General features: G+C 36.2%; 6 protein-coding genes across 6 annotated transcripts; 1 reads left to right on the forward strand and 5 right to left on the reverse strand.

Annotated features, from left to right (window-relative positions):
• Window positions 1-1299: 1299 nt before the first annotated feature.
• LOC131013491 (CBL-interacting protein kinase 5-like) lies at window positions 1300-3429 on the reverse strand. The gene has a single exon (XM_057941598.1). It carries the CDS (start codon window positions 2916-2918, stop codon window positions 1581-1583), a length of 1338 nt encoding a protein of 445 aa, XP_057797581.1. The 5' UTR covers window positions 2919-3429; the 3' UTR covers window positions 1300-1580.
• Window positions 3430-23750: 20321 nt separating this feature from the next.
• LOC131013492 (protein DOG1-like 3) lies at window positions 23751-24777 on the reverse strand. Its single transcript, XM_057941599.1, has one exon. The coding sequence runs from the start codon at window positions 24542-24544 to the stop codon at window positions 23822-23824; it is 723 nt and encodes a 240-aa protein (XP_057797582.1). The 5' UTR covers window positions 24545-24777; the 3' UTR covers window positions 23751-23821.
• Window positions 24778-31634: 6857 nt separating this feature from the next.
• On the reverse strand, window positions 31635-33426 carry LOC131008478 (uncharacterized). The gene is made up of 3 exons (XM_057935351.1): window positions 32626-33426; window positions 32004-32180; window positions 31635-31856 (listed from the first exon to the last, which is right to left on the reverse strand). Exons 1-3 carry the CDS (start codon window positions 33424-33426, stop codon window positions 31635-31637), a joined length of 1200 nt encoding a protein of 399 aa, XP_057791334.1.
• A 10242-nt stretch (window positions 33427-43668) lies between these two features.
• LOC131008479 (protein DOG1-like 4) lies at window positions 43669-44657 on the forward strand. Its single transcript, XM_057935352.1, has one exon. The coding sequence runs from the start codon at window positions 43959-43961 to the stop codon at window positions 44655-44657; it is 699 nt and encodes a 232-aa protein (XP_057791335.1). The 5' UTR covers window positions 43669-43958.
• A 1558-nt stretch (window positions 44658-46215) lies between these two features.
• LOC131013493 (protein MALE DISCOVERER 1-like) lies at window positions 46216-51522 on the reverse strand. Its single transcript, XM_057941600.1, has 15 exons — window positions 51319-51522; window positions 50850-50909; window positions 50483-50642; window positions 50244-50376; window positions 50034-50105; window positions 49605-49748; window positions 49382-49519; window positions 48936-49031; window positions 48796-48848; window positions 48307-48711; window positions 47999-48192; window positions 47772-47904; window positions 47529-47683; window positions 47238-47429; window positions 46216-46794 (listed from the first exon to the last, which is right to left on the reverse strand). Exons 3-15 carry the CDS (start codon window positions 50595-50597, stop codon window positions 46534-46536), a joined length of 2091 nt encoding a protein of 696 aa, XP_057797583.1. The 5' UTR covers window positions 50598-50642; window positions 50850-50909; window positions 51319-51522; the 3' UTR covers window positions 46216-46533.
• Window positions 51523-69186: 17664 nt separating this feature from the next.
• On the reverse strand, window positions 69187-70035 carry LOC131013494 (abscisic acid receptor PYL12-like). The gene has a single exon (XM_057941601.1). The coding sequence runs from the start codon at window positions 70023-70025 to the stop codon at window positions 69399-69401; it is 627 nt and encodes a 208-aa protein (XP_057797584.1). The 5' UTR covers window positions 70026-70035; the 3' UTR covers window positions 69187-69398.
• Between the last annotated feature and the right edge of the window lie 2054 nt (window positions 70036-72089).

The following is a 72089-nucleotide window of genomic DNA, read 5'->3' on the forward strand; positions in this document are numbered from 1 at the left end:
GGTCATTTTCCGAATTTTGAAACATTGAGCCGTGTCAAATTTGGACAAGATTGGAAGTTGGTGTATTAAATTGGAAGATCCTAAGTTTGCCTTAAATTTGGATTTTGATCAAAGTTGGTGTTTTTTCATGCAATTATCCCTAATTTATATATAAACTTTAGAGTTGAAATAACATTTCGATGAAGTGAACACATATTTCACTTATGCATATTATTTTTAAATCATAGAGATTCACCTTTTAATTTGATAACGACGCAAGTCAAAATTTGATGTATTTTAATTTTTCGAAGTTGATTTATATGAATTAAAAAAAATTAGACCCCAGAGCCAAAAGTCTGACTCTGTCACAACATTCCATCATTCATACTCCACTTGCCTTAGTAATGTTTATCACATAATAATATTAAATTCATTGTTATCAATAATGTTTATCACTACAAATTGAATCAAATAGATCAGTCTAATAATAAAGTATTCTCCTATTACTAGGAAAATTGTAGGAACTCCAATTCAACCTTCTATTTCATTATATTCCAATACAAAATTACTAATTATATAGATTATGACTTAACCTCAAATCTATAAATATATTTAAACAATTAGGGTGCGTTCTCTTTGGTTGTAAATTTATCGTGGGAAAATGAAGGATAAACAAAATTTCACCCTTTAAATTCTTCCTTTCTTTTTCCACATTTCCTATTTGACCCTTACTCATTCCTCATTTACACTATAAATGAGGGATAATATTATCACACCATTTCTGGAGGGATAATATTATCCCTCCTTAATTTGTAGTGTAAATGAGGAATAAGTAAGGGTCAAGTAAAAAATATGGGAAAAGAAAGAAAGGATTTAAATGGTGAAATTTTATTTATCCTTTATTTTCCCATGATAAATTTACAACCAAAGAGAACGCACCCTTAAACACAAACTCCTTAAATACTGTGTCGAAAAGAAACGCCTCAACCTCGGCGAGACGGAGGGAGTATTTCATTTCATTTTATAATACTCCATTCGTCCATTATTTCTTGACTCATTTCATAGTGACACGTGTTTTAAGAAGTGGATGGAGTTATTATGAATAGAATGAGCGTCCCACTTTATTGTGAGCGAAAAAGTTACTAAAAAGTTACTTATAAGTTTGTCGGCTAATAAAGGATTTTCTGTTCGAAACTCCTAGAAAAGCATGGTGCTAGAGAAATTGAAAAGAAATGGTCGAATCTTGCAGACACCGAGAAAATACCATGAGATGCTCGAAAATAATTGAAGTTAGTGAATTTGAGAATCACCATAACTATAGGCCTTAATAAGGTATGAAAATGATTCATTTGCAATAAAATCACAATCTATATCTCTCAAGACTTGATTCCAACTGTGTGGTCAGCATCACAGAAAAACCAATCAAGAATTAGGTGTCAACTCAATCATGTTTTCTGGGTGAGGAACTCCTACAGATGAATCTAGTTGAAAGAAAGCAAATTATGCACAATTACAGATACAATGAAGAATCGATGGATTGTATGTACACACACCGATAAATCTAAACTAATTGAAACCCAAATATATATATATATATGTGTTCATGCAGGAAGCTGCTTCCCCTGCCAACTCCACACTATGTCCTTGAGCGAAGGCTTCAGCTCTTGATCGCAAAACTTGACATACTCGAGCGTGTCGCCGGACGACTTCTTGACCTCCACCATGTGGAACGACGGCGCCACCTCGAATATCTCGGCGTCGATCCCCAGCTGCCCCTTCCGCCCCCCCTTCTTCCCCTGCATCTTCACCACCCCGTCCTTCTTCTTGATCTTGAAGCTCTCCGTGGTGGCCAGCTCCTCCAGCTTCGACACCACCATCGCCGGCGGCTGCGTGGTGGTGAACCAGGCGTGTTGGCTGCCGCCGCGCTCGTCCTCGAACAGCCCCGACAGGTCGAAGCCCGGCGAGAGCGAGATGAGGTCGAAGGCGTTCATGTAATGCGTGGAGGAGGAGGAGGAGCTGCAGGATTCGGAGTCGGAATCAACAACCTCAATAATGGGATTCTTATCATCGTTGAACAAGTCCTGAAACATGGGAGGCTGGAAGCCCTTCCTGAACCAGGAATTCTCCATGATCTTGTTAATGGTGATCCTGGAGGAGGGGTGCGGGTCGAGGATCCGCGAGAGGAGCTTCCTGACCTCCGGCGGGAACCAGTGGGGGCAGCGGAAGTCGCCGCGGCTGATCTTCTTATACATGTCCATCAAATTGGAGTTGTGGAAGGGGAGATACCCGGCAAGCAGCACGAACAGAATGACCCCACACGACCAGATATCGGCCTTGACGCCGTCGTAGCCGCGCTTGTTGATGACCTCCGGCGCCACGTAGGCGGGGGTGCCGCAGGTGGTGTGGAGGAGGCCGTCGTGGCGCTTGGAGTCGATGAGGGCGCTGAGGCCGAAGTCGGTGACCTTGAGGTTGCCGTGCTCGTCGAGGAGGAGGTTCTCGGGCTTGAGGTCGCGGTGGTAGACGCCGCGGCTGTGGCAGAAGTCGACGGCGGCGACGAGCTGCTGGAAGTAGCGGCGGGCGGCGTCCTCCTTGAGGCGGCCCTTGGCGACCTTGTTGAAGAGCTCGCCGCCCTTGACGTACTCCATCACGAAGTAGATCTTGGATTTGCTGGCCAACACCTCGTAGAGCTGGACCACGTTGGGATGCTTGACCAGCCTCATCACCGAGATCTCCCGCTTGATCTGCTCGATCAGCCCCACCTTCATGATCTTCTCCTTGTCGATCATCTTGATCGCCACGCTCTCCCCCGATTTCAGCTCGCGACCGTGGTGAACCTTCGCGAACGTTCCTTGCCCTAGCACCTTCCCCATCTCGTATTTGCGCATCAGAATCTTGCCTTTCTTCTCCATCTCTCCCTCTCTCCTTTTATCATTCATCATTCACAGAAACTAAACAAAAGAATCAAAGGAAAAATGGGCCCTTTCCCCCAAACACTCAAATTTGGGGATTATCAAACGAAAATCCGAGAATAGGTTTGAGTAATTATAGTAAATAAATTAATCGGGTGTAACAAATATTTGCAGATTGTTAGGCTGCGGTTGGTATGTATCAGTGATGTAGAATGAAGAGGATATGGATTAACGTTGTTGTGGATGAGCTTATTTATGAAGGCCTAACAAAGAACCTCATTACTTATGCGCATATCATATATATATAGTATAAGAAAGGTGTTTGTGGTTTTGCACGATGGCCGTTGCATGTGGGTAATGATAACAATGTGGTGTTAATTACATGTTGCATTGTCTTCTCTACTAAAGCCAAAGGCGAGAGCGATTCAGATCATTGTCGATTATACATGTGTCGTGGTCGCTGATATATATATATCTCGTATACAATGATATCATTAATGCACATATGAAGCGTATTGATAAACCAAAATCACGAAATGTGTGTATACACAGAAACCGTTATTTGCCCCTCGTTTCTATTTGAATGAAGTAAATTTAGTGGGGATGTCGTATGCTCAATTATTGGAGCGGCTGTTTCTTCACACCAATTTTATTTTTTTTTTGTTAAATTTAAATTTCATCGATTCTTTTTAATTATGTCGAACCTGTTACGCATAATTTTACAAGTGTAAGTAGAAAGAGGTTTAAAATAATTAAGTGTACATCTAGCCGGTTATCGTGCTCTATCCCAAACTAATAGACCTTTCGCGTTATATATTTGATTATGTGGATGGTGGCCCATTTCTCATTTCTCTCTTTTGTCTGGGCCAACTTTAGGGCCCAGAACCGAGCCCACTCTTAACCCTAGCCCACTATCCCTATCTGATATATCCCACCCCGAGCCCCATTCTCTCTCTCACTTCCCTCTGCGCCGCTCCTCCTTACCCTAATTCCCTCTCTCTGACTCCTCATCTCTTCCACCTTCCCACCGCCCATTTCCTTGGTTTCTCCATCGCCTTCAATGGCGCTCCACCCTCCCGTTAGCCTGCTGCACCCTATTAAAACCCTGATGCTCTCTCAAACGGGTATAACGAATTATCAAAAGCAAGAAGGGCTCTGCTATTCCTTTCAGTGTGTTGTTCTCTTGATAATTCAGGATTCCCTGTGTGAGTGGTGGTATCACCGGAGCCCTGTTTGGTGAACACCTGAGAAGCTCTTAAGCCATCGGAGTTCTGAACCTGGCTCCTGCTGTTGGTGGCTTATTTGCGTTGAGATCTGTGAAGCTTCTTCATTATCCATCACCTCTTGGCCTTGATTGTACTGCTGCCGGAAGGGCTTACTGAGTACAGGGAAAAATCTGAGCCCCACCGTGTCCCTATGACACCTTTTCCCCTTCCCTGACTTCTCCCTTTCTCTGCTTTCTTTTCTTTCCCTTTCCTCTTTTCTTTTATCACTTTTACTTGCTACCTTTCTTTCTTGTGCAGAAGCATATCTGAGGAAGGAGTGAAGAGAAGAGACAGATCTGACCAAGAAGAAGAAGAACGAAGTGCTTGAGCACGAGTGGGGAAGACAGGAGGTTCGGGAACCAAGTGGTGAACCCTGGCTAGGCGAAGATACCCTACAGGGTAAGCACCACAAGTCTGCATTTCCTGTTTCAATGCCTTATCCTAGAAAACATGTCAGTTTTGAAATTCTTGAGTACCTGCATGCTGATGTTTGGGGTCGTGCTAAAGTGCCCACTCATGGTGGAAACCTGTATTATTTATCTGTTATTGATGATTTTTCAAGAAAAACCTGGGTCTTTCTAATGAATAACAAATCTGATGTATTTGAAAAGTTGTCTAATTGGGCTGTTCAGATTCAAAATCAGACTAAAAAGAGGATTAAATGCATTAGAACTGATAATGGCCTTGAATTCTGCAATCATGCTATGGATGATTGGTGTTCTGACCAAGGGATTCTTAGGCATAAGTCTGTTCCCTACACTCCACAACAAAATGGAGTGGTTGAAAGGATGAATAGAACTCTCCTTGAGAGAGTTAATTAGGAGCTTACTTGTTGGTTCTGGTCTGTCAAAACATTTTTGGGGTAAAGCTCTTATAACTTCTGTCTATCTAATAAATAGATCCCCCTCTGTGCCTTTACTTGGAAAGTTGCCTGAATTTGTGTTCTGGAATAAACCTGTTTGCTTGAGCAACTTGAGAGTTTTTGGTTGTGCTGCTTATGTGCATCAATCTGTGAGTAAACTTGATCCTAGAGCAAGAAAGTGTGTGTTTCTAGGGTATCTTGAAGGTGTGAAGGGATATAGATTATGGGATAAATCTGTACCTGGTTTCAAAACTTGCATTAGTAGAGATGTTGTGTTTAATGAACATAATTTCCCATGTTTACTTGAACCCTCACATTCTGCTGCTCCAAGTGAGGTGGAGAACTTGAAATCCTATGATCATAACAGGTATGAATTCATGTTCACCCCCACTGTTCCATTTGAGGTGGATCCCAACTCCAACTTGAATGATGCCCCTGAAATTGTGAATGAACATACTGAACCTGAGAATTTGAATGAGCCTGTTAATGAACTTGAACCTGATCATGTGGTTGATATTAATCCAACAAATGTAACTCCTCATGAAAATGAAAACTTTAATGATTATCAGCTCGCTAGAGATAGAGAAAGAAGACATGTTAGGCTCTCTGCTAGATTTGATGATTACAATCTGTCTTTGTATGCCTTCAATGTGTTTAGCAATGTTGATCACTCTGAACCATGCTCTTTTTCTGAAGCTATTAATTCACCTGAGTCTGATAAGTGGTTAACTGCTATGGAATCTGAAATGAACTCTTTGCATGGCAACAATACATGGATTTTGGTTCCTAAACTTGCTGATTGCTCTATTGTTGAGTGTAAATGGCTGTTCAAGATTAAAAATGAGGTGGACCATGTCAGATACAAAGCTAGGCTTGTTGCTAAGGGATTTACCCAAAAAGAGGGCATTGATTACAATGAAATATTTGCTCCAGTTGTGAAATTTACCACTGTGCGCATTATGCTTGCCTTAGTTGCTCATTTTAACTGGGAATTGAAACAAATGGATGTTACTATTGCATTCTTGCATGGTGAACTTGAGAATGACATCTATATGAAGCAGCCTGAGGGTTTTGTGGATAAAAACTTTCCAAATCATGTGTGCTTATTGAAAAAATCTCTCTATGGTCTAAAACAGTCTCCTAGGCAATGGAATCTTAAATTTGACAAATGCATGCAGAACTTGAACTTCTCCAGAAGCAAATTTGATCACTGTCTGTATTACTCAAATTCTGAGCCTTCTGTGTACTTATTGCTCTATGTTGATGACATGCTCCTACTAGGTCCTTGTTTGAATGCTATTGAACATGTGCAGAAGTGCTTGTGTGAAAATTTTGACATGAAAGATCTTGGTGATGCTAAGAAAATCCTAGGCATGAGCATAGAAAGAAATAGAGAGAAATCCACTTTGGTGTTGCATCAATCTGATTATGTAAAGCAAGTCTTGATGAAATTTAACATGGAAAATTGCAAAGCTGTCAATGTGCCATTAGCTTCCCACTTTATGTTGAGCAAGAGTCAGTCTCCCCAATCTGAGTCTGAATTTGATGAGATGAGAAATATCCCTTATGCCAATGCTATAGGTTCTGTTATGTACCTCATGATTAGCACAAGACCTGACATTGCATATGCTGTTTCTTGCTTAAGTAGATTCATGGCTAACCCTGGTCTCCCTCACTGGGAAGCATTGAAATGGCTTCTGAGATATCTGAAAAGCACTATGAACTGTGGTCTTACTTTTGCTAAATCTGAAGATGCCATTAAATGTGTTGGCTATGTTGATTCAAACTATGCTAATGATAAAGATCAAAGAAAATCAACCACCTCTTATGTGTTCACTTTATGTGGTTCATGCATTAGCTGGAAGTCACAACTGCAAGGAATTGTTGCATTGTCCACTACAGAGTCTGAATACATTGCTGCCACAGAGGCAGTGAAGAAAGCAATTTGGTTAAATGGTGTCTTGTCTGAAATTAAGTACATTGATGATAAACCTGTGCTCTTCTCTGATAGTCAGGCTGCTATTCAATTGTGTAAAAATCTTGTATTTCATGATCGAACTAAGCACATAGATGTCAGATTTCACTTCATCAGAGATATTGTTGAAAAAGGTGAGATAATACTTGATAAGATACCCTCTAAATTCAACCCTGCAGATATGGGCACTAAGTGTCTACCAGTTGCAAAGCTGGAATCTTGCAAGAAAACCTTGAACATTGGTCATGGTTAAATTTCAGTATCTGCACTTATATGTGTGGCAAGTTCAGCTTCTATGGCTGCTTGTCTCCTTTCTTTTCTTTTTCTTGTTTTGTCTTTGTTTATGTTGTTTGTTGAGCTTTGTTTTGGTATGTGGGTCTGCCCTGTTCTCTCTTGTTCTGGTTGTTTCTCTTGTCTCTTCTGTGTTTTGTGCCTTGTGTCTGTTGCTGTCCTCTGCATGTTTTTCCCTTTGTTTGTTCTTTGGTTCTGTCTTTGTGTGCTTGCTCTGTACTGCTCTGTATTGTTTGTGTCTGTTGTGCCTTCAATAATAACCTTAGGGTTTGAGAAAAAGGTGATTTCCTCTTGGGTTGATCTCTGTGGTTTGAGATTAAGAATGATATGCTTAATATTATTTCTCACCCTCTCTTTCTTGTCTGTGTGATAGGATAAGAGTAAAAATAGGGGCTGTGATGACAACTCCAACTCAATGACTGGCCCTTCCCTGGTGACCAAATGATCAATGTGCCAAAGGTGGATATGTGGATGTTGGCCCATTTCTCATTTCTCTCTTTTGTCTGGGCCAACTTTAGGGCCCAGAACCGAGCCCACTCTTAACCCTAGCCCACTACCCCTATCTGATATATCCCACCCCGAGCCCTACTCTCTCTCTCACTTCCCTCTACGCCGCTCCTCCTTACCCTAATTCCCTCTCTCTGACTCCTCATCTCTTCGACCTTCCCACCGCCCATTTTCTTGGTTTCTCCATCGCCTTCAATGGCGCTCCACCCTCCCGTTAGCCTGCTGCACCCTATTAAAACCCTGATGCTCTCTCAAATGGGTATAACGAATTATCAAAAGCAAGAAGGGCTCTGCTATTCCTTTCAGTGTGTTGTTCTCTTGATAATTTGGGATTCCCTGTGTGAGTGGTGGTATCACCAGAGCCCTGTTTGGTGAACTCCTGCTGTTGGTGGCTTATTTGCGCTAAGATCTGTGAAGCTTCTTCACTATCCATCACCTCTTGGCCTTGATTGTACTGCTGCCGGAAGGGCTTACTGAGTACAGGGGAAAATCTGAGCCCCACCGTGTCCCTAGGACACCTTTTCCCCTTCCCTGACTTCTCCCTTTCTCTGGTTTCTTTTCTTTCCCTTTCCTCTTTTCTTTTATCACTTTTACTTGCTACCTTTCTTTCTTGTGCAGAAGCATATCTGAGGAAGGAGTGAAGAGAAGAGACAGAAGAACGAAGTGCTTGAGCACGAGTGGGGAAGACAGGAGGTTCGGGAACCAAGTGGTGAACCCTGGCTAGGCGAAGATACCCAACAAATTCCTGCTAAATTTTTGGAAATGGTCACATAGTATTGGAGAAGTTGCACTTTAAAACCAAAATCATTGACATCTTCATAATAATAATATCTCAATTTAATGAAAATAATTACTAAGTATATGAATTATCAAAATTTTAACAATTATATATGTTTTGAAGTTCAATTTCGGTCGATGAAAATCCTACATGGTACCCAAAAATTGAACTGGTTTATAGAAAGTAAATTCTTAATTCCTCGCATTTTTCATCATAATTTCATCTCGATTTCTTAATTCTTCTTAAATTTTTTCTTCATCTAAAAACTTTGTTAAAATGAATCCCAACAACTCGGATTATTTCTCATCAAATTAGTGCGGCGATCTCTCGGGGCCATATTACCAACCAAACCTCAAGGGAATCAATTTGAATAAGGAAAGGGAAGAGGGAGTCAGTTCGACCGAGCCTCAACCGATGCTGCAAAAGAAAAGGGGAAAATGGCGGCTGCGGAGGAAAGGGAAAAGGCTGGTGAAACTAGGGTTGTCTAATTGGTTATCGGGTTTTGGATAATCCATTAACCGAACCGAAATTTTCACTTATTGGATCGGTTTCGGTTGTAACTTTTAAAAAAAATTCGGGTATCGGTTAACCCGATAACCGATTCGGGTTAACCGAATAACCGAAAAATTATTTAATTAATTATTTATATACATATTTATTAATTAGTAATTAAAAAAATGATTTTTTATTTAAAATAAAATTATGTTATATTTAAAGTATAAGAATGAGCTTTTGTTTAGTGGATAATAGTTGCTTTGTGTATTTTTGGAGACCAGGGTTCAAATCCTCTAACTAACAAATTATTGTGAGTTTTAATTTTTTAAATGGGTATTCGGATACCCAAATAATCGAAGCGGTTATTGGGTAACCGAACACCTAAAATGGTTTGGGAACGGTTAGTGACATATATATGGCATATTTCGGGTTCGGGTAACCGAAAATTTGGGTATGGGTAAGTGAACCCGAACCGATCTACAGCCCTAGGCGGAACCATAAGTACACTGTCGAAGAAACCGACTTTTTCGCCCGAATTTGGATCGAGGAAACGAACAATGTCTCTGTAGTGTCGATCAAAAAAGCGAAGCCTATTGGGGTGAGTGATAAAGCAGATCAACGCGATGATGCCTGAACTGTTCACACTCCGACATGTGGAAAGTCATTGGGGGCGTGTCACATTCGAAGTGAAACTTTGAGAGGTTACATGGGTTGAAGCTCATGTCAAACGGCCATAGTGACAATATGATCAGGAAGAAGACACAAACCTTGTTTACAATCAGAAACAAGAGTGATCCATTCAAGTGATGGAATGTGTGAAAGATTCTATTCCACAATCGAAAGTTCAAATTGTTATATCTCGAGAGCGAGAATCATGCATTAAAGAGGACAAAGACGTTGGAGAGAGCGGTGATTTTTTTCACGACATCGGCGTCCAGCGTAGAAATTTCATTTACTTGTCCAATAAGTAACAAGGCGGCGAGGGCGCGATCAAGGGAAAATGAACACAAGCCTGGATGCCCTCCGTCGAGGACTTGAACTTTTTGAGCGAGACGCAAGCCAATCTCGCCGCAATCTCTGAGACCAACAAGGAGAAAAACCGACTCAAGCGCAAAGCTATGGATAGGGCTGACAAATCGTGCGTGTTGGGTCGTTATCGGGTCGACACGATAACGACATGACACGATAAGGTCAAACACGAACATGACCTGTTAAGAAATTGCTCGACACGAACATGAACAAACACAACATGATCAACACAAACACGAACACGACACAAAAACAATAGTAATTCGATTTAAATTGTGTTGACACTAAACAAAAATGACACAATCTAGTATAAAAATTTGATTAAAAATGGGCCGATAAGAATATGATAAAAATAAGAATTAAAATAAATAAAGAATGGTAGGAAATTTGTGTTGCTTAGCGGGAGAACAAAGGACGATATTAGAAAGAAAAAAAAAATCAAAAGGTCAAAACTCCTAACTTTAAAATAAGAATTAAAATAAATATTTAATAAAAATAATAATATTAAATTTAACGGGTTACACGAACCCGACATGACTCTGACACGAACCTAACACGAAATTATATTGTCCTTATCAGGTCGACACGATAAGGACACGAACCTGGAAGGCTTGACACTAACCCATTAAGTTTGTGCGATTTTGTATCATGCTTTTATGCCGTGTCTAAAATTGTCAGCCCTAGCTATGGATAACAAAATTCTCTTCATGAATACGTCGAGAATGACACCAGAACATATCGAAATACATGCACAAAGGATCATTGAAATTCTCGCACGAAGGGGCGAGCGTGAGAGAAGTGTGATTTTCATTATTTAATGTAGTGACCCGCTCTTCTTATGTTATTTAAATACAATATCGCGATAATAAAATCGCATCCTTCAGTAAATGGAATCCAGTTCGCAGTTTATTAGAATTCAGCTTATGATCCTGATTTAATTATCAGACGAAGTTATTATTTTTTTAGCTTTATGTTTTTGTATCGCGTGAGTAAATCGCGATGAGAATTATCGAGCCATTCAGTAATTATTATTCCAAGTTATAACTGACTTAGCGAAGTCATGTTATTTACTAATTGAAAACAGACGTTGTTATATTTTATTAGTGTCACTAGAAGTCTTGGAATTATTTCCAACTTTGCAGATTAAATCCACAGATTTAATTTAAGTTATTTTACAGTTTATCAATATTAGTAGACAAGAAAGCAGATATTAAACGAATACAGAAACGTGACATTTAGGAACTCGAACCAGTATTTATTTACAGTTCACGGACTACAGTTTAGTTCACAGCTTGGGGAAATTCATAGTATTTTACAAGATGGGACTTACATGGCCCACCTCTCAAGTTTGGAACACAAAAGTCAAAGAGAGAGAAAGGTAAAAATGGAGTGCAGAAGCATCAGCAGGGGCATCAGCCGACCACCCCCTGCACTTCCATCTCATCCACCTTCAACAAAAGCTTCCAGCCACCTTCCATGGCTGCTCGGTTCCCTCAGCCTCTACCTCCAGCCACCCTATGCCTGCTCATCCTCCTAGCATACTCAAGTATGCAGCAACAAACCCTTCTATTAATACCAACCCAGCCAGCAAATGTTTTTGTTCACTCTCGGTTCTTTTCAGCAGAAACTTGAAGAACAGCCCCCTTTCTACCAAAGCTCTCAAGGTAAAGCTTGACTTCAATTAATTTCATCTCTTTTCATCAAAGTTCACCTGCATTAACAGGAGGATCAATTCATTTCAGTTGTTACACGTTACATTCAACCTCAATAACAGTCCATCAGTCGAACGCATTCAAGGTATTTTGCTATCTCAAGCATTCAATCCAGTTCGCACCCATAATTAGCATAATCACAGTTCATTTACCTCAAATAGCCATGATATGTTTTACAATAGAAAGATTTATATATGCTTCGCTTCAACTACACGCCAGGGTAGCAATCACAAGAACTCACAGAAACTAGATAAGCGTTTGAATTGGAGAGAGAGAGTAAGACTTAGCTTTAGGGGGAAGGGCCGACTGCCCAAGGAAACGGCGAACCCCAACTGCCGGAACGGAGGGAAAAGACGGCGGACTCTCGTTGTCTCGCCCACATCAGAATAGCCACGACGCCGGCCGGAGAAAGATGACGCCGACCGGTTTTGAGCAGCAGGAGCCGATCGTATTTTGGGGGAGAACACCCGGTTTGAAACTTCAGGGGTGGGCTGGGGTTTTCGATTCCCTTTCACGATGGGGACGAAGAGAGAGAGGGAGATGAACGGCGCTGTTTCCAGGAGGCGACCGCTCGCCGGATTCCAGACGGGCGTGACAGCAGCGGCGACATTTCAGATTCAGGGCTCGTTCCTGAACACCACGGAGAAGAAAGAGGACGGCGTCGAAGTCGACCGGAGCCGACGGCCGCTGAAGAGGAAGCCGGCCGATTTTGGGAAGGGCCGATTGAGCGTCGATTTTGAGGAGGAGCGAGCGGCTCCTTGAGAGAGATCAGAGAGAGAAAGGCGAGAATTGATTTTTGGGGAGAGAGAGAGAAGGACCGAGAGTTAAAAGAGAGAGAGTTGGGCTGTGTTTATTCTTTTCTTTTGGGCCTTTCCCTTATGATGTTTGGGCCGACTTATTTGTTAAAGTTTGGGCTCCTATTTTAATTGATTTTGGGGCTTTTCTTTTAATTGTTTTGGGCCACTCCCATTATATTTAAGTTTGGGCTTTAACTGTTTTCAAAAGAATTAGGCTGAGATATATATTGACAAGATTTCTATTACCAAATCCCATATATTTTGGGCCGATTTATTGTTTCATCTGGGCCGATTTAATTGTTTATTGGACTCGGATTTATTCTTCCCAGCCCACATTAATTATCATATCATTGGAACACTTCTATTATTTCCTTTAGACAGCTGCAGTACTTTAATTCGAGCCATTTATAATTAATTAGTAGGCTACTTTATTGAGCCTCTTAATTAATAAGCTTATTACTATCTCCTTCAAGCCCAAATAATTTAAAGTGGATTATTATCGTTTATTTCATTTAAGCCACTTGTTTTATTTAATTAATTGGCTACCTTATTGAGCCATTAATTATTTGAAGTTGCATTTTCTACTGTCAAGCCCGATAAACTCTTACGAGATTACTTGGGATGAACCGATTCAGTTCCTTTTATTTATCGAATACAGGAGCGAGATTATTTTATTTTACGAGTTAGAATGTTCCGATGGGGAAAGAAGAGTTATGGCCTTATTCGACCGCAATAAACGAGAAGTTAGCTAAATCTTTTAACGAGGATTAACAGTAGAAATTTCCGACTATCGCTCAGAGGATTAGTTCATGCATACCAGTTTCATGCATGGTTAATTATGCATTCTCATTCTGAGAATTTTTCCCGAGTAAGTGTCTTATGTATTTTCTCGAAATCAAGGTCAAGGTCGGGAATAACCATCAATCAAGGAATCACCGAATCACCAAGATCTCAAATCAGGTGGGTTTATTTTCAGATATATCAAACCAGTTTAATGTTACTTTCAAGCAAGTTATTTCATTACAGAATCTATGAATAGAAAGTTATTTCAGATATTTCCGTTATTGTCTTGCCATAAAATGTTTCATTTAGTATGATATCTATCTGATGAGGTAATGCCAGTATAATAATCGAATTCGGGTCCCGAGCAGTTGATAGCTATCCTGCCAGGGCTAGTGTACACCCAGGGCCGTGAGCCATCTAACGGGTTGGCCGATCAGGTGTCCGTGAGAGGTGGCCACTTCTCCGGCACACAAGCTTCAGATATGATAAAATACAAGAGAACTTAGACTGATCAGTCGATCTTTAAGAATCCCAAAAGAATTTAGTAAGCTTGGGCTTATTTCATGAAAACTCCCTTGCTGTACTGTTAAGATGGCATGACAATCTATGTTTTCTATGCAAGTTTCTATAGGCATATGTACCCACTGAGTACTTTTGTACTCAGCCCTGCATGTATTTCTAAATGTGCAGGTTGAGCAGTAGCCGGTGGTGATGAAGTGACGAGCAGGAAATCCCTTTTGTCTGAAGTTATATGTATTAAAGAACTCTTGAGTACATGTCTTCATACATGTAATCAGAACCTTCTTCCGCTGTGTACTCAAAAGAATTTCATATTATTTTTTTTGCTAAGTCGGAGCTACCCGAACTTACTAGTTTGACTAAGTCATCACGACCCTAACCCCGTTGTAAATGTTCCCTTCGTTGTTAATATTTAAGTATGTTTATTTGTTGTTTATTTTTAATTGTTCATTCCCTTTCTATCCCGCTTTTTATCTCCAACCCTTGGTCACGGTTTCCCGGCTTAATTATCCATAATTAAGGCCGGTCGTGACATTTAAATTTATGTAATTTTATTAATTAAATTTAGGTAATTTTCTTATTTAAATTTTGTGATTGCCTTAATGTGATTTCCTTATTTAAATTAAATTAAAACTAATTCATACATCTTCCCTCATGTAAAAATTGTCTTAGAAGGGAGCAGCACGAGTTTTAATAAAAGTGGTTAAGTATATTATGACTGGAGAAAAGATCTCACTTTAAAAATAGTGTTAATAATGATAATTAACTGTATTATAAGTGGAAAAAGGGATCCATCATATAGTATAAATAGTAGAATAAGTAAAGAAGTTAATATATAGATGGCAATCTTGTGTCTATAAATAGAATAAGACACAAATAGAATAAGACTATTTTTTGTAGACAGTTTTTTTAAAAAAAATTATATAATACTAACTATTTTTATAGCACGAATGAAGTATTAATTAGCACGATAAACCAAATCAAGGCAACAATTAACTCATAAATAAACTCATAACATGAATGAACTAATTAGAGTATATATAAGCTTAGCCAAAACCCCATCTTATGATAGAAACGGAAGGGCGAGCTAATTTGGTGCTTTGCCACGAGAATTTTGACACCTGATTGTTTTAGCCCATGTTGGCACACAATTTATTAGGGGTGAGTAGAAATCGAACCGAAATGTAAAATCGAACCGAATCGAACCGGTTCGGTCTCGAATCTATTGGTTCGGTTTTCGGTTCGGTTCCGAAAATTAAAAATCGATAAGTTTCGGTTTTCAGTTTTTGGTTCAATTTTAAACCGAACCGAACCGATAAATATTAATATTTTATTATATATTTATATTTTATAATATATATTCAATTTTCTAATTTTTAATTGGTTTATATATTTATATTTTATAATATTTTATTATATATTTATATTGTATATATTTTATAATATATTAATTGGTTTTTTTATAAATTATATATTTATATTTTTACATTATTTTACAGGTTTTTAATTATTATTTTTTTTTAAAAATGTTTTTTTTTTGCATTGGTTCGGTAAACCGAACCGAAACCGACGGTTTTACCGGTTCGGTTTCGGTTCGGTTTGACACCCCCAATTGGTGCGGTTCGGTTCCAATTTTAACCATCGGTTCGGTTTTAGGTTTTGGATTTTTGGTTCGGTTTTGCACCGAACCGAACCGATGCTCACCCCTGCAATTTATTGCGTTTCAGTTTTGTATTTTCCGCAAATTATATTCTACTTTCAACACGCATTGGACCGAACATGCTAATTTACATAGATTATTATATACTCCCCCAGTCACAATTTAGTAGGCAATATTTCTTTATTTAGACGTCTCAATTCAATATGTCATTTTTTAAAATGAAAAGTTAACACATAACAAATATTTTCACATAATTCATTATTTAAATCAAATATCATTGTATCTTATACATAATTATTTATTTTCTTCTTATTTCTCTCTCATATTTTAATGCCTAAGGCCAAAGGTATTGGGTTCGAGTTCTCTGTGGCGCGGCCTTTTAGCTTCTTTATTTAATATTTATAAATTTATCAAAAAAAATACAAAAGTCACTTTCTCTCTCCTATTTTATTTTAAATTATTCATTTTAACATTTGTATTAAAGCCTTGTGACCTATTGAATTGGGATGGAAGGAGTACGATTTGAAGTACATAATTAGTGCTAAGGGGTCAGCTGGTCCAGGTATTTAGAGTCCTTTTATATCTTACTTTTTGATGTTTCATTCATATTTTATTATTGATTTTTTAGTTCTTTATTTCTTAATTTTAATTTTATGCATTTTAGTTTAATTTTATAATTATTTACAATTAAATTATAAATATTTTTGACATACATAATTATAATATTTTTAATTTAGGGTAAATATCATCTTAAACCTCGAACTATACGCATTTTATCAAAAATCTCCCGAATTATAAAAAATATCGTCTAAAACCCCAAACTATTAAGTTTGTATCAAAAAGTCACGCGTTTATTTTTCGGCCCCCAGAATTGTGATGTGGCTCACCAAATGCCAATGTATAAATTTGTATATATATAATTTTTAAATGATATGGCACAAAACGACGTTGTTTTGTACCATGTCATTTTAAAAAAAAAATCTATGCTTAAATACAAAACTCTCCTGTCATTCGTGATTTTCCCTTAACTTTTTTGTTTATAAAATAGATTCTTTTAATTAACAAACACTATTTTTTTTTGAAGCAATTAACAAAGAGAATTATAATTAAGTGAAGAGAATTCTCAAATCTCTCTTATCGGCTTGGGGTGGTAGTCGAAGGCTGGGCAGCTCTAGCGGCAGACGAGAAACGAAGAGGCAGCGGTGCATACCAACATTACTGCTGCAAAATCGAAGCCTCTTATTCTTGGCTGGTAACACAGCGCTAACCTAGGAAGAAGGTTTCAGGGATGTCCACACTGTGAATTTGAATGTGATTTGGTTTATTATACTTTTTGGGGGCTGATTTCGTATGCATTTTTTAAACGAATTTCATCTGCATTTTTGGGGCTGAACTTCTTACATTTTTTTTTGTTCAATCATAGGAAAATGGATGTAATATATTCCATTGAGTTTATGGGTATTCATTCAGAAAATAAATACAAGAAAAATAACATACATTTTGAAAATCGGAGTTGTCGGCCTTAGACTACCACCCTAAATTGTACAACATAGCAAAAGATCGTCGCTGGAATTTTTGTTAATTAAAATAATTTATTCTTAAAGAAAAAAATTAAGAAAAAATCACAACTGATAAGAGAGCTTTAGATTCCAGCGTGGATTTTATATCCAGCGAGTCACATCGCAATCCCGAGGACCGAAACTGGACGCTGAATATTTTTTATATGAACTTAATAGTTTGAGGTTTTAGACGATATTTCTTATAGTTCGGGATATTTTTGTTAAAACAAATATAGTTAAGAATTTCATATGATATTTACACTTTATTATAATTAATAATTAGAGTTTGATTGTTCTATAATTAGGCCATAATTTTTAAGCTTCAAAAGTCATAAATATTAATCAGGATTTTATTATTATATATTTTGATTTATATAAATATTATTAAAAGAGTGAATTCAATTACTCCCTCCGTCCGCCAAAAGTATTCCACAATTACTATATTTGGCGTCCGCAAAAAGTATTTAACTTTCCTTTTTAAGCCATGGTCCCACCATCCACCTTTATATTTTATTCTTACAAACACTCTTTATTTACAAAAAACCCACCCCAAATTCAATCTCAACCACACATCTCATAAAGTGGTGGGACCATTTCTCCACTACATCAACATCATCTCCAATTTTATTAAATTCCGTGCCCAGTCAAAGTGGAATACTTTTGGCGGACGGATGGAGTATTATATAAGATCCAGTATGATATAGATTTCCCATTATATTTTCTATGATATTTTTTTATGTTATTAGTATTAATCAACACCCGCCCCCGCGCGCATATATATATATATATATATATATATATATATATATATATATGGATGGGCTAAAATAAAAACATCTCTTAAAATATAAAATATGAACATTTTTTAGCCCTTAGATCGTTAAGATCTACGGTTGATTCATTATCCTGTTGGATGAATTCATGGTCCCGAATTCAAATCTCATAGGTAGTAAATTTTTTTTTTCGCAATTCATATATTTACACAGCAAATTCATACGTGTTCTACATAGAATTCACACAATTTAGGTAGTTCGGATTTTATATTTTAAAAAGTATTTATAAGGTAGCCCTGCAATTTATATATATATATATATATATATATATATATATATATAGCTAGGGGTGGGCTAAAATAAAAACACATTTTAGAATATAAAATAGGAACTATTTTCAGTCCCTAGATCATTAAGATCTACGGTCAATTCATCACCTTGTTGGATGAATTTATGGTCCCGAGTTCGAATCTCATAAGTAGCAAAAGATTTATTTTTGTAATTCATACATGTACACGGAGAATTCATACATGTTCTACGTAGCATTCATTCATTTTAACTACCCTCCGTCCCACTCCAATAGGCCCATTTTCATTTTTGGGATGTCCCACTCCAATAGGCTCATTTTCCTTTCTGGGTAAAAAAGTTGTACTTAATTGGTTTGGTCCACACCACTTTACTACCACTTTCCTACTAAAAAGTAAATTTTCTTAATCTCCGTGCCCAAAAGAAGTGAGCCCGTTGGAGTGGGACAGAGGGAGTAGTTCGTAATTTATAAGTTAAGAAGTGTTTATACCGTAGCCCTCATATATATATATATATATATAGGGGCGCGCTCCAGTGAGACCCCTTATTTTTCGTGTAACATGAGTACAATGAATAAGACATATAATACTAATGAACAAAACGTATATCTAATGAACAAGATGTATATACTGATGAACAATGCAGTATATACTGATGAATAACAAAATTTAAAATATTCTGCTCCCTCCAGGATTCGAACCTTACGAAAAAAATCACCATCCAGATACAATATCAGCCATAGGATTGATAAAATAAAGGCATCAAATCGTGCCCAAGATCTCACTAAAATTAGGGGGTCTGATTGGAGCGGCCCCCTATATATATATATATATATATATATATATATATATATATATATATATATATATATATATATATAGGGAAGGGCTACCGTGAAAACACTTCTTAAAATAAAAATAAAAACGTTTTTCAATGTATGAATTTTATGTAGAACACGTATGAATTCATCCAATAGGGTTACGAATTGTGAAAAATAAATTTTTGCTACCTTTGGGATTGAGATTCGAACTCAGGACCACGAATTCATCCAACCGAAAAGTATTTTTATTTAGCCCTTCCCTAATATATATATATATATATATATATATATATATATATATATATATATAGAAGTGAAGTAAATATATATATTTATCAGTTACTATCATAATATTGACATAGAAGTGAAGTAAATATAATTTAGTGGTAATATCACTACAAAACCACAACAATTACACCGGTAATTAAATACCAGTACCTATTAGCATTTTTAAAAAAATTTATCTATAACACCACAACAAACGCACCGATAACTAACACCGGTGTCGTAATATCACTATGACACCACAATAAAGACACCAATAACAAATATAAAATTGGTGTCTTTTAGCATAATTTTTTAATCAACGACGCCGATTTGAATTACGACACCAGTTTTTCAAGCTACGATATCAGTTTTAACATAAAATCGGTGTCTCTTTAGTGGCGTGTATAAGGATTTTTCTTGGAGTGAGTGATATAAGTTTGAGGACGAAAGTCCTTAATTAGTTTAGGCTTGTGTTGACCATGTCACGGTTTTTTATTATAAAAAAATGATATTAATTAAATAAATGTGTATTGATTTAGTAGTATTAGTTGTTACAAAATTAGGGGTGGAAAATCGGGTACCCGCGGGTACCCTACCCACAAAATGCGGGTACCCGCGGGACGAAAACTGCCGAAAACGGCACCCTCACCCGACCCTCTTCCCCGATGCGGGTACCCGAATACCCGCAGCAGATACCCGCTGCGGGTATGAGGGTACCCTCACAGTCCTGCGATTTTTTTTTAATTGTAATTTTGCGGGGTTTTGGTCCCGGTGGAGGGTATTTCGTCCCGCGAGAGGGTATTTTGTCCTGCATTTCACAAAAAAAATTGAAAATATCCTTTCTATTTCATCGATTATCCATAAAACCTGTGACGAATATCCTTTCTATTTCATCGATTATCCAGAAAGAGAGAAAAATTAGGGCTAGGAGGAGTTTTGGGGATTTGGGGATTAATTCCTAAAAGTAAAATCTAATAAAATTATTTAATTTTAATTTTATAATGTTATTTGCGGGTAATGCGGGTATCCGCGGGTATACTCGAGGGTACCCTCTACCCGCAATTTTTGAGAATACGATACCCGCACCCGACCCTCCACCCGAATTTTGCGGGTATCGGGTACCCGATACCCGCGCGGGTATCGGGACGGGTGAGGGTATACCCGATACCCGCAACCCGATTTTCCACCCCTAGTTGTTAATGTATGAGATTAAATTTTTTGAATTAGAGTCTATTATAACAACCGCTTGAAGCCAAATATCTCAGTTTCGATTCTACTGCCATGATACCTTCAATTTCAATTATGTATTGATAAATCTAAGGGTTAATTGCCTCTTAATTATTAAATTATAGTCAATTTCTGTTTTTTCCCTCAATCTTTGAACTTCCTATTAAAATCCACCAATTATCGATTTTTCCCAATTTTCTCATGACGACAATTTTCGGCCAAATCTGATATCGGAATTATCCTATGTGGCGATATTCACTCAAAAACGTGGCAAAACGTGACATCCACGTGTGCAGTGTGTGCCACATAACCCTATACGGATGCCACGCACGCATCCCCCTCCCTATATCTGTCTTCTTTCTTCTCTCTCGGCGGACAGCTGCTATCTCTTTCTTGTCGGCGACAACAGCCGCGGTAATCACGGCATCACTGCCCTTTCCCCCTCTCCAAACTCTCTTTGACCCAGATGGGAAAAATCCCCAATCTGCCAAATCCCAAAACCCTAGGCCCCATCTACTTCAATTTCAATTGAACGGCAGTCGGAGGATCGCCTCGCCGCGGCGACAGCGGTAACGCCGTCCAACCGCTTTCCTCCTCCATCGACCGGCTGAGAAGTAGCCACAAGGACCATTGCCCAACCCTTTCTCTCTCAACGGACAACAACAATACATTAACATTGTCTTCCTGAGATTCTTTTTCTTTCTTATCCCTCCTAGAGAAAATTATAGGAGTACCAATTGCTCCAGATTTAGTGTTATAGAGGCAGACAAACTTTTTTTGGCCTTTTCCTTGGATAGCAATCGCATCACTCATCTTCTTAAAGAGGTTCGCAAGCTTAATTGCCCCATATTCAGAAACAAACAGAGGCTTCCTGTAATATTTTTGGTAACCTTATCAGTTAGGTCAGAGGCAAACTGCCACCAGCCAGTTCAAGAAACCTTATCAGATCGGCCACAAAGCCAAGGCCAGTGCCACTGCCACTGCCACATCGCTTCTCAGCCGCCGACGAGTCTAATTGAGGGTTTCAGCAAGAACCCTAATTTTATTTGAACAAGAACGCGCAAAACGACGTTGTTTATGTACAATACACACAACATTGTTTTATTAAGTATCCGGCGTGTCCACGTCAAATAATTCCGATTCCACGTGTGTACTGATTTGGTCGGAAAATTCGTCATGAGAAAATTTGAAAAAATCAATAGTTGGTGTTTTTAATGGGAAGTTCAAAGATTGAGTGAAAAAACGGAAAGTGACTATAGTTTAAGAATTTAGAGGTAATTAACCTTAATTGTTCATTGACAAAGAAATTAAATTAATATTATGATATTAAAATATTCATAAATTAAATAATTTTATAATTAAATTCATTTCTTATCGATTAAGTTTGTAGCTAGCTGCGCGTATTTTTAGAAAATCTCACGCTTTTGTTTTTGTACTTTCTATCGTGTCGTTTATACAAATTCCAAACATACACGATGCCAATATAACTTTTAGAATATAAAATTGGAATGTGATGAATTTTACAATAGAAATATCTCGTTCAAGTGTGTTTTCCGAGACTCGATAAGAAGTACTATGATTTTTTTTTTATAAAAGAAGTACAATGATTTTATAATAGAAATATCTCGTTCAAGTGTAATATTTTTTCCGAGACTCGATACGGTGGGCGAGTTAATTTGGCACTTTGCATGCCACCAGAATTAATTTGGACTTCTTGATGGTTCAGTCTGCACATTTTAATTTTATGACGTTTGCAGTTTTGTATTTTTTATCATGTAAAAATTGAAAAATATATAGAATTAAAATATTCTATCTTCAACTCTCATTGGACCAAACATAACTGATGATTATGTATATAGAATTAATGATATAAATAACAATAAAATTAAATACAATTTACTATATGATCATAAGAATTCTTGTGCCTAAAGTTCTTGGTCAAGTCGGCTTACATCATATGTATGGTACGAATGGAAACAAATTAACCAAACAGAACCGAGTTTCAAGAAAAATATAGGAGAAACTAAACCGAGTAAAAATTGCAATAATCATAATTCAGAAACATTTACAAATTCACATACATATATATATATATATATATATATATATATATATATCATACATGTACGCAGGGACGGAGCCAGGAATTTAGTTCGGGGGGGGGGGGGGGCTGAACCTGTACGGGGGTTCGGGGGCGGTAGCCTCCGCGAAATTTTTTTTGGGCATTCAATATATTTAAGGTATTTTTTTTATTAAAATACGAGCATAATACTAATAATAACGAACAATATTTTCATAGATTATGTAGTTTCAATATATCACAAAACGTTTTTTGGAAATTCCGTATATTTAAGACATTTTTTATTAAAAGACAAGCATAATAATAATAATAACAAACAACATGTCCATAGATTATATATTTTCTATATATTACAAATTAGTTTCAATACATTATAATTTTTTTTAGCATTTCATACATATTAGGCATTTTTTATTAAAAGACAAGTATAATAGTAATAATAACAAACAATATTTCATAGATCATATAGTTTTAAAAAACAAAATTATCCTTAAATTAAGTATATATGAGAGAATATAATAACCAAATACTCTTTTATAAAACAAAATTATTTTATAATAGGTATAAACATATATCTATATATATTTAAAAAAAAAAAAAACTCAAAATTTGGGAGGGGGCTCTAGCCCCCCCTGGCTCCGTCCCTGCATGTACGCATACTCAAGTAGGCAAAGAAAGCTAACGTCGATCGGATCCTCTATTACATATTGTGTACGTAACATTTCCTATTATATCTACGAAATATTGCCATTTGTCAAGAAAATTTAAAAATTTACCAAATTTCACAAGTTCACGAAGACTAGTAGAAAATAATACTTTCATGTAAATTTTAAATTTTGGAGACACATGGCGATGATACATATATACTCCCTCCGTCTCTAAAATAACTTCCTCTTTTTCCATTTTGGGACGTCCCCCAAATAACTTCCTCTTTCTTTCTTTCCATTTTTGGAAACCTACCCCACCACTAATAATACTTTATTTATTCTTACTTTTCACTTTTCACCACTCCCAATATTAATTATAACACTTTTCACAACTTCCAATAATAATTATATTACTTTTTCTCCATTATCAATACACTTTATAACTTTTTATTAAAACCCGTGCCGTCCCCAAAGAGAAAGCCATTTCAGGGACGGAGGAGGGAGTATATAATAGACGACATATAAAGCAATAGAATATTCGACGAAGAACCCTAGCGAAAAATTAATCGCAGAAAAAATAATTAATTCCTACCGTGATCGAGGTCTCTCTTCTTCCCCCATTCCTGCATGCAGAGGCGGAGTTTCTTCCCGGCCGCCAGAAAGTCGACGGCCTGGCGCGGCGTGAGAATCCTGACAATCTCCCTGACGGTGGCGAGGCGCAGGCGATCGGCCTCCTCCAGGACCTCGGCCATGGCGCGGGCGTGCTTATCGAGCGCGGCCTCGACATTTCCCCCGGCGGCGTGGGGCGCGACAGCGATGGAGGCGATGGGAGTGTCGAGGAGATCCTCCTGCAGGGAGGCCTGGCGCGTGGAGAGGCTGCGCTCGTCGCGGATGGTCTTCCGGTGCAGGTCGTCGACGGCGGCGAGCTGGCAGGCGGAGAGGTGGGCCAGGCTGCCGAGGTGGACGCCGTGGAGGAAGTCGGTGAGCTGAGACTCGATCTCGAGGCCGCAGAGGGCGTAGATGAGGCGGATGTAGGAGGAGGGGCGGCAGCCGCCGATCCAGAGCACGGAGCGCTCGAGGGAGGAGCACCACGTGGGGGCGAAGTAGGGAGACACGTCGGCGCGGGCCATCAGCTGGCGCTGCCGCATGTACTCTTCGAAGTGGTTCATGATTTTCTCCACCAGTCGGCTCAGCTCGGCGTCGTTGCTGCACGCCGCCTCGTTCAGCTCCGAGAGCTCCTCCTCTTGGAGGTTCATCCACTCTTGGTAGTGGCAGGCTTCTTTGCTTTGGTCGCTTGCTGCCATTCTCTCTCTCTCTCTCTCTCTTGGAAATTAAGTGTGTTGGTGGAGTTGGACTAAATATTTATATGTGAATGGCAAGGCAGTGCGGTTGATGCTCTTCCTCACTTTAATTCTTCATATATTATTTGGCGCTACTCTACAACAAGACAAACTTTCCATTCAATTTACTTTTGCAAAGACGGATATTTTGCTCTGATCATCCACGAGCACACCATCCCACTATCATGTACTTTTGTTTTCATATCTACAAATCTATCGGATCAATACTAATTAACATTACAGGAAATCAAGTTAATTAATTCGTGTGCTTAATTTTTCATTCACTAAAATTTTGAAGTAGTCAAAATGTAGCATAAAACATAATATATGGTCACACATTGAAAAAACATAAAATTTGATGATTTGGACATTTTTATCTTTAATGAGGCGGACCAGGTAGGATCAGGCGCGTGGGTCGCGTAATTGATACTACATACTCTCCCTCCATTCCACTAGAATATGTTCAATTCTTTACGCACGGAGATTAAAAAACTTATTTTTTAGGGAAAAAATGGTGTGGTCCACACCAATTGAACATTTTAAGTACATTATTAATCTTCCAAAATGAAAAATGAGTACTCCCTCCGTCCACCAATCAACTACCTATTTGATGTTCGGCACGAAAACTAAAAAATCTGAAAAAAGTGATGTGAAAAATTAAAAGGGTAGCGTTAATATATTTTGCTTACTTTTACTAATCTTTCATTAGCATAGAGCTATTTGACTTTATTTTCATTCCTTCACTTATTTTTATTTTACTTTTAATTTACTTCAATTATTTTTACAAAAATAATGTACTCTTATAATTCCTTTATTTTCATTCGTCATCATTTTTATCCTTTATTTTCAAGAACCTCCATCGATTTATATTTTTTGGTTTCAACTTATAAGAGTGTCATTGAGCGAGGCGGCAGCCCTCCTCAAATCCCAGGGAATTAAGCACGTCCGCCTCTACGACACCGACGGCGACTTGCTCTTCGCACTTGCAAACACAAGCATCTCAATTGCAGTCGTTGTGCCTAACGGCCAAATCCTATCCAACTCCACTCCCGCAAATTAAATGAGTATACCAGAATGTTCTAACACACTACCCTCACACAAATATCACAACTATCTGCATCGGCGTCGACACACCAACCCTTCTTCCCACTACCCTCAATTATTCTCACAAATTACCATTCATCACCAACAATTAAGAAATGAAAATAAAAAGGGAAATGAAGACTAGGGGGTCTGGCAACAATTAAGAAATGAAAAGAAAAAGGAAAATAAAGACTAAGGGGAGGCAGACAAGTCAGGGGGTGGGAGAGGCGAAATTGAGAGGGGAGGCGGACCAGATATGAGGAATTAATGGTGGTTGCGGGCCGTTGATGTTGCAGGAGGGCGGCGCCATTGGGTATGATGCGCAGTTGATGTCGGCGGCGTGCTCTGGTAGCCGGTAGGGTAGCAATTGCACAGAGGAGGCACGGTACTAGGTTCTTCGAAGGGGCCCTCTATCCCTCTATTCCACCTGCCGCCGTCAAAAGCTGGCGAAGAGCGCTCTACTTAGGTCCTCTCCCTCTCCTCTAATATCTCATTCTCTCTCTCTCGCTCGTCTCTTGGCCAACAACAGAAATAGTCGTCTGGCCTGCCTCCTTCCTCATCGTACAGTCAGCGGCGGCTTGCAAGACCGACACTGAGTCCTCTCTCATCCGACCAACCGGCCTTAGCCCCTCTCCTCGCCGTCGACTGCAACGAGGGTCGCCGCCCCAACTCAGAGCAACAACTTCCCAAATTAATAAGGGTCGGGTAATTTAATTTAATTAGGGTGACTAACTAAGAAGTAACCCATTTGATAAAGGGTAGTAAATATATAAAGTAAGGAAGGATATATATGTCCATAAAGCAGAGTAGGTAGTTAATTGGTGGACAAAAATTTAGAGGCAAATGGGTAGTTGCTTGGTGGACGGAGGGAGTATATTTTAGTGGGACATCCCAAAATAGAAAACGAGCCTATTCTAATGGGATGGGGGGGAGTACTACCTAAGGCTTGAGAATATAGGAAGTGAATCTTATAGATAGCATCCCTTATAATATTATATAGATCAAAATATGTACCACACATTATGTGTATGTGGCTTACTAATAACGTAACATGTGGCAGAGGCATTCCAAAATAAAATACAAAAAGGGGTAAAAAAATTTCAAACCCAAATTTAAAAAAAGTTAATTAAAGATTTTTTTTTAAAATATTTGAAATTCATATTTCCTATTTTACTTTTTGTGTATTTTGTTATAGAAGGTCTTGGAAGGACCCTGCCACATGTCACGTAATTAGTGTGTCATATACACATAATATTTTATTCATATTTTGATCTTTATACTATTACAAGGGATGAGATATATCGGATCAACTTCCTATATATATATATATATATATATATATATATATAGGGAGATGTTCAAATAAGAACCACTAAATAAAATTAGAACGGAGAACCATTTTAAGCCATTCGATCATCAAGATCTACGGTGGATGAATGCAGATACTGGGTTCGAATCCTGAAGGGAGCAAATTTTTTATTATTTTCGGATGCATTAAATTTAATAGCGAATGCATTAATTTATATAGCAGATGCATTGATTTTAATGGTTCTTATGTTCTCATGATAAGTGTGGTTCTCATTATAACCACACCATATATATATATATATATATATATATATATATATATATAGGGAGAGGTTCAAATAAGAACCACTAATAAAATAAGAACAGATAACCATTTTAAGTCATTCGATCATCAAGATCTACGGTGGATGCATCATCTTGGCGGATGGATGCAGATGCTGGGTTCGAATCCTGAAGGGAGCAAAAAAATTATTTTTTTTTGGATGCATTAAAATTAATAGCGGATGCATTAATTTGTATAGCAGATGCAGTAATTTTATTGGTTCTTATGTTCTCACGATAATTGTGGTTCTCACTATAACCGCACCCTATATATATATATTTATTTATTTATTTATTAAATGTGGTTTAATATTAAAAAAGAAAGAGAAAAGACCTAAGAAAAAACCGTTGAAAGCACAAGAGGAAGCAGACTAAGGGTTGAGCCTCAATAAAACCTCCCAAAAGAAAACCCGAAAGGAAAAACCTATAGGGAGGAAAAAGAGTACCCGTCTAGGAACCAAAGAAAAGACCCAACAGAGGTGAAGAGCGGAAAGGACAACCTCAGGAACTCCGCCCTGACCATTGCCCCCAGATCCCGGCTCATCCACCTCACAACAAACACAAACAAAAAGACACAAGCAAAGGCAAGACGGAATGCAGCCAAAAGCGGATCAATAATTAAGAATAAATTCAGTGTTCAAATAAATATAATATAAGGTTCAATGAAGAAATGCAAATGTTGTTAGAAAGGAGAAACAATCTCAACCGTTAAAATAGATCAATGAAACGGTCAATAATTAAGAATAAATTTAGAGTTCAAATTTTGATGAACATATCAATAATTGTGATGAACATGTCAATAATTTTGATAAACGGACGTATTTTCAATTTGTTGAAACTCTTGCACTCTAAGATTCGAAACTCAAACCAAAATGCTTGTTCAATAAAATTATTGATATATTCATCAAAATTATTGATTTGTTCAACGTTTCTAAATTTCGCAAAAAAAAAATAATTTTTTCATAAAATCTAGGGTTAAGTACCAATTTCCCCCCTATCGATGGCGTCTCTATCGCGTATAGCACCCTATAGTCAGGGTAAGTGCTGCTTACTACCTCAACGTGGCAAAATCGAAGCAAATTTCCCCCCGCTACTTAACGGACGTTAACGCCGTTAGAAAAAAATATTTTTTCTTCTCTCTCTCAATTCCGGCCAAATCTCTCTACGACGCCGGAATCGAACCCAAACTCAACTGCAGCATGTAGTTTCCGGCCAAATCTCCCTCCGCCCTCCACCTCTTCGCCACCACCTCAATTTAATCACACCGACACACACATCCTCGCAAGCTCACCTATGTTCTCAGTATTTGTGAAATCACAACAAAAAGAAAAAAAAATCAGATCTTCTTCTCAGTTTTGCACCTCCCGTGGATGCTCCAGCGTAGCCTCCATCATCTGCTTCAGCCGGAGAGCAGCAGCAAAAATCATCCGTCACTGCCGCGCGTTCTCTCCCTCTCTGAGCCGACACTTGCAGCCCTTATTCACCACCGCGCGGTCCATCTGCGATTTCGCACCTGTTCTCCACCGACCCCCTCATTCTACCGCTTTAAATCCAATTAATTTTCCAATCAGAGGCCCGTAAAACAGAGCGAATAATGTCTCATCATCCTCTCATCTTGGTGGTGAAAATTTTTCGGCCAAACTCAACTGTAGCATGTGTGTTTGAGGGAGGAAGGAGGTGGCGAATTTGGAGGGTTTCGGGGGCGGGAGAGGAGGGAGGAAACTGCGGCGGAGGCAGAGGAAGGGCGGCGGGAGGAGAACGGGGTGTGGAAGGAGGAGTTATCAACGGCGGTCGACGATCCTACACCGGAGGAAGGCCGCGCCGGCAGATTTAGAGGAGGGGACAGACGGATTTTGAGAGAGAGCGAGAGAGAGATGGGCCCCACCATAAATAAAAATAAAAAAAAGATTTTTTTCTAACGGCGTTAACTTCCGTTAAGTAGCGGGGGGGGGGGGGAATTTGCTTCGATTTTGCCACGTTGAGGTAGTAAGCAGCACTTACCCTGACTATAGGGTGCTATACGCGATAGAGACGCCATCGATAGAGGGGAAATTGGTACTTAACCCTAAAATCTAACCCTATATATCATATCCTACATAAGTAATATGTATATATAAAAATGTAATGATATCTTTCAATATTGTGCGTATTATATGTTAATTTAATAATAAAATAATTAATATTTTAAGATTAAAAATCTTAAATTTAAATTTATCGTAACGTAATTTTCCAAATTATTTATCTTTCCTAAAAAAATATCTCAACGTTGCGTCTTCTTAATTTGATCTCTTTTGTCGCATTCGGAACATGCAATATACACTCGCGTTTATTTTAAACTATATTTCGATTTATACACGTGGTAAATATAAGATATAATATAAAATTAACAACAACAGAAATATGACTCTGCATGCAAGAGAGGAGATGGGAATCATTAAAGTGTGTGAAAGTGGTAGCGATTTGTTTGCATATGAAGCAGCAGTGATGGCTGAATCTACTAAGTTCATTGTACCCAACCCTCTATAATTAAATAATTGTATAATTCTTTTGACGTTGCCTGCATATATAATAATGTCCCTCTTTGATTTCCTAGGCTAGCTAGTGCTTCCTTGTCGGTTGTTGTCCTGTTTATATCTACTACTGTACTACATATGCTTAATTGATTTACACAAGAAATTAAAAAAAAAAATTGTTTAAAATGAATATATACAAATAAACTTGTTAATATATTTATATTAATTTATTATTTAATAATAAATTTATATTTAAGTAAATAAAAAAATTAAACAAAACTATTACTCCCTCCGTCCCGCGAAGCGTGACTCACTTTCCTTTTTGGGTTGTCCCACGAAGCGTGACCCATTTCCTAAAATGGCAAAGATTAAAGATAATTAGGGATTCTAAGTAAACTTAATTAATGGGCTAATTAAGGACCCAATTAATGGCAGACAGCCCCCGAAACCCTAAAATGAGCTCATTTGGTTTTGGCCTCTCAAATCTCTTCTCTCTCACCCCAACAGCCGCTCCCCATCGCAGACTCAGATCTAGGGTTTGCTTCCGCCGCTCTCTCTTACGGTGGTTTAATGGCAGACAACGATGGGTGGGTTAACCCTCGCCTCACCCTCACCCCTTTCTCGCCCTATCGTCGGCCCTATGCAGCTCGCTCTCCCCGTCGCCCTATCGTTACCCCTCGCTGCCCCCCCACCGCGATTGTCTCTGCGAGCGGTGGGCTCACCGGCGGTGAGGCAAATGGGCATCCCTCGACCCCTCTCCTCGTCCCCGTTCCCGTCCCCAAGTGGAGGTATGGTAATTTACGGAGACCTCCTCACTCCTCCTCCGTCCCATTCCTTTCTCAGCCACCTCCTCTCTCCTCCTCCGTCCCACTCCATCGCCACCCCTCCCCGTCCACCGATCCGTATCGGGTCCGAGGTGGTCTTCAACCATTCGAGCTAGAAGCTGAATTCGAAAGTGATGATGAGTATCCCGGTGGACTTGGGGTCGCCGGCGGCATGGAGGAAGCACGGTGCGAAACTGGAGAGGAGGTGATGTCGCCCATGGATTTCTCTCCTGTCTATTTTCCTTGGAAGCCGAGCACGGAGGAGTGGGCCGAGTGTGTTGCCATAGCCGAAAAACAGTGCAAAGATGAGGGTTTCTTATCCCTTGATGAGGTGATGTTGTTCTAATTGTTGTGTGTTGCATTGAATTTGTTGTGATTTGGTGCCCTTAAGCATATATTGGTGCTCTGAATTGTTGTTGGTGGTGCTCTGATTTGTTGCTCTGAACTTGTTGGTGCTCTGATTTGGTGCTCTGAATTGTTGTTGGTGGTGCTCTGAACTTGTTGTGATGTGCTCTGATTTGTTGCTCTGAACTTGTTGTGATGAGCCTGATTTAGCCTGATTTGTTGCTCTGAACTTGTTGGTGCTCTGAATTGTTGTTGGTGCTCTGAATTGTTGTTGGTGGTGCTCTGAACTTGTTGTGATGTGCTCTGATTTGTTGCTCTGAACTTGTTGTGATGAGCCTGATTTAGCCTGATTTGTTGCTCTGAACTTGTTGTGATGAGCCTGATTTGTTGCTCTGAACTTGTTGTGATGAGCCTGATTTGTTTTGAGGTGAAAAGAACAGATACTAAATATGACAAGAACAGATACTAAAAAGAGTAAAAATATTGCTTATGAGCTGCTACATATGTGCTCTGATTTACAAAATGCAGGTTAAACTATTGCTTATGAGCTGCTAAATATGTGCTCTGATTTACAAAAAAAGGTTAAACCATTGTTTATGAGCAACTACATATGTGCTCTGATGTACAAAATGCTACCCAAAAACTTAAGGTATAAGCTGATTAGTAACCTTCAATCTCATCTAAACCAAGGCTTTGCACTATTTCTGTGATTCCATCTTGGTTGCCCATCTCATTTAGGTAATCTATACACCCTTGAATTAACTCCACTGGGACTTCCAAGTTCTGTGGCAGTTGGTTCAACCTTCTAAGTGCATCTTTTCCCATGTGTAGAATCTTGTAACAATTCTGCCCCTTAAACTTCATGATTTCCATCATGCATCCCTGTAAACTAAGAAAAACAGCATTAAGAGTATGGGGTGATAGCTTCTCAAAAGAATCCACAACTGCCTTCAATAGTTCATCTACTGTTTTGCACGCAGTCTCAACTTGTAACGATTGAATGGCTCAGAACCATCCCAAGTCATTTACATTACAATCTGGGCTGTTTGGTGGCTGTTGTGTGAGTCTAATGTTGAAGCCTCCTTGACTAGCTGCCTTCCTGAAATCTGGATCATTATCTAGTATGTGAGGTCTTGCATTGTCTTGTTGAATGAATATATCTTTGCTAGCTCCCTCTGGCCACTTAGCCATTATGGCTGGTATGATCTGTTAATATGTCATATGCACTGAAATGGTGAGTTTTATGTGCTGATTGTGTGTTTTGTGCAATTCATTGCTAACAACAGATACTAAACATGGTAAGAACAGAAACTAAACATGGTATGATCTGTTAATATGTCATATGCACTGAAATGGTGAGTTTTATGTGCTGATTGTGTGTTTTGTGCAATTCATTGCTAACAACAGATACTAAACATGGTAAGAACAGAAACTAAACATGGTATGATCTGTTAATATGTCATATGCACTGAAATGGTGAGTTTTATTTGCTGATTGTGTGTTTTGTGCATTTCATTGCTAAGAACAGAAACTAAACATGGTAAGAACAGAAACTAAACATGTCGATGATGATATTATAATCTGAGACAACATCACTAGATACATTTGCATTAGATTAACTGCATAAATAATCTAAGTGCGACAGCCGTACCTTGTTGATTAAACAATCTTTAATCACTTCTTTTGTGATTGACTCGATTGCTTTAGTCTCAAGTGTGCCAGCTTGTCTGTTCCTACTATTTCTCTTAGCTGGAACTTGGATGGTGAATGGAAATATACCTATTTTACCATCAAATAAAACAGTACCATTTTCTGCTATCAATGGTCTTGTTACAGCGCACATAAACATGATCTTGGTAATGAATTTCTTGCTTTTACATGTTCGGTGTGGCTCGGGCTCTCCGGGTGCTAAGTAGTATCTATGTGAACCTCGAGTAATGTAAAACCACTTCTCGTCTATATGCACGGTGTTATGCATATCTCTGAATTTGATTTTATTAAGAATCCTATCCAATTCTAAGGATTCAAGTGAGAATCGCAGCCTCAATAGCTTGTTGGTGGCTGTCAAATCTGGTTTTAGAGCACTTGTGTGTGCTCTGATTTTTCCAGTTTTCACCCACCTACCAATGGTGCTCTTACTGGTTTCTAGACCAACTGCAAGCTTCCTAATCGTGCCTCGCTTGGTGTATTCGAGATTTGATAGAACAGTCAAATCTAGATGAACTCGAGTTCTACGTTTTGTAGTAATCTTTCGACTTACACTGTGTATAACTTCACCTGCTTGATGTTGCTTTCTTGCAGCCCTCCACAGTCGAGTAACAGTGGAACGAGAGGTTGAGAATTTCTGAACGGCTTCAAGTATTCTGCCATGTTTCGGCTTCCCATCAATGCTGCCTTGGAGGATGAATTGCACCACTTGGTTTCTTTGTGTTGTAGTGAGATCTTTCACCATTTTAGCTTGCTAGGTTTTTTTGGTTGTTAGCTTGTTATGTTTCTTTGTGGTGTAAGTTTCTTAAATAGACATGTAAAGTTTAGCTTTTGGTGGGAAATTTTCGCAGACTATGTAAAGTTTAGCTTTTGGTGGGAAATATTCGCAGACTATGAATTCACCTTGTACTGCCGCCAATTTTTGTTTAAGGAATTTGAAACAATTTCAGTTTTTTGAACTTGTGTACTTGCTTTAATAGGTGTCAGAATTCGTGTACTTGCAGCCACAAATTCAACTTTAATATGTTCCAGTATTTTAATTATTTAAATATTTAATTAATTAACCATATTTGACTAATCATATTAATTAATTTATAAAGAAATTATGAAGATCAAATCCTCAAAATAAAAGGAATATTAATAGACATACTAAAAGCAATCCTTAAACACTTATTCACTTTATTAGCAAAGACACTTAAATCAATAAACACACTCTCCTTAATTCCCGTGCCGAAAAGAAATGGGTCACGCTTCGCGGGACGGAGGGAGTAATAAATAAGTGAAAAATATTACTACCTTTTATGAAAATAAGAATAGATTTGAAAATTTTGAGAAACAAAAGCCTATATAAATTAGACGGAGTATATTTAAACTATGAATTATTTAATAAATGATTCGTAGTTTAAGAAAAATTGCAAGAAAATATAAAATATTTGAAATTTAACAAAAATTTAAAATTATTGATAATTACAATAAAATACATAAATTATATAAAAGCTAATAAAAGTTCCATATTGGTAATTTTTTAACTACGAATGTCGTATGAATGCCGGTGCAAAGAGGCACGGACAAGGAGCGGCTCCGATTAAGACTTTCAAGTAGAGGGGCGCAGGGATGAACCGGAACACACTCGAACGATAGGGATTCCGAGAATATACAGGTATATGACTGCATATTCGAGTAGAGCTTAAATAATTTGGTAGGTGCTACTTATATCAATAAGATGCATCTTCTTTTCTAGTGCTCACGTGGAAGAAACTCCAAGGTTAAGCGTGTTTGGCTTGGAGCAATTCCAGGATGGGTGATCCCCTGAGAAGTTTCTCGGGGAGCGTGCGAGTGAGGACAAAACACGCTAGAAAAGATTCTGTTGGTCTGTGGTGACAGTCGTCAACTCTGGAGTCAGGCTGTTAGAGGTAGTATCAGAGCTGAACCTCTTCCAGTACAGTTTGGTTTGGGGACGAACCAAGTGGAAGCTGGTGGGCCTGTGATGTCCGGGGACGAAGTGGGGAGTGATCGCCGATGCAAAAAGGCACGGATAAGGAGCGGCTCCGATTAAGACTTCCAAACGAAGGGGCGCAGCGATGAACCGGAACACACCCGAACGAGAGGGATTATGAGAATATGCAGGTATGGAACTGCATATTCGAGGAAAGCTTAAATAATTTGATAGGTACTATTCATATCAACAAGATGCATCTTCTTTTCTGGTTCCCACGTGGAAGAAACTCCAAGGTTAAGTGTGCTTGGCTTGGAGCAATTCCGAGATGAGTGACCCCCTAGGAAGTTTCTCGGAGAGCGTACGAGTGAGGATAAAACACGCTAGAAAAGGCTCTGTTGGTCTATGGGGACAGCCGTCAACTCTAGAGCTGTACTGTTACACTTATTTAATTAATTCAAGATGACATGATATATTCATTAAAAGTTAAATCATGCTTGTCGATCGAGTCTTTGGATGGTTAATTTGATCAATAAGGGAAAAGTTATATGCAAAAAGTATAAAAAATTAAAAGTGGGCATAAATAGAACACAGAGATGGTGTCTGCTAAGCTTATTTGCTTATTTTAAAGAATTTAATTATAAACTTCATCTGTTTATAAGATGTTTCAAAAGTTTATAAGTTGTCAAAATATTTAGATAATTAAGTTTATAAATTAGAGAGGTTATTTTTTTTTCTAGAGAGATAAATTTGAAATGATATATGATGATAATAACACATTATAGCTGAATAAGATTTGTAAAATGATTATTACATATAAGATTATGGAAAATAAATTAGGGTAGCAAAACTTATTTTTTGAAGAGCTTATTATAAGCTCTTGAAATTTATTTTTAGAGCTTATAAATTATTTATAAGTTTATTTTACGAAACACTTTGTAGGAGCTTATAAGCTCTTAATTAATTTATAAATCTTTTAAAACAGTTTATAACCTCAACTAAACACCATGTGAGTGTTGTGCATTGACTCAACCCAAAACACCTAAGAGATTGACTCGCAATCGTACGAGATCGTCCTAGTGTCGTCTCTCAAAGAAGGCTAAACAGGGCTTTGATCACGCTACGCACAGAGAACATGAAATAAACCTAAACACTCTAATCAGAAGTTTGGATCTGACACTCTCTCTCTAATTAACTAATGCGTAATTAAAATAAAACATATAAATTTATCTAGGCGAAAGAGGAAGCAGGCAAAGAAAGCAATAAGAAAGCATATAGAACTAGGGTTCTAATCTAACACTCTAGAAAGCAAAAATTAAATCAACAATAATAAAGCAACGATTATCTAGGCAACGAGATTAGCAAAAGCATAAATCAAATTAATTAATTAATCTATAAGCAACCAAAAGTAAATAATCAAGAATCATACTAAGAAAATAACTAAATGAAGAATTCTTACAATAGATCAACGTGGATGACAATCCAAAGCTATCTAACGGAATTCAAATGTTTCTAAGCGCGGTTCTATCTACCAAACCAAGGGAAAATACAGTAAAAATGCAGATGGAGGCTGCTGGAGCGACAATACAAAATGAAACCCTAAAATTAGGTTTTAAACTCAAATTTCGTAACTGCCAGAAAAAGATTCGGGTGGCGGCCGCAGTGAGGCACGGCCGCCGCCTACCCCCTACGCAGAAAAGGCATAGCGGGCGACGCGGGGCAGCGAGCGCCGTGGGCGGCGCGGAGGCGGCGGTGGCTGCTGCTTTCCTCCAAAATGCGTCCAACAACTCTGCGAAGCGGGAGATCCAAGACGTATCATGAAAAAAAGCTTCGCGAAACGCCAAAAACACCACGACATCCTACAAAACAACAGGAATGCACACAAAGCCATTGAGCAAGTATAAAATAATACAAATACGCACAGAATATGTTCCAAAGTGCGTCCCAACATCCGCAATTATCAACCAAAAATGAGGTAAACATGCATCGTATCTCAACATGAAAAGGATTGAAAATAAAAAGTAACTTCACAATTAAGTACTTTTGACTTCATTATTAATTTATTTTGTTTTTTAAAATTAAAATTTGTTTTTTAATAATTAACCAACAAGTTGTTTAGCCCAAAATCAGATTTAGAAATATAGGCCCAAAAAGAGAGCCTGTAACACTCCGGCCTCGTAATTATATTCTGTTTGCCTGGGCTGGTTTTGTATGAACATATTTTTATAATCTAATTAATAACCTTATATTTAACTAAAATACAAATATTATCCTAACAACTGTGCAAAAACATTATAAACTAAAATAAATCTATGTAGACCTAATTTTCCCTTAATGAAATAAAGTACAAATTAGAAACATAAGTGGAATGTGACTGTTTGATTCAGACTGTTTTTGTTTCAAGAGATTTACCTCTCAAGATATACTCATGATTTCATCAAACAAAGTTAATGAATAGCCACGAACTTAGCTTAAACCATTGTGCTACGTCTAATTTCTAACCAACAAAACCCCATTTCAATGTCCTCGCACATGCGATATATATATATATATATATATATATATATATATATATATATAGGCCAAGGTTCAATGAAGAAGGCCTAAATGTAAGAAAGAAGAGAGAAGTAATCTCATCCGTTGATCTTATCTAATCTAACGGACATGATTTGTTCACGCCATGTTCAACGGATTTTTTCGTTGAACATTCGTGAACATATACAATATTTTTGGGGGTTCTGGGTTTCGACCCCCCATATATTCAACGAAAAAATCCGTTGAACATGGCAAAACAAATCATGTCCGTTAGATTAGATAAGATCAACGGATGAGATTACTTCTCTCTTCTTTCTTACATTTAGGCCTTTTTCATTTAACCTAACCCTATATATATATATATATATATTGAGGTTATGTGAAAAAAATCGACACAAGGTACCTGATCACTAATTTATTAGCAACAAAATACCGCAACTAACACGGTGCAATTGTATCACAAATTGGTAACCGAGTATCGTATCCACAGAGACCGTAAAACGAAATTACTCTATCTATTTTCTAAACAAACTCTAACAGTAAACAGGCAAAACAATAATGAAGGTATTGAGTGACTTGAACTAAAACGCAAATAACAATAAATAAAAACACGTAGACGAAAACAAATATGAAAGACAACTGATCCTAGGGCAGTAAATTCATTAACTAAATCTACGTAATTAATCTATTAATCCTATGTACCAATTTAATCCAGTTATGATGAGAGATCACTTAATTAATCAATTACTCTCGCTAGAGCAGCAACGATCGTAAATTAGTAAATTCTCTATCTCCGTTAGGTCTCAAGAAAATCTACTAACTCCCAATAGCTCCTAAGAATAGCTCCCTATGATCCACCTATCTCCGCTAGGTCTCAAGGTTAAAATCATATCATACATTCCTGAATCCACTAAACAGTTATCTCCGCTAGGTCTCAAACCGAATAGCTAAACATGCAAACTATTGATCAGATAATTCACAAGAAATCAAGCACCAGGAATTATGAATCATAAACTGGAAGGCACAAAGGTATTAACAAATAAATCACATAAATTCAATCAACTATTTACAAACCCTAGAATCAGCTAAACGAAACTAGCCAGACATAATAAAATAAAACATAAACATAATTAAAAAGAACGCAATTGTAAAAACTGAATTGTATAAAAACCGAGAATGAAATAATTGTAGCGACTTGAATCTTCAATCTTGATCCAAGCCTTGAAAACTAGAAAGCAATAAAATTCTAAAGCTATAAAACTAAAATATGAATGCTCGGGTTCTGGGTACATCTAGATAGGTCAAAAGAGGACCTATTTATAGTTTTCAGACTTCCTTCGGATCACCATGGAAGTTGCCATGCAAAGTAGAATTCTAAAAGTAATAGAATCGTGTAAAATAAGGCAACTTTCCAGCTGGATGCGCGCTCCGGAAAATACTACCACTCTTACCGACTTCGCAGCTCTCGCCAGAGGAATGGATGTCACCTGGGTCACGCCAGAGGAATTGATGATTTCTCTGACCTCGCCAGAGAAATGGGTCGCCAGCGGAATGGTGATTTCTCTGCTATCGCCAGAGGAATGGTGATATCTCTGGCTTCTTGATTTCTCTTACGAGTGTTGACTCCTCTGGAGATTGATTTCTCTGACTTTTCACTTCTCTGCTCTGCATCCAGAGAAATGGCTATTTCTCTGCTCTGACTTATGAGCGCTGGGCTTTACTTCTCTGGTGCTGGCGCTTCTCTGCTCTGGAGATGTCGGTTCCTATGGAAAACGCCAAATTCATCCAAAATTCTTCAAAATTGCATTCTTCCGTCTCGAAAGCCTAAATCTCCTGCAAAGCATAAAATACACCATAAACGCACCAATTTCCAGAAGATTATCTTAAAACACGCACATACAAACCCTTAAAAATAGAGTAAATTAAGCATAAATCAGTACCAGAGAGGAACCTGCAGCTCTTGACCTCAGCTGTATGTTGAGTTGCTATCCAGAGGTAGCAAAATGGACCCGGCCCAGCCGCCTCATGGGCCGACCCCTATGAAATTAGCGGTCAACTTTTTAGCCCGAAAATTTTCTGATTAAAAAGTTGATCCCTAATCTCATAGCAATAAAATAAAGTAACTAAATGAGAATGTTGTGTTACGGACACCTAACTATTATCCAGGTCAAATTATCAAGCATGGAGATTTTTATAACTAGACAATCAATTAAAAAATATGCAAAAGAAACAAACTCAAATAAAATAACCCACAAATAAATTTCAAGAGATAAAACTGATCCTAGAAAATATAACGACTCAATTAAATTTATGCAATAAATCTATTAATGCAAATATCAATTTAATCTAGCCTAAATGAAAGGTGAGAATACTAGCTAATCACATATTCTCTCTCGAAAAGTTTATGATTGTGGATTAATAAGTTCTCCATCTCTATTAAGATTCAAAGATAAACTTATTAACCCTCCATTTATATTCGATATGACTCACATATTACGCATTCCTGAATCGGTTGAACATGTTGGAAATCCTTGACATCATCTAATGATACGCAGCGAAAATAACAGTCAAGAAAAAGATCTAGATTTACAATTGATTCATGTGTAGAGATTACAAACACACAACAATAGTTAAAATAACTTACTTGTTGTGTAGCAAACAATCCTGTAGCAATTCTTCTAGTAATCCTGCAGTTGAATCCACTACTATGGTATCCACGCATATTGCAGATTTGATGCAGGAATAATTCTTGATCCACAATTCAATTAATCTTCGAAAGCTAGGAAATCTCTCAATCCACAATTCAATCTTCGAAAGCTAGGAAATCTCCGATTGAATTCTATAGTGCTCTAAGTGTTTTCTCTCTTGTGATTTTACGTATCTCACGTGTTTTTATCTCACAGACAAAAGAAATATATTCCTATTCTTATAGGAATAAGACACGCCTGTAAACCCTAGGTTAAACAGGTCGGGCTTTTCTTTTGTCTCCAATTAATTAATTCAATAGTCAAACTATTTACTAATTAATTAAAGCTTATTAGAATATATCAAATATATCCTAATCTAGTCCATATATCTTTCAATCTCCCACTTGGACTAGCATTAGATTAAACACCAAGCACTATCTTTGCACCCTTGAGCGAATTAACAATACACATAAAGTGTGACTCAATAGGCCTCCATTATCGTCGATAATCAAATTAAAGTCTACACAAAACTCCTAGACTGCGTTGTGTAGCGAACTCGATATATGAAGAACGTTTACGTGGATTCTGTAAACAAAACCTTTATGCGAAGATATAGGAACATCCTTTCATTCACGAACCACTCGATAGAGCCTAGAATTTGCCATTGTGTCTTTCTAATAGCTCTATCAATTTCTCTCATCTTTATTAAATGACCCATATCGATCATGTTCAACATTTTAAAGTTCGAACATATCAACTACACTGGCCAGTGACTTAATGGTCAAGTAATATAGAGAAACTGAGTGAATGTATTGCCAAAAAAGGAAATGAGACATTTAGAGTGAGACAACCCAAAATAGAAAATGAGACATTTGGAATGGGACGGAGGGAGTATATTCATAACAGTCAATTGACGGTTTAAAGACGAACACCACACAATATATTTTCTCATATATTGTTAGTACATTGTAACTAGCTACAAGTAATACCATATTAGATATTAAATATAGTCTAGTACGTTAATTTTACAAGTCGTTGTTCATAGATGGTGTTCGTTATGTTCACGCACTAATATTACATGTTCATACGTTCGTTTATTCAAAACTACAACTATATTGTCCAGGTTTGCTAATAGTTTAAGTCATATATCTTATTGGTAATCAAGCAAGAGAGTTGCTAAGGAATTAATAATTGCAAACCTTTTCCAAATCATTACATATTTTATTAATTAGTGTTGATTTTTATATGAACAAAAAAATAGATTACATGAACAATAAGAAGAAACAAATTCTAATATATATAGTTTTATCCATCCATCCATTCCACAATTCGATGCTATTTAAATATGGAAGTGTGTGTATATGAAAAATGTGAAAGACACAAACACAATGCATTGTAATGAAGACAATTCGATGAAATTTAAAATATAATAAACATCTAACTGAGGGAAAAATTGATTGAATAATATCTTTTATTTATATTGACAATGTCTATGATGTCAGAACTAATTACATAAATGTATATTGATGCAATGGGTAAAACTTAAATAAACCCTAAATTCAAATGCATTAAAAAGTTGCAGAATAATCCCAAATTCCAAAGACACATAATGTATAAGAGACAATTCACATAAACAAAAATAGAAAAGCATGAACAAAAAATATAAACTACACCAACAATGAATATGAAAGAATGAACATTTCCGCTTCTCCATGAATCCTTGCGTCATCCTCATAGTTGCTCCGTTTATAATTCATTTACATGGTCTATCGTGCACGTCCTTATCAGTTTGAAACGAATTTACGTTCTACACTTGTTCTGTTCATAGTAACAAATTATAATTCATGAAATGAATTTAACCATATAACCCATGCACATAAGGGCCAAAATTATGAACAAATATTCTGACCCATGAACAAATGTATTGAAACTTATAATTTACCCATGAACAACATAATTGAACAAATGTGCCAACATAAATGAATATGACAAACACGTACATACGACATATTTATGCATAGACCTTATATTTTAACAATCAATGAACAAATATACCAATCAAAGTATGTGAAATCAATAAACATATATACTTAACTAAATATATCTATGTATTACTCGTACAAGAACATACATGCTTTAAATTCCATCAACAATAAGAAGAATACTAATACCATGCAACACAAACTCGAACATATTTTACATAAAACGATGAATGAATAAAGAATAAAAAAATATATTTCTCATGAATAGTATTGTCATTCACTTTGAACATACTAAATTAATTCCTGAATAACATCTACTAATAACTTGAAGCATCTTCTCCTGTAGCATCAATGGCCACATATTTCAATAGGCTCCAACACAAATAAAGGGAACAATTGTTCAGACACACTAAAAGAAAGAGAAAAATAATTTTCTAATAGGAGCTATATTTTCTATTTGAGTTTGAGATTTTAAAAAAAAATCTCTTACCATTTGATTTCGTAATGAGCTATATTTGCACAATAATTCACCCAAAATACCGATAATTTAATGATTTAAATAATAGCACTTTTTAAGTTATAAATAGAGTTAATTATAGTTTATGGCATGATCTTTGGGCTAAAATAAGTTGCTAAAATAGTCCAACTTTTGAAATATTACAAAAATAATTTGATCGTTAATGAATTTTTGTGTAACTTTTTTTTTTGAGGAATTTTTTTTGTGTAACTTGATATCTTTATAGATAGAAGAGTTTAATGAATATATACTAAATTAAACCGATTGAAGTTTCAGTAACAAAGCGCAACTTTGACAAGACATTTTCCCTCCAATTATTTAGAGGTCGAGTCAATGTAGAGGAAATTAGAGAATATAATTATTGATCTTTTAAAAAAAACACCGAAGTTTCTAATATTTGGATCATCAACCCCTTGAAAATATAATGTAGAAATTAATTGTTTTAAAAAAATTATTGTAGGTCTCTTCAAAAAAAGTTAAACGATGAAGACCTTTATGTTAACACTGAAGTCTAATGTTCAAATCACATCGCTCTTGTTCCCGTTCTCCCATCCCCCGTTAAAATAATATTCCCATCGTCTCACTTTAAATGTCTCAAAATTATAGAACAATATTCTTATAATCTTAAAATATATTTAAAGTGAGACGGAAGGAGTAAAAGACTTACTGGAAGGACAAGGGCATGGGAGGGGTCCTGTTGGGATTAGGATCGATCTGCAAATTTGTCATTTCTTTTCAAAAAAAATTTTATTCCATTTCTGTCAAAGTAATTTTGACTATTCGGTTTCAAATTAAAGTATTAATTTGTGGTTTGTCTTTATACCTCGTCAAGTAAAGTAAGTAATATCCACTATTGACACTAATCGAACAGAAATCCCCAATTTATTTATAAATGATTCACTCGTGTTCAAATTATAACATCATCGTGTATCTCATATGCTATATTTTTTTTCTTTTAAACATGACTATATGCATTACATAGTTGTGCATATATATATATATATATATATCAGATTAGACATGCATATGTACATATATAGATTTTCATTAATGCTTACTCCGTCCTCATAAAAAATATCCCCTTTTAAATGACACATATTTTAATAAAGTAGTTAAATATATTGTGAGTGGAGTAAATGACCAATTTTATTGTGAGTGGAAGACTTACTAAAAATAGATTGAATATATTTTATATGAATAACGAAAATGGCAAATTGAATACATTTTATGAGAATAGATAGAGGGAGTACTAGTTTTCTCAATGTTCAAGCATACCAATTCCTCTGTTCTTTCGCTCAAAAAAAAAAAAAATTCCTCTGTTCCCGCCAAATTTGTGGCATTCAATTTCCAAATCCAATCCTAAAGCTCTTAAGTTAAGTCTCCAATTAAAAGAATTATACTCCAAATCCAATCCTATAAGTCTTGAAGGGGTGAATCGCAATGTATCATATCTTTGTTTTTGAAAAAGAAAATAAAGAAATAGCGTTGGCGCTCATTTTCCATGAAGGTACACGCATTGATGCGGTGGCGACACGTTTGAGCTTGATTTCACCAGGTGGTACTCCCCATGCATGCACATCGAGTTTTCTCTAACTCCCAATTTCATCTAAATATATTGCCATGATCGATCGAATTCATCCAATATATCAAATGAAAACCCTAGTGGAACACAAATTCTCGGATTTCTACAAGAAATGGATGGCCCAGCTGGAAGATCTCCTCGAGCTCCTCCTCGTGGCGGTGAAGGAGCCGCCGCAGGAACCCGGCTGCGCTGTGGCGGCGATCAGCAAGGTCACCGCCCACCACAAAGAATACTACAAGTTCAAATGGGCCGCGGCCCACGACGACGTGCTGGCCTTCTTCAGCGGCCCGGTTTGGCTGAGCCCTCTCGAGACGGCCCATCTCTGGATCACCGGGTGGAAGCCGTCGGCGGCGTTCCGGCTGCTGCGGGCGGCGTGCGGCGGCGCCGTGACGGAGGAGCAGGTGAGGAAGATCGAGCTGTTGCGGGTGCGGATGAAGGCGGAGGAGGAGAGGGTGGAGAGGGAGATGGAGAGGCTGCAGGTGGCGGTGGCGGATAGGAACGCGGTGGAGATGGTGAGGGGGAAGGCAGCGGCGGCGGCGGCGGTTGGGGGGTTTTTGGGGGGCTTGGAGAGAGTGATGAAGATGGCGGATTGCGTGAGGCTCAGGACGTTGAAAGGGTTGCTCGAGATTTTGAGCCCCATGCAGAGTGTCCACTTCTTGGCTACAAACTCCTTGTTTCAAATTAGGGTTAGGAAATTTGGGATGAATATCATTGAGACCACCAACTTAGCTTCTTGAACCATTCCAACTGTATATGTAATTCATCAAATATTACTTTCAAGATATTTAGCGACTTTGATTACGTAGAAATGGTACTATGTTAGTAAATTAATGATTTAAAAATGCATCACCTTTTACTCTCCTTTTTCATCCCAAATACCTTCTCACTACCCTTATAATAAAACTCTTGGAGATGAAGATGATGCTTGCTATCATAAAATTTTCTGTCAATTTACGGATATTATAACAAAATAAAATGGGTTGGTGCCACAAAAGCCCCCTACGCCTTACTATACACGACCATTCTTGGTTATATATGTAAGATGGGTAAAAGTTCACATTCGAACATTAATAATACATTCGAACTTATGAATATGAACATTAACAATATTATAAATATATTATATATCTAGTATGAGTTTGAATTGGAAAATTGAAAATGCTTTTATTATGATAAAGTTTTAAGGTAATGGTTCATTCTGGCTCGTATTATTATCAAAAGGAAATTTTGTATTTTTACATGAAAAGTGCGAGGATTGTACGAAAAATTTGCACTGTACGTTACACGAATTTTACAATTTAGCGTAATTAATGTAAAAGTGTAATTTACATTGTTGCATGTATGAAAATTTTCATGTAATCATCGATTTTTATGTGCAAGGGATTAAAGTGAAAAATGATTACTGTGTTTATGTTTTTATCCACACGACGATGGCTACAATTTATATATATATATATATATATATATATATATATATATAGGCCAAGGTTCAATGAAGAAGGCCTAAATGTAAGAAAGAAGAGAGAAGTAATCTCATTCGTTGATCTTATCTAATATAACGGACATGATTTGTTCACGCCATGTTCAACGGATTTTTTCGTTGAACATATGGGGGGGTCGAAACCCAGAACCCCCAAAAATATTGTATATGTTCACGAATGTTCAACAAAAAAATCCGTTGAACATGGCGTGAATAAATCATGTCCGTTAGATTAGATACGATCAACGGATGAGATTACTTCTCTCTTCTTTCTTACATTTAGGCCTTTTTCATTGAACCTAACCCTATATATATATATATATATAAATTAACAGTATTAAATAAAAAAATTTGAAGATCGCGTCACAGGAAACTCGAACCTAAGACCTTTGGCCTTAAACATTAACCTCTTACCGCTTAGCCAATACACGCACAAAATGACTACAATTTCTTATTACTATATGTCATTGGCTATTATAGGGTGCCACTTGTAAAATTTTATGTCAAAGTATGTGAAAATCATGACAACGAAACACAGTTTAATTGATAATAAGACATTTCTCCGTAAGGAAAATGAGGAATCATCATCATCATCATCATCATCATCATTATTATTATTATTATTATTATTATTATTATTATTATTATTATTATCAACCATAATTGTCATTGTATAATATATAATAATAGTTGCAAGTTATGTGATCTTGCAGGTATATAGAAAAAAAAAATCAATGAAAGCTCTGAGAATTTGTACATCCATCAATTGAAAGAATCATTGCAATACAGTTTACACTTCTTGTCTCTTTACAACATATCAATCAATAAACAACTTTCATATTCATCACATGATTCAGATCTCCAATATTTAATGTTACATACATTGCAATAAAAAATTACAACCACTGAAATATAGATGGGCATTGCAAGCATAGTTATTTTGAAGGTGAACAAAATTATATAGGAAAAGAATAAAATAATGTGAATCATAAGAATAGGATAATGAATGAAAGAAAAAAGGAACCACTTGTGGCGCTCAGTTGAAGGACAGCAAAGGTTATATCTTATCGACAGCTTCGCCTTAGTAAATGAATGATATACAGGTGACTTACACAAAGAAAGTTGCCGGAAAATCAAGCCGCTTCCGCCGATAAGATCTCGAGCTCCGCCCACCACAAAGGAGAGAGCCTTGGCGTTGCCAACTCCGGTGATATGTCAATGACTTGTTTCAACATCTGGATCACTTCCCTCATTGAAGGCCTTTTATGCGCGTCTTGCTGAACGCAGCACTGGATCACCTCGCAGATGACTTCGAGCTCGTTTTCTTTGTGAGATTTCAATGTTGGATCGACCAAGCTGCTGAAGTTCTTCCTATCGATCAACAACGGAGCCGCCTGACAAAAGTTTCAAGCAATAGCGTTTGCAGAGCTGTCAGATTATGTTGTATAACAAGGTGTTCACTCTTTAGGTCATAACTTTAGATAGATTGAACAATTTTGAGCTTGTTCGATCTGCAACTTTAAGTGACACAGCCTTTGAAACATTGCAATAATGTCACCCCCTTTAATTTATTGCAAATTATCACCTCCAATTTATTCCGATCACCGAAAGGTTGACATGTCGAGCGTAATACTAATCGAACTGAAAATACTGAGACTGCACAACCGCATTCTGGCAATGCCGGCTTCGGTGACGCAAGCCACGTCAGCTCTCCAGTGACATTATCGCGACGTTTCAAAGGTCATGTTAAAATTGCAAAATGGGTGAAAGTCCGTGCAGTAAATAGCAATTAACCCTCTAACTGAATGCATGCAGTAAAAGGATCTAAAAGACGAACCCAGTTCATGAGAAGCCCTTGCTCTTCCGAATAAGGAAGCTTTCCGGATATTGTTTCCAGCATCAAGATTCCAAAGCTGTAGACATTAGTTTCTGCATCAGCAAGCGGGGGCAGTTCAGAGTGCTCCGACTCGTTTTCTGCAGGGTTCTTTGACTTGGCTACGAGTTCTCTCCAAAACCCGGCATCTGCAATCTGAAAAGGTTTTTTTTTCCGTCCAAGATGGAATTAGAAATACGTTCATGATGTTATTTCGTGGATAAATTCGAGCCTATTGAGGCAAAATAGACTTACTTTAGCAGCATAGTCTTCTGTTAGAAGTATCTCTTTGGAAGTGAGGTTGAAATGAGGAATTGGTGGATTGAGCTCATGCATGTGTTGAAGGCAATAACCGGTTCCCATGATTATCCGTGTCCTTGCATTCCAATCAAGGTGATCGAGTTCTTGAACTGGACGTAAAAGAAATATTCAACGCTGTTAAACACAATAAAGGGTGCAGACATATATTTATGATTTTTGTGTTGCCAAGAGATTTACCGTGCAGATGCTCAAAGAGAGAGCCGTTTGGAGCATACTCAAAAACCATCATTCGGGTGAAAGGATTGTCCTCCTCACAGTAACCAATAAGATTAAGGAAATTTTTGTGGTTCAGCCGCGACAAGGTATCAATCTGTGTGGCGAAAGCAGAATGAGAAATTTAGAATAATTTTCTTTTTGGAGACCATCACTTCTACGAAGAATGAACTCGAATTATCTGTGCTTACCTTCTTCCTGAATACTGATTCGGAACGCTTTGACCAGTCTTTGAGAGCAAGTATGGCAGTTGAAGCAACGGAGATCTCGACTCCACTTGATAGAGTTCCCTTGTACACTGTGGCTATACCATCTTCTGCCTTTATAATATTGCTGAAATCCTCACATGCAGTTTCCAGCTCAGGTCTGTTCAGCTTAGGAACCCCTAAAGACAAAGCACGTTCAGCTATAAGCATGTAAAATAAAAATGACGAAATACAGAGAACTCATACTCCTAAACTGAAACCTAAGCTATTCTCATCGTGTGGAAGAAGCATACCTGTAATGAATGCTTTCTGCAACTGCCCACTCAATCCAGTCTTCCAAGGACGAATAGTTTTTGCGGCTCTGCTTCTGCAGATGACGAGCATAATTGAGGCAACGATGAGCAAGAAAAGTAAGATCGACAGCCCTATAATAAGCTTCAGGGAATGCCCAGATTTTCCACCGGTTGGTTGAGTGACGGAAGGAGGTGATGGGGCAGGAGCTGGTGCCCGTTTCTTTGCATTTGGAACAGCAGGAAACGACCCACTACTTCTGCTTGGAATGGCACTGACACTTTCCAGTTGGATGGGAGGCACGACATTGGGGGGGAGGGCAACAAGATTAGTGGACTGTTCAACTAGTATGCGGCGCTGGTTGGTCCGGTCGTCTACATTCCATCTGACAGATGACTCCGGTAAATCTGGAAAATACAGGTTTCACTTGTCACAGGTAAATATATAGATATCATCGGTTTAAGAAAGTAAAGGCGGGATCTCATGGAAACCTATGGCACAGGCATCTGGCTGATTATGCAATGATTCACTTCCAAACTTGAACCTTGATGAAAAACGACATTCATTAAATAACATTCAATACGAGGAAGACGAAACTAGCATAAATTTACACAAATGTTCGATCACTTACAGTTGGTATAGATTGAGATAATGAAGTATGGCCCCTCTAGCTGGTACCTGGAAGGGATTTGATTTCTGTGATCGATCCAGAATACTTTGCCAAGTGCTGTTCGAAAATTGAATATTAGGATGAAGTAAATAATACAACAATGTTTATATGCTTCAAATGTAGTGACAATTCAAGAGAGAGCTTAAATATAACTTGAACATTTGTAATATATATTAGATTGAAAATACACAACAGTTAATGCGAGTGTATCACTGCCAACCTACAGGATAAAACAAAGCAATTCTCGAGCAGATAACTGATACAGCAACAAGAAAACAGTGGACATATGAATCATCAATATGCGATAAAAATCATAAAATCTGATAAATCAATATGCGATAAAAATCATACTCTGAAATTTACATCTGAACTAGGTAGGCATGATAGAGAAGCAAGGAATATCTCACCAGCGCCCGAATTTTCTATTCATGCAGCCAACTCCAGCAGCAGCTGCATGTATATCATTGCACTTTCCGTCACTTAGCAAGCCACGTTTTCCAATCTCAGAAGGAATGCGTCCTTCAAAACTATTATTACAGAGCAACCTGGAGCAACAAACAGATATACTCTAGGTGAATCATACTGGTTGAAGTGACTTAAAACATGCGACACTCAGAAGCATATACATACAAACGTTTTAGGGAATGCAACCGTCCTAATTCAGTAGGAACTGTTCCAGTAAACTTATTGTTCCTCAAGTCCAAGACTTCCAATGCAGTAAGCTGCCCAAACTCGTGCGGAATGGTGCCAGAAAGACGGTTCTTGGATAGGTCACTAATGATCACAAAAAAATAACAAAACATTATCCAAAAATGTTTCCTTTTTTATATAAGCATTGATCTGATAAAGCAATCCTCAAGTTCAGACCAGAAACTCTGCAAATCCTATACAAAGATGAGCTCAAATTCTAACAGAAGGAATAGATTTGCAAGAAGAAACAAGATAGGAGATCATCAATATCTGGAATTCGGATATCAGACACTTAGCAAATACGAGAAACTGCTGCTATTAAATCGCAAGTTCTAATAGTATATGAGCATAAACATAGTTGAAACTCACAGAACTCTTAAATGAGAGAGATTTGCAAGCTCCGGCACCAATACCCCTACCAAGTCTTGTCCATTGAGATCCCTACACACGACATGATTTACAATTATAAAACACACTAAATCTGTACCAACAACAGAAATACTACTAACTACATTTGAAACAGGTACAAAACATTCAAAGTCCTACTGAAGATAATCAGCTAACACAATACGGACTTACAGCATATGCACTTTACCGTCCAGACAATGAACACCCGACCAAGTGCACGGGCTACAGTCATCTGGATTCCAATTCGCTAAAGCTCCAGATGGATCAAAATCCACCTTAGCTCGAAACTGCAGCAATGCATATCCTGAAACTCCAGTTCATCAAGTCAACACAACGAATTTCCAAACATAAGTAATCAATCACCCATGCCGGGATTTAAAGCAACATTAGTACGGAGAAATCCCTCATACCTTCCGGATTGAGGGAAGAGCAACCATGAATTCTCAATACAAGGACTAAAAATGCGAAACAAAACAACTGAGCTCCACAAGCGGTCCATCTACCGCTCATTGCTTGCTGAACCATTCGTTATGGTGGTGGAGGCAGTTTCCTCTGCCAACAGCCAGGACTCTATGCAACACAAATACACAAAATTGTGAACTTTTTTAGTGCATTATCGCCTCTGAGCAATAAAGAATCACAATCTCACAAGGGTGACAAATTTTTTCAGCTCGTCAACTCAAGATTAACTACAAATATGCAAGCTCGGAACTAGTTCACAAACACAATCTAAAATAACAAATTTAAACCATCAATTTTAGCCTCTTTAGATTATACCTCCGTATTCACGAACAACGGCATAACCTGGCTAAATTGTCTCCGAGATTCAAGCTTCAGCTGGAAAAAACAAAATGCAACATAATCAATGGCATTGATTCTTGAATACGAATGAAATGCCCAATAACAAGGATTATTCTACTACCCCTTGTACAATCATATTGAAAAAAGACAGAATGTGTTCTAAAAGAATAACCTTTGCAGCAAGCAATCCATGAAAAAGCAAAGAGGCATGAAATGAAAAGGCACGCAGAGCAAGACACAGCATCACAAATATGGCGCAACAAATTCTGAACTTCGGAAAATACTAGTAAATTTCCAAGATTCCAAATAAACATAATTGAAAAGGGATATGATGTCGAATAATAATGCGACGATCACGGGTTAAAAAAATTCTTCTCCTGCATTAAAAATTGCAGCTTGGAAACGATTACGCATAGAAAATTACAGAAACAACAAAAAAAATTACTTAGTCGGATTGGAATTGGAGCGTGATTTTCTTGACTACCCTTTTCAGGATGATCTCAGAGGTTGAAACTCTCCTCGACCATCTTTTCTCTGAAAGAGAAGGGAAGTGGGGAAAATCTTTCTCTCTCTTCTTTTCTCTCTCTAAAGAAAAACAAAAGTTTGTTTTCGTTCATTCTCTTCTCTCCCTTACGCCCCCCTCACACCACCAGCCATTCTTCTTTTGTTTATTTTTTATTTTATTTTTTAATTTTTTAGAATAGTCTCTTTTTTTAATGGGTGGAAAGATTGTTCAGTTCTCGTATTTTTTAATTTTCTTGGTTTTTCGTTTCCATCACTTTTATTTCTATCATTTAAACACTCATATTTTCATTGTACTATTTACATATTTATAAATAATAGTATATAATATGTTAAAATTTAACTCTTACATTGATCTTGTTAATCGCTTAATCTACTAATGCAAATACAAATAGGTAGTAATTCATAGTTGATAACTAAACTATCATTGATTTAAACGATACAAAAATCAAACTATAATTCACAGGAGGAAAATAAACTTATACATCGTTTTTCTGCTTTCTTAGTATTTCATTAATTGGCTTGACGTTCTTTTATTAAAATAAAATTAAGGGTGTACAAACATAATATACTTTCTAACACGATTCACAACTTTTTCACACACACATATATATAAAGAATGAGATTATGTAATATTCAAGCTTTAGATACATAGTACCAATTTAGATCATATATTTTATTCATGTGGCACATCAAAAACGCGATACGTGACAGATGACTTCCAAGTTAAAAATACATGCAGAAGTAAAATGAGAACAAAAAATTTAAATTTAAAATATACTCCCTCGGTCCACGAAAGAATTTCCTATCTTTCATTTTTGGGACGTCCACAAAAGAACTTCCTACCTATTTTTGAACTATACCCCACCACTTACAATTCTCTTACTTTTCATTTTTCACAACTCTCAATATTAATTATAACACATTTTCACCACTCACAATACACTCAACTATCTTTTATCCACTCTCAATACACTCAACAATATTTTTTCTTAAAACCCGTGCCACTCCCTCCTAGAAAGTTCTTTCCACAATCAGAATCTGGCCGAACACCGACGGAATATTCCGTCGGTAAGAATCAAAATTCCGTCGGTAAATGGAGATACCGACGGATTACCGACGGATTTCACCCGTCGTGAAAACGCTCGTCGGTAAATGATTTACCGACGGATTTTTTCTGTCCGTCGGTGGATACCGACGGACGTCGCCGTCGGTAAGTCTCCGGCGCCGGCGTTGGCCGTGGTAGGTGGCGCGTTTACCGACGGATTACCGACGGAAAATTCCGTCGGTAAATTATTTTTAATTTTTAAATTTTTATTTTAATTTTAATTTTTTTTATCAACCTATCTTCGTATTCTACAAGTATTTCGTATTTTTAATGTATTTTGAACTTAATTGCATATGATTTGGCCAACTTCCCAGTGGGTCACTCATCTTACTAGTGCTCTGAGTCAAGCACGCTTAACCTTGAAGTTTCTTTCGAGTGGTCGCCAGTAGAGAACACGCGTATTATTGATATAACTAGCACCTATTAATTCATTTAAACTCTATTTCAATATACAATATCATTTATTCATAACCTTAGAATATGTCGAGATGATATCTAAGACTTGTGGTGCCGGCGAAAAAATGACGGTAAATATATGATCGAATTTAAGATAATAAAAAAAATTAATATTAACGTTTATTAAAAAGAGAAAATATTATTGCTAAAAATAACTATCAATTTTAAAATATTTTCAATAATTTAAAAATAATAATAATAATATAGAAAATTAATTTAAAAAAATTAAAAAAAAAATAAATAATAAATAATAAATAATAAAAAAAATAAAAAATAACAAAATCAAATAATAAAAAAATAATTTACCGACGGACTTTATCCGTCGGTACTAATTTTAAAAATAATTTAAAATAAAAAAAAATAAATAAAAAAATTAAAAAAAAAACAATAAAAATACAAATAATAATATTTATTGAAATTACCGACGGAAAATTCCGTCGGTAATCCGTCGGTAAAAATAAAAACAATTAATAAATTCGAAATTATCCAAATTTCCGACGGAGTTTAATCCGTCGGTAGAGATTCCGTCGGTATTCCGTCGGTAAAAAATAAAAATAATTATTAAAATCGAAAATACCGAATTTACCGACGGATATTGTCCGTCGGTAGTGATTCCGTCGGTAGTCCGTCGGTATTTTCATCGGAAATAGATGCCGGCTCCGGCGATGTTGCCGGATGACGGTCCGTCGGGGATCCGTCGGTATCTACCGACGGAAAATAGTCCGTCGGTGATTTCCGTCGGTGTTCGACCAGTTTTCTTGTAGTGTTCATTAGGCGACCGATCATGTACCTCTCGCCACTGTTCACCGCTCGCCGCCTTAATTATGCATATAATGAACACAAATATGTACATAAATAAACATAAATACGCATAATTTTTCACACAAAAATATGCATGATGTTGCCACAATGCAATGCAATCTGTGCAAAGTTATGTCCTCTCTCTGTCCATGAAATAAACTCATATTTTCCTTGAAGATTGGTTCATGAAATAAATTTCTACTCTGATTTTTGGACAATTATATTCTCTCTTATTTCCTACATTTATTACTCTTTGTCACTTATGGACTCACCACACAATACATTTATCACTTTTATATTTTATATTTACTACCCTTTATCATTAGTGGACACACTTCACAACACTTTTATCACTTTTATACTATTTTACTACATTTTATCACTAATGGACCCACCTCACAAGTCACAACACATTTTATCACTTTTATCTACTACCTTTTTATCTCACCCACAACACTTTTATCAGCTTTTTTAATATTCGTGCCGAATATGAAATGAGAATTTATTTCGTGGACGAAATGAGTATTTTTTTGTGTTTATATAAGCACTTTTATGTTCAATTATATATATTAAAAAAAGTTAAATTTATATAAAAAAATATTTATTCAAAATTTTTATTCTTATTTTATCCCGCGTGTATTTTGATATGTTCTTAGTGTGCCACATATATAAAATATGCAATTTAAATTTGATATTATATATATTACCTACTATCACAACCCAATCATACATACAAAGTAATTAGGAGATCCAATCCCATCAATAATTTATATGTACTCTTAATTCACAAGTACTTGGTTGTATAATAATAATAATAATAATAATAATAATAATAATAATAATAATAATAATAATAATAATAATATTATTATTATTATTATTATTATTATTATTATCAAAATGATAATGAATAAATAACAATAATTTCAGTAAAAAAAATTATTTTATTTTTGGTTAATTTCATTTTCAAAGGAATAAGCCATACCATTAGGAGGGAGAGTAATGTCTAATCCAATATTTATGGTATTGGGCATTTCACTGGCAATGACCATTCCTATTATAAAAATCATACTATCAATTATAGAATTGGTCCAATTGGAAATGGATGCAAGAATTTTATTTCAATCCTATATATTGTTTCCAGTCATGCCTTTAAGAAACTAGGGTTAATAATATTGATCCGTGCATGATAAGTGTGATATAGATGGTAGAGTACATGTTTTAAGAAAATATTTATATATATAATAAATACTATAATTTTAGTTAAATATATTCGAGCTAAATAGACAAAAAATAATAAATAAAAAGAATTCACAACAATACAAATCGATTTTATAAAAATAAAAGAAAATTAAGAAAAGAAAATTAAAAATGAAAATAAAATAAAATAAATTTATTTAAAAAATAAAAAGGGTGAGAAGTTTGTTAAATTTTACTATAATTTTTAAATAAATAGCTTTTACATACGTTGCTTGCCCCCATCCTAAGTATTCGGATATTCTATATACGTTGACTAGGTCCCACCACCTCTTTCTCTCTCTCTCTATCCTTAACATTATTCCTCCCCTGCGTGCGTGCCTCTAATGTAAGGTCTTTAAGCACTTTGTATTCACAAATTCTTTCTTCTCTTGACAAAATTGTTTTTTATTCATGAATAATCCAGTTTATCTTTTTTTAGTTCATGGTCAACATACCATTTACAGTTCGCATATGGCTGTATATGTATTGAAAAAAAAAATTGAAAAACTAAATCGGCTTATATTGAGGACATGAGGTTCGCAAAATCACTCATCGCTCTACAAAAATTTTAGTCATATTATTATTTTCGTCCATTTATAAAAATTATTATCTTTTTTTTCTTCAAAAAATCACTCCTCAAATTTTTAAACACATTCACACTTAGTATTTATAAAAAAAAAACTCAACCATTTAACACATCAATTTTGACGGTCATCTTTCTCTATTCAACTTTACTTTATACACATCTCACAATCATTTATTAAAATTTGTGCTCCTCCCCAAACCCGTGTGCCCTCATAAATTATTAAATAAGAACTAGTTACTTGCTTGTTGTTTAAGTGAAATTACAAAAATATTGGATGAAAATCAAGGAGCATTAGTTTCATAAGATTCATTACGGTAGGAGTTTGTGGGCAAAATTGGTGCACGAATCGGAGCTCAAACTAGGGAGAACGGGCTAAACAAAATTATTGCGCAAAGCTACGAGTTGGTAGTGATCGCTACCATTGTCGATATTTATGGTGTTTAACTAAGGTCATGGTCGCGATCGCGGGCTCCATTTTTGGGCCTAGTTTGAGTTTACCTCTAAAACTCAATATCTTTCAACTTGTGTCATCTAGATCCCGATCTCCTCAATAAGTATCTCCTTAAAGCTATGAGAAAGGGTCTTCACCTTTATTTTTTAGTTTTAATTTTGTGTCCCTTTGAATATTCTACGATTTATTCTACAATGTCATTGTTGATGATATATATATATATATATATATATATATATATATATATATATATTTTTGGTTTGTTAGTTTATATGTCTATGTGTTAATCTTTTATCCTAGAGTTAGAGGTTAGATAAGTGATGCACTTCGAATATTTTTGATTGATTAATTTGGACAATTCTTCCTTTTCATGCTACGAATTTTTATTGTTTGCTTAATAGATTGACCACTAATTTTACATGACTAATTATGTTAGTATAAGATGGAGAGATGATAACTAATGCTTGAATTAGAACATGGGACATGTTTTTCGATATTATTTTTTAAAAGATTATCAATAATGGTTCTCCATTTTTCCCCATCTAGTGAGTTGAACTCTCGACCTAGATTGGAGGAAAAATGTCTTACTAACTGAGTTGCGATTCGTTATCAACATGTTTTTCGATATTAGCCAGTAGCACTTGAGATTAGTCGATCTGAGGACTTATAATCTTATAGATGTGGTGAAAGTTGCATATTTAAGTATGGCTTGGGGACAATAGTCTTGCACGTAATCTATAGTTTATTCATTACAAGAGTATGTTTAAATTTTATTTGTGATTGTCTTAGTAAGAATTGAGTTCATGAATAATAAATTAATCTGAATTTGTTTAATTTCATGATTCCATTGTGTTGAAAAATTATAGTAAAAGTTTTGATTTGATACCAAAACTTCTGCTGATGATTTGTCTGCTAATGTAATCTTATAGATTGCAACTTACTTATTAGAGAGTGTGCTTTTTATGTTTACAGGTTTTCAACTTGAAGGATCAACAAATGCGATCTACTAAAAGAGCATAAAGATCAAAAACTCCATAAGTCCTAAGACTTGCTGATCAAAAGAAAGCATGTTGAGTTATAGAGTGAAGCTTGTTGAAGCTGAAAAACATTGTTAGTTGATACATTACATAGCCCTAGCTGACTTATGCTGCGTCAATTGAAGTAAAATATATTTTTAAAGGCGAAGTCAACCAACGATGCATTGAAGATTAAGGATAGATATATATCTGCACAAACTTCAGATATTGCGGTATTTGCAATAAAACAAATACCGCAATATCTATAGTTTGTGCAGACAAAGTGTAGATATGCACAAAATGTCATAATACTGATTTAAGATGATGCAGGGCACAAATAGTGACATTCCATGAGTTAAACAGAAAGATTTCAACGAATAAGTCGTCTTTCATATATCATGTTGTTCATGTGGGAGTTTAGGCTTGAAATTAATTGATGGTTGCGCAAGAGAATCTCAGTATTGTACAGAGTTTGGGTTGTGGTAGGTAGGTATGTGTTAGGTGGTACTCCCTCCGTCCACGAAAAAGTGCCCCATTTGAGTGCTGACACGGGTTTTAAGAAAGCTGAAAAATGTGGTGTAAAGGTGGTGTGAAAGACTAAAAGGGTAGTGTTAATGTATTGTGGTTACTTTTACTAATCTTGCACTAACTATTTGGCATTATTTTATTAGGTGAATTAAATGAAAGCATTTAAATGAGAAAACATTAAACAAAAGTGCCGATTCAATAAACTGGAAATAAATAAATAAATAAGTAAATAAACTGGAAAATAAATAAACTGAAAATTCAAAAATAAATAAATAACTAAACTTGAAATTCAGAAAATAAATAAATAAAATGGAAATAAATAAATAAACTGAAAATTCAGAAAATAAATAAATAAACTGGAAATAAATAAATAAATAAATAAACTGGAAATAAATAAACTAAAAATTCGAAAATAAATAAATAAATAAACTTGAAATTCAGAAAATAAATAAATAAATAAACTGAAAATTCAGAAAATAAATATATAAAAAAATGGAAAATAAATAAACTGGAAATAAATAAATAAACAAATAAACTGAAAATTCAGAAAATAAATAAATAAACTGGAAATAAATAAATAAATAAACTGGAAATAAATAAACTAAAAATTCGAAAATAAATAAACTAAAAATTGAGAAAATAAATAAATAAACTGGAAATAAATAAATAAATAAATAAATAAACTGGAAAATAAATAAACTGAAAATTCAAAAATAAATAAATAACTAAACTTGAAATTCAGAAAATAAATAAATAAAATGGAAATAAATAAATAAACTGGAAATAAATTAACTGAAAATTCAGAAAATAAATAAATAAATAAACTGGAAAATAAATAAACTGGAAATAAATAAATAAATAAGTAAATAAACTGAAAATTCAAAAATAAATAAATAAATAAACTTGAAATTCAGAAAATAAATAAATAAATAAACTGAAAATTCAGAAAATAAATATATAAATAAAATGGAAAATAAATAAACTGGAAATAAATAAATAAATAAATAAACTGAAAATTCAGAAAATAAATAAATAAACTGGAAATAAATAAATAAATAAGTAAATAAACTGGAAAATAAATAAACTGAAAATTCAAAAATAAATAAATAACTAAACTTGAAATTCAGAAAATAAATAAATAAAATGGAAATAAATAAATAAATAAATTAACTGGAAATAAATTAACTGAAAATTCAGAAAATAAATAAATAAATAAACTGGAAATAAATAAATAAATAAATAAGTAAATAAACTGGAAAATAAATAAACTGAAAATTCAAAAATAAATAAATAAATAAACTTGAAATTCAGAAAATAAATAAATAAATAAACTGAAAATTCAGAAAATAAATAAATAAATAAACTGGAAAATAAATAAACTGGAAATAAATAAATAAATAAATAAGTAAATAAACTGGAAATAAATAAACTGGAAAATAAATAAACTGAAAATTCAAAAATAAATAAATAAATAAACTTGAAATTCAGAAAATAAATAAATAAATAAACTGAAAATTCAGAAAATAAATATATAAGTAAAATGGAAAATAAATAAACTGGAAATAAATAAATAAATAGACTGAAAATTCAGAAAATAAATAAATAAACTGGAAATAAATAAACTAAAAATTCAAAAATAAATAAATAAATAAACTTGAAATTCAGAAAATAAATAAATAAATAAACTGAAAATTAAGAAAATAAATAAATAAACTGAAAATTAAGAAAATAAATAAATAAATGGGATTGATTAGGCGTGGGGGAGTTGGTTTCGTAGTTTTAATTAGTGAGTTAATTGTGTGGGTTAATTGCATAGATTAAATAAAAGTGTGGATTTATTAATGACATAAGTTGTAAATAAATTGAAAAGTAAAGGGTATGAATGTACAAAAAGGTAAACAGGGCACTTTTTCGTGGACAAAAAAAAAGGGGTAAGTAGGGCATTTTTTCGTGGACAGATGGAGTATGACATAGAGGAATGGTGGTTCCGCTGCAAGATTGATGCTATTTTTTCCCCCAAGCTTTAACGCTATATATGGATATTATATAGGGTTCAAATAGGGCACTTCTGGCAGCCAAGGTCCGTATATATGTTGGTAGGTTGTTTGCGGGTTGAGTAGAATGAGGTGATAGGATTCCATGAGGTCTTGTCTTGGATTAATAAATAATAATATGTGGTTAGATATTGTAACACCCCGTTTTTCCCTTACTAAGTCTAGAGTAATTTTGAACTTAGAAGTTAAGATGATTCACGCTGGAAATAAAAACGATTTATTTTAATTCCAACGAAAATGATTTTCAAAAATTTTGAAAATTTGAGTTATTTAATTTCATTGAGTTATTTAAATTCATATGCATTTCATATAGTTTTATTTACATGAGCCATTTATTTACCGAATCTTGAAAGATTTTTACAGTCCCGATAATTCAACCCCGACAAATTTTAATTGTCCGATAATTCAACCCCGACAAATTTTAATTGTCCAATCAATGATTCAACTCACTCACACTCAATGTCTTTTCACCAGCCACTTTTCACCATACTCTCCTACAACCACCAACTACTCCCTCCTACTACCTATGCACCATGCTCTTTCATCCAACACTTAACATCACCACTGTAAAGCCATGCTCCTTCTCCTACGAATCCTACAGCCAAGTTCTCCATTTTCCATCTTACACAATCATCCAACATATTGCATCTCTCTCACAAGAAAATCCAAAGCTCAAGAATTTCAACAACTAAGCATATACAGAAACTGATCCAGCAGAATCCTTATAAAGGTTTCACTTCCAAGCTCTACTCTATAAATTGTATTCTCACATTATTTGCCATCTTTGTTAAAATGACAGTAGAGCTACATCACGAGCATACATATGTATTCGCATAATTATATATATAGATACAATCTGTGCATATGCATAAGAAAGCATGAATAATAGAATATGATGTCTTAAAACTTCATTTTGATGTCGGGGCTGCTGTTTTTGTGAGTGTGAAGTCAGAATCGGTTAGAGTCGGCGGTGGCTCGTTGCTGCCGTCTGAGTAAGAACAGAAGGGAAATGGGCGGCGGTGGTGGCAGCTTGGTGGCTGCTACTCGCTGGGAATTTGAGGGCGGCGATGGCGGTGCCATCGGCCAAGGTTGAGCAGAGGAGAGGGAGGAGCGTCGGCGGCGGCTCAGCTGCTGCCGATCAGACCCAGGAGAGAGAAAGAGAGAGGGAGGCTGTAGCATTGTCGACGACGACGTTGCTATAGTCGTCGGAGTGCAGAGAGAGGGGCGGTGCGGCTGGTGGCTGTGTCGACGCCCGGGGTTACAGAGGGAGTGTCGGAGATGGCGGAACTGAAGGGGAGAACAGGGGGCTGGGACGGCGATGGCGGCTTCTGCTGCTGTTCGTCGGAGATCAGAGAAGGGAGTTTTGGGGCTTAGGGTTTCGGCGGCACGGTCGCTCAATCTCTGGGCGACAAGAGGGGTCGCAATTTGCTGCGACTGCCTGAGGTCTGAGGAAAGCGGCGGGGGTGGTGGCGCAGACGTGCGTCTGTGCTGCTGTGTTCCAGTCGAGAGAGAGATTATAGAGCCGAGGGTGGCGCGACCTATCGTCGTTGCTCCTCCGGCGATCTGTGCGGCGGCAGATTCTGAGGGAGAAGGAGGCGGCGGAACTTGAGAGGGAGAGAGAAGGATTGTGGTGTGTGTGAGCGGCAGATAGGGTAGTGAAGAAGATTTGGGTTTTGGGCTCCTATTTTGGGCCGAATTAAATCATTTGGGCCAAGTCTTTTCCTTTAGGACTAGAGTGTTGGGCTTGAGTCTTGGGCTTAGTTTATTTAAATAAGTTATGGGCCGATTTTTTAAAATTGAATATGGGCTAATTTTATTTATTCAACATGGACTCAGTTTTAATTAATAGTTGGGCCTTTATTTATTTAAAATTTTGGGCTGCCTTCTATTAATTAAATGGACTACACTTATATTAATTAATTGGACTATTAATTAGTTTAATTGATTGTTATTTTAAAAGAATAATTTGCATAATGATATTATGTTATTATTATGTGCATATATGATTTAAGCGTGAAATGATTTGCATCAAGTATTTTTGTGAGTGAAAGCATTCATGATTTAATTGGTTTATTTATAAATCCAATTATTTAAGAAAATCGAGTAAGGATATTGTTGGTGTCCTTAATTCAAGAATTTAGTTTTCAATTATTTATTTACTAAATTTTGGAAACCCGGCGTGATGAATCAAGTATGTTTAGTACATCCACTAAGACTTTAAGTTAGCTTCACGAGACCTATTAAGAATAGAATTTCTTGTAGGCTTTATGACCCAAGGGGATTAGCGCTGCTTTCCCAAGACGAGTTTATGTGATTATGATCTTCAGGCTTTGCCTATCCAGGTGGGCTTACTTTCCAAATGTATAAAGTATGATTGAGTTATTAAGCTCTAAATGTTTCAATGAAATGCAAATTATTTATTCAATAAAATGCAAACTGTTTATCCAATAAAATGTTTATGTGTACTCTGCTCTGTTTAAGGCTCGCAAAGTTAATCAATTGAGGTTCTCTTATGACCTAACACGTTGTCTGAGAATCGTGTACACATGCTAGCTGACCTGGTGGGTTGATCTCCATCGGGCACTGGCCAGAGGCATTATAAGGGTGCTCGACGGGATGTGTTCCGGAGCATGTATCATGTAAGGCCTGCCTGGGTAGCGTCCCGAGGTCAATTCAACTTGTCTGAGTTACGTCCTCAGGGCAAGTGCAATGGGAGAAATGGATCCGTCGGTGGCTAAAAGGTCCGGGATCACAACGAGTAACGGAAAGGGAGTGACATGTGCGCACAAATGAAAAATGTTTTAACATGCTTAGAAGTTCTTTCAATTTAAAACCTTCTAAGTTATGTCAATTATAATTGGATAAACTGTCTTTACGGAAATATGAAATGTTTCAGAAAATGCATGCCCACTAAGTACATTAGTACTTAGCCCAAAAATACTTTCAAATGTTTTCAGGTTGGCTGGCTGGTGCTGACGGGACGGAGCTGAGGCTATGGTTAAATTCCTATTTTAGACATCCGCTGTAGCAATCACTCATATCCGTCTTTTGTTATCCCAACTTAAGATCTTTATGTTAAATTTCAAATGGTATACTGGACCGAGCTTAGACTCTTCACTACTGAATTTATGCTAATGAATGTCGGTTGTCAGAAGCATGAAACAAAACTTGTGATCCAAAGGGGCATAGCCCGACTTTCACTCCTATTTCGATTTTAACAAGGTTTTTCCCTTGTTTATTTCTATGAATTATTCACACCTCGATTATATTTATTCCTTCAAGAATTGGGGTGTGACAGATATAATGGAATCCAATCTGACAATAAGATCGTAGTGGACAACTTTGGTGCTCGAATTGAAGATACATCCGAGTTTTGTTCTATGTTAGTTGTTGTAGTGATTTGCTAATGACTAATCCAAATTTTCATATTCTTCATATTAGGAGAGAGCCTAATGTTGTGGCTCACAAATTAGCTTGGTTATTTAAGGATTTTACTTCAACCTAAGAATGAACCTCTGTTTTTTATGGGGGATCTTCTTGCTACTTCCTGCGTTTGTGCATAATAATTCTACTTTTACATTGAAAGCAAATATCTTAATTTGATTTTATTTTGGAGTTGAATTTGATTTTCTTTGGACAATCAAGTTTGTTAGATATGAATATAATTTTACATTGACTAAAGCCAATGGTTATTTAATTAGATTTTTTTTTACTAATTTACTTTTGATGCATTCGTTTTTAAGAAAAATGGTGGAAAATATATATTTTCACTATTTTTCAACTCTTTTCACTTGTTTTGTATGATGGATAATTTTCTCCGGCAATATAGAAAAATATTCTGAACAGCTCATTATTTTTTTCGTTATTTTCTCTTCAATTCATGATAATATTACCATGAGGTAAAGTGTGATAATGTTTTCTCATATTTTTCTTTTTGGTAAACATGATATGAAAAAGTATTGTGACAAAAAAAATAATTACTTAAATTTTCTTATCCTTCCATTTCTCATGATAAATTTACAACAAAAAAGTACGCATCCTAAATAAATATTAATTGTTATTAAAACATACTTCCTCCGTCCCATGAATCTTGAGTCACTTTCCTTTTTTGGCCGTCCCACGAATCCTGAGTCATTTTCTTATATGGCAAAAAAATTCACTCTTTATTCACCTTTTCACTTTTTCACCTACTACACTTAACACACTAAATACTATTTTCTTAATTCCCGTGTTGAAAAGAATTGACTCAAGATTCGCGGGACAGAGGGAGTATTAATTATCCTTTATGTTATCGAAATCCACCTTGAAAATTTTATGACTTAAATAAGAATATCCTTATATAAAGTATTATCTTAGGTTAAATATACGAAAGTGATGCTTAGGGCTGGTTTAGTAGGTATATTAGGATATGACAAGATAGATTAAGTTAAGATAGGGTATTGTAAATAAGGGGTGATAGAATTTGTATATTGTGTTTGATAGATAAAGAAAATAAATATCATGAATGAGTTGTTTTGGTACATCACATTAAAATCTACATTAAATGTATAAATTTTAATTTTAACCTTATAACTACTTTATTAAACTAAAAAACTGATTTAATATAGAATCAAAATAAAATTGATTCAGTTTATTCCCCCAAGCCCACCCACCGCCATCTTCTTCCTCTTTTTCACCACTTGTTCATCTCTTCGCCCACGTCCCACACCCCAAAATCTCTCTCTTCTTCCTCACATTTTTTTCCCCTCTCAATCCAATTATTACCGTTGCCCCCGTCCAAAACGACCTAATCCTCCCATCTGCAAAGGCCCCCAAACCTCACAACACATTGCCACAGCAGCAATCGCTCTGCTATCAACGCCGCCATCGACCTCAGTAGCCCCTTTCTCTGGTTCTCCCGTAACGACTACACCTCCAACACCTTCACCCCCCATCCCCAGCGGCTCCTCACCACAAATATAAAGGAAATCTAGACATAAATGTATGCACAATCTGGTAGGTGGAGTTGTTACAAAATTATTGATCTCGTTTCTTTGTCAGGCACAATTGATTATCTAAACAGGATTTGGGGTTTTAATCAGGATTACTGTTCAAAGCCGTTGTAGCTATTAGATGGTCCATGCGCAATATATAGTCAGGACTTTAGACCGGAGTTTGATTTCTCGAGCATATGTGATTACACATCTTGGATAGCAAACAATTGGTATCGGGTAGATATGTACTCTATCTAGGCCTTATCTGTCATATTGGGCCTTAAAATATTGCAATTGTTATAAGCATATTACTATTATTAAATTGCGATTTTATTAAAGAAAGAAAAGAGAAAAAACCTAAGAACCCTTGAAAGCACAAGGAAGCAGACTAAGGGTCGAGCCTCGTTAAAACCTCTCTGAGAAAAACCCAAGGGAAAAACCTTAGAGAGAGAAAAAGAGTACTCGTCTAAGACGAAACCAGCAAGAGGGAAAAAAGCGGAAATGAGACCGCTTCCAGAACTCTGGCCTAACCATCATCCTGAAGCAGACCCGGCTCTTTTCCCTAACAAAAATATTCAGCAAAACGAAACCACACAAAACAAACAAGAACAGACACGCCCCAAGAAGAGAGGAAAGAACAGAAACCCGATTGGCCTCGACAAGAAACTAAAGCAGCAGCGAAACAAACCAAAAGGCAGCCCCGCCATCATCAACGAAGGAAACGGCGGAAGCAAAGACCAAACCAAAGGTCTTGCCTGAAAACTCCTGTCGCTAGCAAAAGCATTGCCATGACGCATCCAACGGAACCCGACCCCATATGACCCAGTATCTAGCGCACCAGAAAACTGAAAAAAGCCATATGGAACATTCCCACACCACGACCACCAAAACATAACCATCAACGCATACGAGTATGACTGTGAGTAGCCATATCAAGACGCACAACAACTTTAATCTCCTCAATAGCATAATGCCACCAGCCTTCTTCTCTGCTAAAGTTTGCCATAATATCAACAGCTTTGTTTCCCTCCCGATAAATGTGAGAAATCTGAAGAGTAAAATCAGGAAGGAGACGAAGAACCTTATTCCATAATGCAATGAAACGCCAAGGCACTGCGGTAGAACGCTCATCAAGCAGATGAACAATGTACATAGAATTGGACTCAACCCATAAATAAAGCCAACCCCGATCATGAGCAATAAGAATGGCTTTGATAACCGCAAGGAGTTCTGCTTCAAAGGCAAAACCAACTCCACCCTTATAATGAAAATAACCACGAACCCAACTAAAATTATCACGGAAGACTCCACCAGTCGCAATATTTCCTGGAGCCCCCATCGCAGAGCCGTCCGTGTTAACTTTAATCCAAGGAGACACCGGAGGCCACCAATGCACAGCGATGAAATCCGATAGAGGAGCAGCACGAGTAGCAACGCCTATCAATCTAAGAATAGTATAATCTTTCCAAGAATTATTCATATGACCAAGATTAAAGTTATTCTCCATCTCCTTAAAAGCAACTTTGACAAAATGGATGATCAGCCTTTGGTCAAAACTCTTGTTATCAAAGATGCAAGAGTTCCTCTGAGTCCAACTGGCCCATAAAATAGTGATAATGCCAGCATGCCAAAAACAGTCCAGCTGAGAACTGAACTTATAACCCCAGGCCCTAACTAAGAAACTATGCATATCAGCAGCAACAACAGCCTCAGTTAACTGAAACCAACTCAAGAACTCCATCCAAATAGGTCTAACGCAACTGCAAGACCATAAAACATGATCCATAGTTTCACCCGAGGAGAAACAAAAGACACAATGGTTGGGCATGATCATATCATATCTAATCAGGCGATCATAGGTAGGAAGACGATCATGAAGAATCCGCCAGCAGACTAAAGAACGTCTAGCTGGAATATAGGGCTTCCAGATCCAAGAACCCCAGTTGACGCGAGGAAAACGATGACAGTGATTAGCAAACGCAAGAGCAGCAGTGGCCGTGCCATGAAGAGAAGGTTTCCAGTAACGAGTGTCAGAATCCTCGCCAATAGGAAGCACAAAAATATCACCAACAATCTCAGGGAAAACATTAATAAAATCCTGGGTGAAATGCCACACCCCATCATAGAAGTAATCAGCAACAGAATGTCTTAGCAAATCTAGAACATAATGAGGAACCCTGCATTTCTCAGAAATTCTGTAACCCAGCCAGTCATCACACCAGAAATTCGTGGTCATGCCGTCATCAATATAGCTGTACGAATTCTCCACCAAATCACTCACCTCTTCTTTGATACCAAGCCAAACAGACGAAGAGATCGAATCACATCTCACTTGGCAGCTGAAGGTATCCAAGTATCGGTCCTGCAGAATCAAAAACCCGAAACCCTTACCACAGATAAGCTTCCACGCTATCTTCATCAAAAAACACTTGTTCATTAAAGAAAAGGAACGGACACCAAGACCCCCCTCCTCTTTGATGGCACAAACACGGCTCCAGCTCACCGAACAAGAAGGCGTCTTTCTAACATCACCCGTCCAAATGAAATTGCGGCACTTATCATCCAAATCTTTCAGCAAAGATCTAGACCATTTATACACCATCATATAGTGTGTGATAGAACTCTGAATGACCGACTTAACCAGGCAAAGACGACCCGCCATAGATAGAAGCCGCTCACACCATCTAGAAAACTTGGCTAAAATCCGATCATGAATTGGTCTGAAATAGGAAGCACGGACACGTCCATCAAAGATCGGAACCCCAAATAAGAAAAGGGGGCCACACCCTTCACAAAGTTCATTTTTTTTCAGAATTGAACGCTTAGTCACAACATGAACTTTAGCAGAAAAATAAATATGAGACTTATCACTGCAACAGGTCTGCCCAGAAATCCAACTATAATAATCAAGAATCTTCTTAATCGTCTTCGCATATTACTAAAACATTGGAAATTTTACAATAATCATTGCAGCTTAATTATACTTCTTTCTTTTTAAGGGTGCATGATAGATTATGGTATGAACAACAGAAATTTTAGGCAATTAACACTTATTAAAATAAATTACAATATTTAAGTATATATACCGATTTTTCTTTACGTTCCTCATCACAAAAATCTTAAGTGATTATTTCCACATATTTTAATATTTTGAACATTTAAAATAGTCCTATATTAAAGCAAGGAACGACTGTAACTGTCGCGGCGTAAGAAGACAAGCCATATAATTAATTATATCAATAAAAAATTGGAATCAGATACGAAGACAAGCCGAGATTTCCTTTGCTTCTAAGCAAACCCTTTGCGATCAGCCAAAACAGTAAATAAGATAAGAATGCGCGACGTAATATATTAATTATTATTGCATATGCTTTGTTTTTTTAAATACTATATATTAGATAATATAGATATGCATATTCAATTTATGTTTTGTTTGTATTATCTTTTCTCATATAAACGAACCTTTTGAAATTTCCAACTCAAAATTCAATAATTAAATATGCATAATTTATAGATGTAACAAAATTAATATATAAAAAAGTTCGTTTACAAAATTCAATAATTAAAATTATGTAACAAATTTCCAACTCAAAATTAGGTGAAAGTTTGTAGATGTATTTATATATTTTTATTACACATAAAAAATATAAATATATTTTATTATATTTTCAAAGATAGTAAATTTTGTGACATCTGAAATATAATTAAATTTACTACATAAAAAAATATCATAAAATATTTTTATTAATTAGTGTAGCAATCTATTTTCACTCTCTCTCTCTCTCTCTCTCTCTCTCACACACACACACAAATGTTTACTTTAGTATTATTTTTAACTTTTGTTTTAATTTTTTTTATTTATTATTAAAAGAAAACATTTTCTAAGGACTAGTTAATTATGAATATATCGTCATCAAAGATAATTATACTCTTACATATAAAAATACCTACATATATTTACATGTCACAAAAATTATTTACAACATTAAATATCAATAAATATTGTAACCTATTTAAATTTTTGAAACATGCACAATAGTATATCCACTATAAGACCATATAGATCTCATGCATGATACTTCAAAAATTATATCACCATTATATATATAGAGGGTGTGGTTTTAGAGATAACTACATTATTTGTAAGAACGTGAGAACCATCAAATCTAATGCATCCACTGTAAAAATTAATGCACTCAAAAAAATAAAATAAAAATTGCTATTCATCCAACAAGATGATGCATCCACCGTAAATCTTGATGATCGAATGACTGAAAATGGTTCTCCGTTCTTATTTTATTTAGTGGTTCTTTCTTGAACCTCTCCCACTATATATATATATATATATTGTTGTAATGCTCCGTCCCATATATCAAGCGAAGTTGGCTCTACAAATTAGATATCAAAAATTTAAAACATCAAAAACTTTATATCATAAATGCAAGTACATTAATCATAAGTCAAGTAGCCAATAACTTAACCACCCTTTATTTCAATTATTTTATTTTACTTTATAAAATACATGCCATTTACAGACACACATTATAATAAGATATTACATGAAAACACTAGGCTCCGATCACCTAACGAAAAAGTGCATAAACAAAAGCAAAAAAGATTAAAAGAAAAGAAAAAAAACGCCGCGCACACAGAAATTAAATCAACACGAAACGAAATTGCATTCTATATATAGATATATGTTATATTTGAGCAATTATTCAAAAATATAGAGCAGTTTTAAAAAACAAAGTATTTTTTTTTATGTTTTTGAGAGTAAAAACTAGAGTATTTTTAGAAGAAAGAATGAGGAAAATAGGAAGAAACATGGTTGCATGCCATTCTCTCGGTAAGCTTTGCTAGGGATTTGAGATTGCATCCAATTATAGTATCCGCAAACAGACACGTGTCCTCTTCGCAGCTGTCCGGCGGAATGTCCACCACGTACGACTCCATCACCACCGTCTCTCCGCCGCACTCCTCTTTATGCAACGTAGTCGTCGACCGATAGTTCACCAGCTTATGGTCGCCGCCGATTATGCTCACCACCATCACATGCGACTCGTCGTCGAGGCGCTCGAGCCGCTCGATGCTCCGCTCCGCTGGCAGCCCCGACACCACCGTCAGCTCCCTCACGCTGCCGGCGCCGCCGTCGCCGGAGCTGAGGCCACAGTTCTTGACGAACTGCTTGTAGGCCTGCGGCTCCTCGAATTGCCGGACGACGGACCAGACAAGCGGCAGCGGCGCCTGGATGGTTTGGGTGACGACGGAGCCGCACTGGTTGGCGGAGAGGCGGTGGCTGTGGTGGAGGACTTTCATGGCTTCTTCACCGGCGCTGCGACTTTGGGGTTTTGTTAGAGAAATGTGTTTGTTTTGTTGCATATTTATGGAAAGCTCTGTAGTGTTAAGCTTAGCCGCCATTAATTAGAGGTGCTGCCCTGCCGTCTTATAAAGTGGAGGGGGCTGCTAAAAATAGTAAACGGATTCATCGAAATTTGGTCTGTGTTTTGGCTGCATCTGATCGGGAAAATGCATTCAATTTCGCGACTTACCATATATTACTCCCCGTCCCACTTTAATATCTTTCCCTTCCTTTGAACACGAAAATTAATTTTTTTTAAAATAATATTATCTGCACCAATTAAATATATTTTCTTTACACAAAATAAAAAATAAACTTATATATTCTAATAAAACATCTGGAAAAAAAAAATAAGCCTATTAATGGGACGGAGAGAATAAATAGAAACTATATTAATTATATATGCTCTCTAGGGGCAATTAATGATAAAAACCAGCATTTTTAAAGTTAAAATTCTTAAAATTTTAAGTATATTGATGATAAAATGAATATTTTCAAACATAAAAAATCTTAAATTATTAAAATAATTTATTCGTTACATGTAGCTTATATATTATTGCACAAAAATGTGGTTTAATTTATAAGCTGTGCACGAATATGTGTACCCAACCTTTATCTTGTGTAAGAGCATCTTCCGTCTAAGGGGCTCTAATTTTTTTAATTTTTATTTTGTTCAATTTTAACTTTAAATTTTTAAAATTCAATATTTCATTAAAATTAAATTTTACATTAATTAAATAACATACAATAATTAAAATTAAAATTAGATTTATTTATAGAGGGGGGAGATGAAATTAATAATAAGAAAAAAAGTGAAGAGGGTGCAATAGTCAATTTTATTTTTTAAACAAAATTTTCAACTTTTTCACGATTTTTGAATTATTTTTCTTAATATGGACTCATGTAGATACGCGACCCATATATAAGCAATCGTGTGCGACTTTAACCCTCACACCCTCCTCAAGCCGCCCCACCCCTCCAGCACGCAGACTGCAGAGTAAATTCTAGCTCTATTAGATATTTTAGTAACCGTTTTTTACATAATAATATAATGAAACAATATACTCGTATGACCATTTTGAAGAAAAAAATACAATATTTGGTCACTAATTGAAAAAACATAAAATCTGACCATTTTTTACATTTTAGGACTGTTTTGCCCTTAATAAGGGCGGATCAGATTCAGATTGGATTCAGATTTGCGCGTGGACTAGGCACACATGGCACTATTAGTGCCATATACTTAGTGTTGCACGAATGATACTTATGGCCATATTAGTGTCTTATACATGTGTGCTGATATTATTTAGATGAATACATTTATATAACCATTTTGAACACTTCCTCGTAGAATTTAGATTATCCATTTAGGGTTTATATTCTCTATTTATGATTTAAATTATCCATTTAGGGTTTAGATTCTCCATTTAGTATGTGCTGCACGAATGATACTTATGGCCATATTAGTGTCATTAGTGTCATATACTCTCTTATGTAGTGTTGCACGAATGGTATGGCCATATTAGTGTCATTAGTGCCATATACTCTCTTATGTAGTGTTGCACGAATGGTATGGCCATATTAGTGTCATTAGTGCCATATACTTTTATTTTTTTATTTTTTTCGGTTGGCACTATTAATCCTATATGTGCCTAACCCGCGCGCAAACCCGAATTCAATCTGAATCCGATCCGCCCTAATTAAGGGCAAAACAGTCTTTACATGTAATAAATGGTCAAATTTTATATTTTTTTTAATTAGTGGCCAAATATTATGTTTTCTTTTTTAAAAACGCCCTCTAATATATAATATAATTATACCTATTTATTTTTATCTCCCCTCTAACTAATAGTCACTTTTAAAATTCATCAATATTGTCTGTACAACAGGTTATATATTTGTTTAATAGTTGGATATAATTAAAAACGAGACTTGGACCATGAATAAGAAAATATTTGTATGTTATTTTAATAGTCGGCGGAGATATTGAGATGTTACGTGTGCCAATCTTGATCTAGTTTTAGATATGAAATGTAGTTCATTATTTATCTAGTATATATGACTTTTCCTTTTCTCGAATTATAGAATTTCATGTTCTGTTTTCATTGTGGCTAGGAAACTCT

This window comes from Salvia miltiorrhiza, chromosome 2, assembly GCF_028751815.1.
Source record: "Salvia miltiorrhiza cultivar Shanhuang (shh) chromosome 2, IMPLAD_Smil_shh, whole genome shotgun sequence".
Classification (NCBI taxonomy): Eukaryota; Viridiplantae; Streptophyta; class Magnoliopsida; order Lamiales; family Lamiaceae; genus Salvia; species Salvia miltiorrhiza.

Excerpts from the sequence above, each read along its gene's own strand:
- LOC131013491 (XM_057941598.1), bottom strand. The coding sequence starts at position 2,918 with ATGATGAATGATAAAAGGAGAGAGGGAGAGATGGAGAAGAAAGGCAAG.
- LOC131013492 (XM_057941599.1), bottom strand. The coding sequence starts at position 24,544 with ATGGCAGCAAGCGACCAAAGCAAAGAAGCCTGCCACTACCAAGAGTGG.
- LOC131008478 (XM_057935351.1), bottom strand. The coding sequence starts at position 33,426 with ATGGTGAAAGATCTCACTACAACACAAAGAAACCAAGTGGTGCAATTC. Across the intron at positions 32,181-32,625 it reads AAGATTGTTTAATCAACAAG|ATCATACCAGCCATAATGGC; the intron begins GTACGGCTGTCG and ends ACATATTAACAG. Across the intron at positions 31,857-32,003 it reads CAAACAGCCCAGATTGTAAT|GGATGCATGATGGAAATCAT; the intron begins GTAAATGACTTG and ends CTTAGTTTACAG.
- LOC131008479 (XM_057935352.1), top strand. The coding sequence starts at position 43,959 with ATGATCGATCGAATTCATCCAATATATCAAATGAAAACCCTAGTGGAA.
- LOC131013493 (XM_057941600.1), bottom strand. The coding sequence starts at position 50,597 with ATGGTTCAGCAAGCAATGAGCGGTAGATGGACCGCTTGTGGAGCTCAG. Across the intron at positions 49,520-49,604 it reads TTGCATTCCCTAAAACGTTT|GTTGCTCTGTAATAATAGTT; the intron begins GTATGTATATGC and ends TTGTTGCTCCAG. Across the intron at positions 48,712-48,795 it reads GCCAGATGCCTGTGCCATAG|ATTTACCGGAGTCATCTGTC; the intron begins GTTTCCATGAGA and ends TGTATTTTCCAG.
- LOC131013494 (XM_057941601.1), bottom strand. The coding sequence starts at position 70,025 with ATGGCGGCTAAGCTTAACACTACAGAGCTTTCCATAAATATGCAACAA.